This window comes from Pyrgilauda ruficollis, unplaced genomic scaffold (genome assembly GCF_017590135.1).
Source record: "Pyrgilauda ruficollis isolate IOZ18807 unplaced genomic scaffold, ASM1759013v1 scaffold365, whole genome shotgun sequence".
Classification (NCBI taxonomy): domain Eukaryota; kingdom Metazoa; phylum Chordata; class Aves; order Passeriformes; family Passeridae; genus Pyrgilauda; species Pyrgilauda ruficollis.
The window spans coordinates 16,498-88,586 of NW_024525101.1; the positions used below are offsets into that span (position 1 = coordinate 16,498).

At 40.2% G+C, this 72,089-nt stretch overlaps 1 protein-coding gene across 4 annotated transcripts; it reads right to left on the reverse strand.

The window, feature by feature from the left end:
* Nucleotides 1–4,734: 4,734 nt before the first annotated feature.
* On the reverse strand, nt 4,735–58,515 carry LOC121358006 (uncharacterized protein C18orf25 homolog). Of its 4 annotated transcripts, none has more exons than XM_041475838.1 (4): nt 57,690–58,515; nt 29,567–30,380; nt 7,420–7,533; nt 4,735–5,417 (listed from the first exon to the last, which is right to left on the reverse strand). In XM_041475838.1, the coding sequence occupies exons 2-4, from the start codon at nt 30,285–30,287 to the stop codon at nt 5,125–5,127; spliced, it is 1,128 nt and encodes a 375-aa protein (XP_041331772.1). In that variant the 5' UTR covers nt 30,288–30,380; nt 57,690–58,515; the 3' UTR covers nt 4,735–5,124. The 4 variants fall into 4 exon arrangements, with proteins under 4 accessions (XP_041331772.1, XP_041331771.1, XP_041331773.1 ...); XM_041475837.1 differs by having other exon boundaries at nt 7,420–7,536; XM_041475839.1 differs by lacking the exon at nt 7,420–7,533.
* Between the last annotated feature and the right edge of the window lie 13,574 nt (nt 58,516–72,089).

The following is a 72,089-nucleotide window of genomic DNA, read 5'->3' on the forward strand; positions in this document are numbered from 1 at the left end:
TCCTGCCTTTGCCAGGGCTCCTTGTTTACAATATTCCACTTTCTCGAGCCCACGACCCTGAGATTAAGAGTCTCATGCTCTACTGACTGAGCTAGCTGGGCCCACTTTCTTGAGCTCACAAGAAACATGCCAAGAGAAAGGAATCCAGGGGAGGAAGTGAAGAAAAAGCATTCCACCACTTCTTCCCCCCTTTCACTCTTAAAAGCACAAGACTTATATCTGGACCAAAATGACAGATGATGGGGATACCAGACCATACAGTCATAATAAGATTTTTTACTTAGATAAAGTTTATGTTGTTATTCTCCCATGGGTACACATCCTTTAATGTCTGTTAAACTAGATACTGGCTGAAGATGAAATTTGTGAACAAGATGAAAGATTTGAAAATTTTGCTTTCCAAATGTGCAATCCTAGAGACTGTAAAAGACTAGTACTGACAAACATGCACTCAGAAGTATACCAAGATGTATTGGGTCTGGTTGAGATAGAGTTCATTTTCCCATAGCAGCCCTCACAGTGCTGTGCTTTCTATTGGCAGCTGGAAAGGTAGTGATAACACACCAGTGTTTTGGCTACTGCTGAGCAGGGCTGTCACAGTATTCTCACTCTGCTGCTCTTCTCTGGCCACAATTACAACTTCACAATAACGTGTTGTTTTTTTTTTTTTTTTTTTCTTTTTTTTTTTTTCTTCTTAAATATGTTATCACAGAGGTGTTACCACCATTTCTAATTGGCCCAGCCTTGACCAGCAGCACATCCATCTTTGGTGCTGCCAGGGATTGACTGCCAGACATGGAGAAAGCTTCTAGCAGCTTCTCACAGAAGTCATTCCTGTAGCCCCCTCATTACCTAAACCAGGCCATGCAAACCCAATAAAATGCTAAGCTCACTTACCAGCACCTTTTTACCGTTCATGTTTATCTGATGCTGGTATGTCTGATTTTCTAAGGTGCAGAAGGAATATGGGAAGATTTTCTGCTTGTATTTTAAAGAAATGAAGAGAGAAAGAAAAAAGATACAAACAATTCCAATATATAGATTATGAGCTGTTGGGGATCAAATTAAGTTTACATTTAAATATGAAATATCAGAAATTAATTGTATAGGTTTAAGTTTAATTGTAACTTGCTTACAGCTTGGCATGAGTGGGTCCTGCTTAATGCTTAGGAACAGTGAACTTTAAAGGAACTCTGTTAGCATGGATGGCTAAACAGAGGAGGAAACAGAGAAAGGCTGAATATGTTCGGATAAGGGTTGAGACCCTGGAGGCCCCCAAGGCTGACCCAAGCTGGAAGGTAAAAGCAGTTAATGGCCTGCCCATGTAGACATGAGGAAAGAATCCAGTGATGTGTTAGAAGACCCCAGACCATAAATCACCATTGGACCAAGAGATGTGTGCAGGGTGTGTGAAGATTGGGTGCACAGACTGTAAGGGTATAAAGGTCCAGGAATTTCTTTGTTCAGGGTCCATCTCTGGAGGCACCCAGCTTGAGCTGAAATAAACTGCCTTAGAACCCAGGCTCCAACCTCTTCTTTAGCAGACAAGTTTAATAGCTGGTGGCATGGGTCGTCATATTCAATCATTCAGTAACAAGCTTAGCTCATTTTCATTTAAAAAAACCCAAAAACAACACCACAACCCCAGACCTAAGTTCCAAATAGTAATTAGAAGGAAACAAAGGAGGAAAAAAAAAAGAAAATTAGTGTCAAAAATACATTGCAGGAATCTTTGTCAATTTTTATCAGTTATATTTTGGAATAAATGTCAGACCTTTTTAATAAGCACCAGTACTGGGTTTTCTTTTGCAAAATCCACTTAGGGAGCTTTTAAAGCTGTATAAACTATAAAAATACTGAAAGCAAGAAAGAGAGAGATACCTACTGAGATGTTGGAACAAATGTCAGAGGAAGAGAATTTAACCAAACCTGTATCAGCACTCAGTTCATCTAGCAGCCCTCTGGTTCTCCAGGTAGATCCTGAGTCTTGATTTCCTAAAGAATTACTGTGCTCTTGAACTACTGCAGCTGCCAACAGATTGTCCACATTTACCACTTCTGGGTCTGAGTTTGTGTCTGATATATCATAGTGAGCTATAACTGGAGGTCCATCTGCAGAAGTAGAGAAAAACAACACAGATAAGAAGTCTGCATACTGTGAAAACCCCCTCTAAAAGTACAAAGTACAATAATTTAAGGATTAATACAATCTCCTACATGCAGCTTATAGCTTATAGTGATACATTCATTATATGAATCATTAAACTTCAGTTAATGAACGTAGTCTGAGATTACAGAGACATTTTAACCTTTGCATACACAGAAAACACATATGTCAGAAAAACACATTTATGAAATTGTCACTTATTAGTGTATTATCTTTTACATTAACACATCAACATCTCCATATCTGATGACATTATATTTACAATCTTAAAAGGATTCAATTTAAAATAAAATAATAATAAGATACAGGACATTAAATTTGGCAAGACAAACTATCTAGAGAATTTTACAAAAGTCAAGTGAGAGCTTACATTACATTATGGTTGATTGAATAAGACTAACTTTTTGATATAACTGATCCAGTGACAATAAATTTAACATTAGGCAACTTTCTTTTCATAACATTTACCTATCAAAGGCAGGGAATTTTTTCAAAGTAGCAATGTTTTTTGGTGTTGTTTTTTTAAAGTCAAGGATAACAAGAAACAAAACTATCATGTGCAGTGATAAATATGCTTTTAATTCAATATGATTACCATATGCATTTTTGGTCAACAAAGTGAAGAAGGTAAGAGGGAGAGAAAATAGCTTACGAGATTCTGAAATCTGTTCTTGAGGAATAACAAAAAGCTATTTTTGGTCTATTTTTTTAGGACCAACTATACTCCTTGTAATGAATGAAAATCACTTATAATTGGAAAGCATGCTAGAAACAGAAGAGGCTCAGAAAAAAAGTCAAATTCAAGACAAAGATTAATGTAGAAGCAGAGAGAATGGAAAAATAATTCTGAAAGGATGTGCAGTTTAAATCAAATGGTTCACCCCAGCTACAGCTTATTGACTCATAGTGGATGAAAGTGGCTGGAGTTCCCACTCCCCAAATGAGACAATCAAAACTCTTTGGGCCAAGACTTCATCAACAAAATAAAGGATGAAATAGAAAAATAGTTTCAAATTTAATTCTCTTAAAAGCTGTTTCTCCTGAGGTTTTTAAGGTGGGGTTTCTTTTGTTTTGGTTGTGTTTAGTTTGGGTTTTTGTAACTTGGTCCCTGAAACATAATTCAATTCACTATTTTCAGAAGTGCCTATTTTGTGATCAGCAACACACTTCATTGAAGAGTGACCATATCACTTAAGTCATACTAAAGATCAGTATAGCAACAAGGTATGAAGAAGTTCACAAAATATTTCCAATCAGACCTGCCTCCAAAACAACAATTTCATAAAATTATGTTATATTAGAAACTTAAAACAGACCTGACAAAAATAAATGGGTAGTTAAATGACAATGTATTAAAGGTCAAACTGTTTGCAACATGAAAAGCTGATGATTATGACTGGAAAAGAAGTCATGATAATTAACTGAAAGGCAATCTTTGTATTTTTAAAAGACTTACAAAATAACGGAAGACCAAGTTAAAAATTAAGCTGGCTGATGTTCAGTTAATTATTTGAAGAACAGACTGCTCCAGAGGGGTCTCCTCTCTCCACTGGACTCCCACGGGGTCCCAACCTCCTCTCAGGCATCAACCTACTCTGGCACGGGTCTCCTCCATGGGCTGCAGGGTGGCAGCTACTTCACCATGGTCTTCGCCACGGGCTGCAGGGCAATCCCAGCTCTGGTGCCTGGAGCAGCTCCTCTCCCTCCTTTTCCGCTGACCTTGGTGTCTGCATAGTTGCTCCTCTCACGTATTCTCACTCTGCTGCTCTTCTCTGGCCACAATTACAACTTCACAATAACGTGTTGTTTTTTTTTTTTTTTTTTTTTTTTTCTTAAATATGTTATCACAGAGGTGTTACCACCATTTCTAATTGGCCCAGCCTTGACCAGCAGCACATCCATCTTTGGAGCTGCCAGGGATTGACTGCCAGACATGGAGAAAGCTTCTAGCAGCTTCTCACAGAAGTCATTCCTGTAGCCCCCTCATTACCTAAACCAGGCCATGCAAACCCAATAAAATGCTAAGCTCACTTACCAGCACCTTTTTACCGTTCATGTTTATCTGATGCTGGTATGTCTGATTTTCTAAGGTGCAGAAGGAATATGGGAAGATTTTCTGCTTGTATTTTAAAGAAATGAAGAGAGAAAGAAAAAAGATACAAACAATTCCAATATATAGATTATGAGCTGTTGGGGATCAAATTAAGTTTACATTTAAATATGAAATATCAGAAATTAATTGTATAGGTTTAAGTTTAATTGTAACTTGCTTACAGCTTGGCATGAGTGGGTCCTGCTTAATGCTTAGGAACAGTGAACTTTAAAGGAACTCTGTTAGCATGGATGGCTAAACAGAGGAGGAAACAGAGAAAGGCTGAATATGTTCGGATAAGGGTTGAGACCCTGGAGGCCCCCAAGGCTGACCCAAGCTGGAAGGTAAAAGCAGTTAATGGCCTGCCCATGTAGACATGAGGAAAGAATCCAGTGATGTGTTAGAAGACCCCAGACCATAAATCACCATTGGACCAAGAGATGTGTGCAGGGTGTGTGAAGATTGGGTGCACAGACTGTAAGGGTATAAAGGTCCAGGAATTTCTTTGTTCAGGGTCCATCTCTGGAGGCACCCAGCTTGAGCTGAAATAAACTGCCTTAGAACCCAGGCTCCAACCTCTTCTTTAGCAGACAAGTTTAATAGCTGGTGGCATGGGTCGTCATATTCAATCATTCAGTAACAAGCTTAGCTCATTTTCATTTAAAAAAACCCAAAAACAACACCACAACCCCAGACCTAAGTTCCAAATAGTAATTAGAAGGAAACAAAGGAGGAAAAAAAAAAGAAAATTAGTGTCAAAAATACATTGCAGGAATCTTTGTCAATTTTTATCAGTTATATTTTGGAATAAATGTCAGACCTTTTTAATAAGCACCAGTACTGGGTTTTCTTTTGCAAAATCCACTTAGGGAGCTTTTAAAGCTGTATAAACTATAAAAATACTGAAAGCAAGAAAGAGAGAGATACCTACTGAGATGTTGGAACAAATGTCAGAGGAAGAGAATTTAACCAAACCTGTATCAGCACTCAGTTCATCTAGCAGCCCTCTGGTTCTCCAGGTAGATCCTGAGTCTTGATTTCCTAAAGAATTACTGTGCTCTTGAACTACTGCAGCTGCCAACAGATTGTCCACATTTACCACTTCTGGGTCTGAGTTTGTGTCTGATATATCATAGTGAGCTATAACTGGAGGTCCATCTGCAGAAGTAGAGAAAAACAACACAGATAAGAAGTCTGCATACTGTGAAAACCCCCTCTAAAAGTACAAAGTACAATAATTTAAGGATTAATACAATCTCCTACATGCAGCTTATAGCTTATAGTGATACATTCATTATATGAATCATTAAACTTCAGTTAATGAACGTAGTCTGAGATTACAGAGACATTTTAACCTTTGCATACACAGAAAACACATATGTCAGAAAAACACATTTATGAAATTGTCACTTATTAGTGTATTATCTTTTACATTAACACATCAACATCTCCATATCTGATGACATTATATTTACAATCTTAAAAGGATTCAATTTAAAATAAAATAATAATAAGATACAGGACATTAAATTTGGCAAGACAAACTATCTAGAGAATTTTACAAAAGTCAAGTGAGAGCTTACATTACATTATGGTTGATTGAATAAGACTAACTTTTTGATATAACTGATCCAGTGACAATAAATTTAACATTAGGCAACTTTCTTTTCATAACATTTACCTATCAAAGGCAGGGAATTTTTTCAAAGTAGCAATGTTTTTTGGTGTTGTTTTTTTAAAGTCAAGGATAACAAGAAACAAAACTATCATGTGCAGTGATAAATATGCTTTTAATTCAATATGATTACCATATGCATTTTTGGTCAACAAAGTGAAGAAGGTAAGAGGGAGAGAAAATAGCTTACGAGATTCTGAAATCTGTTCTTGAGGAATAACAAAAAGCTATTTTTGGTCTATTTTTTTAGGACCAACTATACTCCTTGTAATGAATGAAAATCACTTATAATTGGAAAGCATGCTAGAAACAGAAGAGGCTCAGAAAAAAAGTCAAATTCAAGACAAAGATTAATGTAGAAGCAGAGAGAATGGAAAAATAATTCTGAAAGGATGTGCAGTTTAAATCAAATGGTTCACCCCAGCTACAGCTTATTGACTCATAGTGGATGAAAGTGGCTGGAGTTCCCACTCCCCAAATGAGACAATCAAAACTCTTTGGGCCAAGACTTCATCAACAAAATAAAGGATGAAATAGAAAAATAGTTTCAAATTTAATTCTCTTAAAAGCTGTTTCTCCTGAGGTTTTTAAGGTGGGGTTTCTTTTGTTTTGGTTGTGTTTAGTTTGGGTTTTTGTAACTTGGTCCCTGAAACATAATTCAATTCACTATTTTCAGAAGTGCCTATTTTGTGATCAGCAACACACTTCATTGAAGAGTGACCATATCACTTAAGTCATACTAAAGATCAGTATAGCAACAAGGTATGAAGAAGTTCACAAAATATTTCCAATCAGACCTGCCTCCAAAACAACAATTTCATAAAATTATGTTATATTAGAAACTTAAAACAGACCTGACAAAAATAAATGGGTAGTTAAATGACAATGTATTAAAGGTCAAACTGTTTGCAACATGAAAAGCTGATGATTATGACTGGAAAAGAAGTCATGATAATTAACTGAAAGGCAATCTTTGTATTTTTAAAAGACTTACAAAATAACGGAAGACCAAGTTAAAAATTAAGCTGGCTGATGTTCAGTTAATTATTTGTGACAGCCAATGATTAAATTACATGCATAAGCTACAACTGGACTGAATCAGAGAGGCATGTTGTCTTTCGGTATTATCATTAGAGTTCAACATGAACATATATAACATGAGCTATACAAATAAACAGTCGAGTGGAGAAGATACGAGGGTCAAGTACAATATTGACTATTTGCCCATTTTTTCAATAGGTTATCTAAAATTTCAGGAGCTATGTACTGTTCCTTCAGGTCTTTGTTTCTCTCACTTCTTATTCAGATCTCCAAAAGCAGAAGTGAAATTTGATTTTTAGATAGACATGTCTACACAAATAAAATTGCATTGGGACAAAAGGCACCAATAGTCTCAAGTCAAAATTGTACCACTCCTACATGTATAATCATGCAAAAATGTATAATAAATGTATATACATGCAGAGTGATATTCTCATCACCTACCCATAGAAATAACTTGTGTGAAAGTCTTCATCAGTAGGAAATACAAGCATAAACTTGTTATCTGTAGCTCCACTCTTGTATCTTCCACACTTCCAAACAGAACACCGTATAACTCTGCTTCAATTTAGTATACATCAAACAGACAAAAATATTTTCAATATAATTTAAATACTGTCATTACATCTGTCAGTGTAAGAGCCACCAATTTACCAGTCTGGAAAAAATCAAGCTGCTTATTTACAAAGCAATCACAGCAGAGATCTATTTTTTTCTCAACCTTGCCTTTCAGAATCAGATTTGAAAACATAAGGGCCCAACACCAGTTTTAACCATATCTATCACAAGTAAACGACCAACAAAGACAATAGCCACGATGCTGTAAGAAGTTCCTGGATTCTCAGCATGTATAAAAGAAGAAATAAGCAATAAATGCTTATGTGTGTTTAAAAATGCCCAACCAATAAGTTGTAGAGAACTACAACTAGATAAAAGTTGCAGCAAAGGCATATAAAAAAATCCTCTGTTCCCAAAAGCCTGTTTCCTTTTCAGTGCTATAACGATGGGACAGGAACAGTTAAATTTACAAATAAATAATACTTCCCTAGCCAACTACATGATCACCTGGTGACATGATGCAAAGTTTATGTGTGGTACCAAGAAATAAAGATGATTGTCTTCAGTCAGGAAATAAAGTGAAAAAATGCTTTCAAGTTGAAAAGGTAAAAGGATTAACTACAAGGAAAATGGAACTTTATAATCTTTTCTTTGCAATAGAGCCACTCTTTGCAATTACTTACTGTAATGGGATTTCAACAGATAGAAAAACACACCAAAACAAACCATGCCAGAATCAAAACTTAATGTAACACAATTAGGAGGTTCCCTTATCAGTAATTTAAACAATCTATTTAAGAAATATTGTCTTTTGAGAAGCCAAGGTGATGCCGGCTTGGGTTTTGCCTTTTTTTCCTATGTTTTCTATATTCTTTGCACATATATTTGTAGCTCTGTAGTCTATTGTATTAGTGACTAGTTTTCCCAGTACTTTTCCATGGCCTTTCCTTAAGCAGAAATACAAAACAAATTCCAGAGTTCCAAGCCCCGGGGGGTACAAGGCCCCAATGCTGTCTTGGTTCTTCCTAGGAACCAAGGTTGAGAACAAGTCTTCAAGATACATTTTCATGGACAAAGTACAGCTACTGCCAAAGAGGAGACTCCAGAGAAGGGGCTTGACCTGGGGGGGGAATTGCATCACCACTTGTCTTTCTAATTGGTGCTTTTTATCAATTATGCTAATTTCCTAAAACCTATAAATATGTACTCATCCCTGGAGGGGGTGGGCTTTTGTGGACATCTTTCCATAAGTGCCACTGAAGGCCTTCAAATAAAGATCCGCTCTTATATTACCTTCTTACTACAATTATCTTGAGTTTCATTTCCAGGTTGGGAAAAAGGCAACAAAGGTAGCTAGAAGATGTACATATCCCTGGTGATAAGCTATAATTCACTTCTAAAGCAATAAATGGTTGCAAAAGGCAAATATAAAAGTTAGTAAATACCAGCAGAAAAATCCAGCTGTTTACATTTAATATTAATGGGGGGAGGGAAATACTGCATTTTTTATTTTTAAAGAGTTCAGAGGCAGAGGTCAGCTTGGGGTCAATGTTCCCAAGCGTCCAATTCTCCCTTAATTTACACATTAAAATTAACTCCACTCAGGACAACTAAATCAGAAGTCACATGCACAAAAATCCATGTCTACACATATCAACCTTCATTTTAAGCTTGCAACATAGAAAAGTCAGTAATTTCTTATCTGCTATCTGCTCCCATGTTTTCCATAGAGCCACATCTCAACATTCAGTGGTCTAAACTGTGTTGTAAGATCCATGCTCCTATTATACCTTATTTCATTATAATGGCAGCACAGGTAAAATGGGAGAATCAACAGTAAAATCTCAGCTATAGGTTAAAAGCTGTGATTCTATAAGAAGCACCATACTTTTGCACTGCAACTACTGTGTATCAATGCACAGGAAGCAAAAATATATTAGCTAGCAGAACCTGAATGGGGAATTTCGACCTTTAAACCTAAGTAGACAGTCTGAGAGAGTTGGGGTTGTTCAGCCTGGAGAAGGTTCCAGGGAGACCTTGGAGCACCTTCCAGTACCTAAAGGGGCTACAAGAGAGCTGGAGAGGGACTTTGGTCAAGGGCATGGAGGGATAAGAAAAGGGGGAATGGCTTCAAAATTACAGAGGGCAGGGTTAGCTTAGATATTGGACAGGAACTGACTTTGAGGGTGGTGTGGCACTGGAACAGGTTGCTCAGGAAAGCTGTGAATTCCCCATCCCTGGCAGTGTTCAAGGCCAGGTTGGATGGGGCTTTGAACAACCTGGTCTAGTGGAAAGTGTCCCGGCCCATGGCAGAGAGGTTGGAACTAGGGGGTCTTTAAGGTCCCTTCCAACCCAAAGCATTCCAAGAGACTGACTCTAAATCATTACTTTAGCTTTCCTAAATTTAAGCAAGTTCTGCCAAGCTCATCATCACCTAAACTCCCTACCACTGTAGCCAGAGATAAGTTGTTCAGAGCAAGGTAATCCCAGTTTGGAAATTGCAGCCTGGACCATCACCATCTCCCCTCCTTCCCTAGTAAACACAAAGACCTTAGGCAGCCACCTTAGCCAAGGCACCTAACGTTTACATCTCTGAAGTTCAGCAAGATTAATTCCAGCTTTAGGGATGGGATTTAAACTTTGCTGTTTTCTCTACAAGTAGAGGAAAAAGACTGATATCTCCAGAAGGCTATTCCGATTAAAATAATTTCAGAATTAAAAGTCTAATTTTGGTGGTCTGAATTGCCCTCTGGAGTCATCAGTGTGTTTACAATGAAGGAGACGTGGAGCCTTATTTAGGTGCAAATATCACACTAAGCTTTAAAACACACATAACAGGTACAATAATATTAGCAATAATAAGTACAGAACTTTACTGTCACAGAAAGCTTTCCATTAGAGGATCTCAAAGAACTCTGAGGTGCTTATTAACCTCCTTTTGCCTATGGGGGAAACTGAGGCAAGCAGAGATTTGCAGCTTGCTCAAGGCTAACAAGCAGAAGAGCTCAGCTTTGGTGAAAACAACACTCCCCTCAAATTACTGAGGAGCTTAAATATAGTGTCTAGGAATGCTTTCATGAAACGTGCAAAAGCTAAAATGGTGACACACAGAGATACCTAAGTAATTGAAAGCCAAAGGAGACACAGCTTCTTTCAGCCTCACCTCTACATCTTTACTGTGAATATAGGTACTGCTTTGTCTCAATCTCTCAAACTAAATTGGATGTATTTTTTTAAAACAAAAGGAAATACTGAAACATTTTAAAATAATAGGAGTTAAGAATGCCCTCAATTACACTTGACATTTAAATTTAAGCAATAATGCCATTTACTTCAAGATTACACAAAACATGTAATGGAGTCTAAGACCTATATAAATTTTAAGATCAGATGATCATTACAGTAATTGAAATATTTTGTGTGTCAAAATCTAGAAGATTCATCTTAAATGACTTGCTAAAATATTTTTACAGTAGACACATCAGTAACTTTGATCCAAACAGAAATGCTTCATATAAAAGACTACAGGCTAACAGCTTTTTTGTTTAGATAAGCAATACAACCCTGGTATTATTTCAAATGTGACCTAGACCTGCTGTTTCATAAAGTATGCACAGTTCAAATGGCATAAAGTAGCTAGACCCTAAAACAATTCCCATGAGGGGATGGGGGGCAGGATCTGTGCTTTTTTTAATGTTGTTTAGCAACATGAAAGACTTCATTATGATGATTGTTTATTTATTTATTTATTTATTTGAGGTTACAGTAGTTACATTTTCAAATTTACAGAGTTAGGCAAAGAATACATTGTAAATACATTAAAAAAATAGTGTAACAGCATTCCTTCCAATATCATAAAGTGAACTTTATTGGTGAACCCACTTTCCTCCCATTTTCCTTAATGTCACACAGCAAAGGTTTTGTGTTTGTTTTTATAACCATAATAAAATAATAAAATCAAAACAACATTATCAAATGAGTATCTGTTCTCAGACTGGATCATTTTTAATATATCACATCAAAAGAGATCTCAAAAATTCAAGTCTTGCTGATCAACATTCATTCTTTCAGGCTTTTTGATGACTAGATGGAAAATATCTTGGATTTGTTTCATCAAATTATATATAAAGATACAATAGTCTTTTTCATTGTGTGTTAAGCAAAGGCACATGGAATATGGCTGTGCATTGAAATTATCGAGAAGTGGCGTCTATTTCTCATTACAGGATTTATTTACCCTGATGCCATCTACTGATTCATTAATTATGGAAATAGATATATTAGACAGATCTCTTCCCCAGTTTTACTTGCAAAAGTCTATCAGGAGGCTTTTGGAAACCATCACAACCTACACTCTTACATAGCCATGACAGTTAAAAAAAAAATCCCTGTGTAAATACCACTTACATTAGGAAAAGGCAGCAAACACACACCCCCTACACACCCTTCCAGAAAACATCACATTTCTGCAAGTACAAACTGCACTTTCCCATGGAAGGACTGATACAGCCTTGATGCAAATCTTTTGATGTTCCTGACTAATCCGTTGCTCCCATCAGTTGGTGAGATTTAACAGAGTGCTTGAAATTGCTTCTAACTTAATAAGCCTATTTTTCACGTGCCTTCCTTTTGATGATCTAACACGATGAGACTAACAAAATTTGTGAGAAAGACTGGTTTCTAGCTTCATGTTTTCAAGGTACTATTTCTATCAATCAGCCCAAATATTTTAGCTTTTACAGTACAAATTACGAAGTGCATTTGTTCTACTGCTTCCAAATGTAACTGCAGTGGTCACAGTGCAGACTCCAATTATTTTAGAAATATCTACTCAACTGGTCTGATTTATACACCCTCATCAGGCAAAGACTCCCCTGAAATTCATCTGAAGGATCTGACCAAAAACTACAGAATAATTTAATTTCTAATGAGATTAAATGCTAGCCCCATTAAAACCAATAGCAAACTTTTACTAATATCAATAGGGATAGAATTTAATTTCTTAACACACTTGAAATATTACTTAAAAAAAAAAAGAGATTTACAGTATGTGGATACAGGAAGAGGCAAAATATATTAACAAGAGAAATCAGTGAAAGTAAACACATTTCAATTTGTAAAATAACTACCAAATATAATCCTGTTTCATTGAAGTTAAAATTGGTCATCCAGTCTTAACTCTGTCAGCTCAGATAATTTTACTGAAGTGTAGTATATATGAAAGGTTTAAGACTTTTTCTTTTTTTCCTTGCTCAGTTATGTTTTGAAATGAAAAAACTGAAAAAAGTTTCACTACCTTTACTTCAATGTTTTTTCTAAATAAAACCAGAGAATTCAGATGTTTGAAGCAAAATCCCAGATATTCAGATTTTAAAAAAGTGTGAAGGGTAGAACTTCCTAATGACCTTGCTTGCCAAACCCCACTTGAGGGAGGGAAGCAGCACAAATGCCTGGGAAAGAACATGCAGCCAAGCCTGCAAAACCACTGCACATTAAAGCCCCTGGACTTTCAAGGATTCATAAAAATAGTCAAATTCTAGGAGAAAATCCTTTAATTTTTCATTTACTGAGCTGTCAGTTTGACATTCAGAGACATTTAAATGAAGCCTTTACATAAAGACTTTTTTCTTTTGCAAAGGAAGCTGTGTTTCACCTGCTGCTAAATCCTAACTCCACAGTGGTACGGGTGTCCCATTACTCCTATGCTGAAACAGCTGCCACATTAGAAAACATGTAATTCAATATTAAAAATTACAGTATAGGAACAGGTTGCCCAGAGAAGTTGTGAATCCCCATCCCAGGAAGTGTTCAAGACCAAGTTGGATGGGGCTTGGAGCCACCTGGTCTAGTGGAAAGTGTCCCTGTCCATGGCAGGGGGGTTGGAAATAGATGGTCTTTAAGGTCCCTTCCAACCCAAACTATTCTATGATTCTCTGACCTCTAGGAATATACACCAGAATTACACCAGTTTACACCAGGTGATCTGACTCAATGTATTTAATCTTTGAAACAATAAGTAAAATTCTTTAAAGAAAATAAAGTGTTTCTTTACTCCATTATGAAGTATAAAACCTAGAGAAATTAGAGAAACTTTATCATCTGTGATTGTCCACATCTGTGAAAAACTACTGATTTCTCCTCTACTTGTTACATTTGGTGGTTTTCAAGTAATTTCTTGAGATGTGAGCATAAACATACATTCAAAATGTAACTGAGTTGGAAAGTAGGAGGGTTTCCTTCTGATAAAATAAGTCAGACTGATTTCATGAAATACAGAATGGATGAGGTTAAAATTTATATGAAAATTTCAGCTGAAGCAATTTTAACTTCCCAAAAAATTCAAAGTCCTTTAAAAATAAGACCTTATAATGGAAATCATGACAAACATATGGCTGCATTTAATATAGCAAAAGAATTCCCAGAAGAAAAAAAACCATAATCTGAAAATATGTATTGGGAATCTGTTTTCTCAAAGAGATGCCAAAGTCTGTCACACACTTATTGAAATACAGACTCATCACTACTATTGGTATCTGTAGGTTGGTTTCTTCAGGGCTCTGAATCTCTCAAATTCACAATACAAAGCAAGAAAAGAGATGTTACTGTTTAATGGCACAGCTTGCCAAATCCTTCATCAGGTAGATTATACTACAACTCAACAACAACAGAAAGGTGGGGTTCCCCTCTCAGTTTGCAGAGAAACATACTGCTTCACATGGAAAACAAGCTCATGAAACAGCTATTCAACTGTGTAAATCAACACACACTTTTCATTTCAGAGGAGCTGATTTATGATAGCTGAAGACCTGGCTCCAGTTTTGAGGCAAGTGAAAAGAGTGACCAAATAAATTAATATTTGCCATTTACAACCATTAATCTTGCACAAGTGTTCTTAACACTAGATAGGTTTTATGGGGAAATTAAGTTTAAATTATATCTAATATGAAATATTCCCTCAGTCTTCTGGGTACCTTGGGATAATTTTATCCTGGAAAGAGCACAACTTTAAAATCTATGCTCAGCTGCTGTCATCCTCTGCTTGTTCTTTCACATTCAAAGTTGCTTGCACTGAAATAAGCAATTTACTGAAATTGATGAAATTAAAAAGTTTTAAATTTTGACTCTTACTAACCAAATCCAAATTTTATCTATTAATACACAAATGATGACTTTTTTTTTTTTTTTTTTTAAAGACTACCTGACTGAGACATTGAAGCTTGGCAGAAATTTCACTGGCTACATTCCAAACAAAGCTATTATCCGTTTATGAGATCCATATATAAAGGCGTTTCAGTCTGAGAGATAAATAAGTTAAACTGATCTCTTTACAAAATTTGTTTACAAATACCTAATTGCTCCATATATACTATTTTATAAAAAAAGGTTAAAGGCATGCTTTTACACATACTGAGTTAAGTGGCTGTCTTAGTTCCAGCCAGGACAGAGTTAATTTTTGCAGTAGCCAGGACTGGGCATGGCTAGGACCAGGAGGTTACTCAATACCACGTCAGGGTCATTTTCCAGGAAGGAGGGAAGAGTATTGTCAGGCTCAGTTGGAGGTACAGTGGTGAGCATTTGCATGTGAATCACTCACCTCCCTTGAACACTTTTGTTATTATTATTGTTGCTGTTACTGTTCCTTATGCTGTTTCCAGGAAATTATTATCTCAACCTGTAATCTTTACCTTTTGTTTCTCCAGTTCTCTTCTCCAGACCAGCAGAGGAGAGGGAGGGCAGTGAGCAAGTGGGAGCACTAAATTGGAGAATACCATTCCTAATCCACAACAGCCTTATTTAGTGCCCAATGTGAGGCAGGAAGGGTTGAGATAGCAACAGATCTGCCTAGAGCGGGTTGGAAACAAATTTGATCTAAGCACCTGTTGCACGAGGCAATGAACCACTGGTCACAATGTTGCTTGGTCTGTTCACATGATTGTGGAATCTAATCCTGTATATATTCTTTGTACATGCAATGCGCCCATCACAGTGGTCTTTTTCAGAGCAGGGAGAAGGGATCAGGATTGCTTTGTTGCTGTACTGAGGGATATCACTTTATGACATGATAACATCAAGGGCAATGAATGTCATTTGGGATGTGTATTCAGTGCTGCTCTCCTACCCTTACTTCAGGCACTACTTTTGGGAGTGCATTAATAATCATACCCAATCTATGGAGGGAACAGGGGAGGATGATTTTCCCCAGCCTTTCATCCCCTTTTCCTCCTTTGGGCCTGGTAGAAAAGGTTCTGAGAATTTTGAATTTCCTTTGAATGCTCAGGAAAGCATGTTGTTGTTGCTAAGTCTGCCAAGTCTCCTCAGTGAGGTCCACACCCCATTTAAAGTCACGAAAGAGATTTCTAGGGAGGTCATTCAAAGATCTGCCTCGAAGGTGGATAGTCATAGGTGGTATGGAATGTGGAGGGCATGGGCCAGTATTTAGAGGACTTCTCTGATAGTCTGGAAATTCACCCCTGAACTACAGGACCTTCTTAAAGTGAAAAAAAATATGTGAAAGGAAAATTATGTGGAAATTCCAGAGAGGCACGAAGTTATGCAACATGCTGGGCGGTGGCTACTATTTATTGGACATGGCTCAATACTAGACAGAACCGTCAGAGGGAGGAGGAGAACAGCAGACCAACAGTCACTGTGGCAACTCAAACTGCAGCTGAACCAGAGGAACAACCTGTACCAATAGCAGTCACTCCTATACAGAAGAAATGCAAGACCAAATCAGTTTGCTTAGTGGGGGATGAAGAGAAAGTAGGGCCCTGGCAACAGGAGGAAGAGGCAGAGTCAGAGATAATAGTCCAATCCTTATCCCTGAGTGAGCTGCAAGACATGCAAAAAGATTTCAGTCACCAATCAGGTGAGCCCCTGGTGACCTGGCTGCTCCCACGCTGTGATATCATGGCCCATAACATGAAACTAGATGGTAGTAAAGTGAAGCAACTGGCATCCATGGGCATTCATGAGGGGACTGGGAAAAGAACAGAAACTCCCAGCCTCTAGAGGTGACACCTGTCAAACGTAAGGGAAAAGTTTTCTCTCAAGGATGATGCAGTAGTGCACCCAAGCAGGTGGAATGCCATGGAGCAAGGTATCCAGTATCTGAGAGAATTAGCTGTGCTGGAGGTAATCTATAGGGATTCAAATACCAAGCAGTCTTCTCTAGATCCAGATGAGGTCCAGTGTACACAGTCCATGTGACGAAAGTTTGTACAGTGTATCACTGTACACCAACTCATTGGCATTGATGTCAATGAAAGAAGAACAATCAGTGCTTTAGCTGACTACTTGACTCCAGCAATCTCATCTTTTTTCCTCCTGACTCACCTGTGCCTCAGCTCTGTAACAACTGTCCAAGACTGCAGACAGACTTGAAAGACTCAAGCAAGTTAGGAAGGAAATGTCCCATGCCCTGCAAGTACAGACCAGAGTCTCTGCTATTGGGGGCAAGCGCTGCCCTGCTAGAAAGGGTACACACCACCAGGTAACTTGTGGTTTTACCGCATGACCATGGAGAAGACATGAGGAAGTGGGATCGAAATCTGCCCCTGGCCTAGCAGCACGGGGATGTGAAATGAGAGGAAGAACAACCACCGCAGGAAAATCTTCAGGGATAAATGCTACACCAGTTTCTAGTGGGCAAGTCCTCAGACAGAAAAAAGGGCTGATGTTTTTTCAGATCCTCTTGAAGGGATCTCCAGTGCATATTTACATGAAGTGAGCAACAAGTACTATGACCAGTGCTGTCGCATTGCAGCTGACCTGAAGCTGCCCCCTAAACTCAACCAACCTAGAAGAAAACAAATCCTCAGATAAGGCGGGGATAGGTTGGATTCAAACCCAAGCAAAGACCTCAGCCAACCCTGTTCTAGCTGAGATACAGATACACCACTGGCCAGAGAGAGCTGGGCAGAGAGAGGTCTCATCCAATTAACTATCTGAGCCCAGGAAATCCAAAGCCCTATAAAAGGGGCAGCCATATTAAACTCATGGCTGTTTGCTGATCACCCACCAGTGTTGTGTTGGGTGTCTGTCTCCAACCCACGACCCCACATATCAGATCAGAAGAAGAGGGGCCCTGCCTCCAGCCAGGTGGACAAAAGGGACAGTCAGATCTATTGGACTGTGTGGATCTGATGGCCTGGCACATCAGACCAACAGGAGTATAAGGCTTCAGTTGACACTGGTGCACAATGTACCCTAAGCCACTGAAATATGTAGGGACAGAATTAATTTCTGTTTCTGGGGTGACAGAGGGATTCCAACAGATGACTGTACTGGAACTGAAGTAAGCCTGACCAGGGAACAAATGGCACAACCACCCCATTGTGACTGGCCCAGAGGCTCCATGCATCCTTGGCATAGTTTACCTCAGGAGAGTGTATTTCAAAGACCTAAAAGGGTATTGTGGGGCTTTTGGGATAGCTGCTGTGAAGGCAGTGGAAATTAGAGAGCTTAATACCTTGCCTGGTCTCTCAGAGGACCCTTCAGCTGTGGGACTGTTGAGGCTCCAAGAACAACAACACTGCACCATTGACAACACCACACTAACTTGGACTCTCATCCATGAGATGATTTGTGAATTGGAGAACCAGGGATTGGTCAGCAAGACTCATTCACCCTTTAATAGTTCTATATGGCCAGTGCATAAGTACAATGGAGAGTGGAGGGTGACAGTGGACTATCATGGCCTGAACAAAGTCACACCATCACTGAGTGCTGCTGTGCTGGACATGCTGGAACTTCAGTAAGAACAGACCTGTCTATCGTGTGACCCGGAATAAGAATGATTGCAAGTGGGATCCTGAACAGCAACAAGCTTTTGAACAAATTAAACAGGAAATTGTTTGTGCAGTAGCCCTTGGGCCAGTCAGGACAGGATGTGAGGCACATGCTCTACTCCACAGCTGGGAAGAATGGTCCTTCCTGGAGTCTCTGAAAAGAAGTACCCAGGGAGACTCGAACATGGCGTCAGATTCTGGAGTCAGGGATACAATGAATCCAAGGCCTGTTAAACCCCAGCTGCAAAAGATACTGGCAGCTTATGAAGGGGTTCATACTGTTTCACAAGTGATTGGCACCAAAGCACAGCTCCCCCTGGCACCCTGACTACCAGTGCTGGGCTGGGTGTTCAAAGGGAAAGTCCCTTCCACAGATCATGCCACTGGTGCTTTGTGGATTAAGTGGAACACTGATCACACAGTAATCTCAGATAGGAAATCCTAACTGCCTTGGGATCTTGGAGATCATCACAAACTGTCCCAAAGGCAGATCAAGTCAGGTTGCAGAGCTGAAAGATATCCAGCTGTCTCCAGCTGAATGAGTGAAATGGCCAACACTACATCTCTGCACTGACTTGTTGATGGTATCAAATGCTCTGTAGGGGTGGGTGGACCGATGGAAAAGGACCAATAGGCAGTGCAGAAGAAAACCCATCTGGGCTGCTGAATTGTGGCAAGAGATCACTGCCTGGGTAGAGAAGTTGGCTGTCAAAGTCCATGATGTAGATGCACACGTACCTAAGGGTTGGGCTAATGAGGAGCATCGCAACAACAGACAGATTGATCAAGCTGCCAAGAATAAAGTGTCTCAGGTAGATCTGGACCGGCACCATAAGGTTGAATTATTTCTGGCTCAGTGGGCCCATGATGCCTCACATCATCAGGGAAGACATGTAACATACAGATGGGTTTGTGACCAAGGGGTGGACTTAACCATGGAGACTATCTCCCAGGTTATCCATAACTGTGAAACATGCACTGCAATCAAGCAGGCCAAGCAGGTATAGCCTCAGTGGTATGGGGGGGACAATAGCCAAAATATAAATATGGGGAAGCCTGTCAGATTCATTACATTACACTCCTGCAAACCTGCCAAGGCAAGCACTATGTGCTTACATTGTTGGAAACAATCACTGGATGGCTGGACACATATCCTGTGACTCACACAACTGCCCAAAACACCATATTGGGACTTGAAATGCAAATCCTGCAGTGGCATAGCACCCCAGAAAGAATTGAGTCGGATGATGGGACTCATTTCAAAAATAGCTTCATAAACACCTGGGCCAGAGAGCACAAGATTGAGTGCGTGTATCATATTCCCTATCATGCACCAGCCTCTGGGAAAATTGAACAGTACAATGGACTGTTAAAAACCACACTCAAAGCAATGGGTGAGGGAACCTTCAAACATTGGGATCTACATACAGCAAAGGCCACCGCGTCAGTTAACACTAGAGGTGCTGCCAATTGAGCTGGCCCTGCCCAATCAAAACCACCACATGCCATAGGAGGGGATGAAGTCCCCATGGTATATATGAGGAATGTGTTAGGGAAGACAGTTTGGATTAGTCCTGCCTCAAGCAAAGGCAAACCCATCTGTGGGATTGTTTTTGCTCGAGGGCCTGGGTGGGTAATGCAGAGGGACAGAGAAACACAATGTATATCTTAAGGGGATTTGATTTTTGGGTGAGAACAGTCAGCAATGTTGAATTGTATAATATTGTTTGAGGAATGACACTGCCGCTGTATGCCATAACTACCATGGACAATGAGGAGGGACTGCTCCAGATACATCAGTCATGAGCTCGTGATGCAGCAACCAGCTAACAACTCACAAGCCCTTCTGCCCACAAAGACATCTAGGATGGATAGAACCCACAGTCATGGACTAAATAAACTCAACAAACATCTTGGAGGGAACAGCCATTGACTATGGAAATGTCACCTGTGCTTGTATATGTATATATACATACATGTGTGCATATGTATATAGTTGGAAGGTGTAGGATCTGGGCATAACATAGATGGTGTAGAATAAGCACTGGATAATGTCCTGGTTCTGTCCAGGAGAGGGTTAATTTTTACAGTAGCCAGGATGGGGCATGGCTGGGACCAGGAGGCTATTCCATACTCCTTCACACAAGTTTTTTGGGAATGGGGAAAGGGGTCCCTTTTGGGTTGGGGTAATGTGGCAGCAGTTGCATGTTGTCAGGCTCTGTTGGTGGTACAGTGGTGAGCATTTGCACAGTGAATCGCTTGCCTGTCTTGTACACTTTTGTTATTAATATCGTAGCTGTTACTGTTCCTTTTCTTATCTCATTGCTGTTTCCAGGAAATTGTTCTTATCTCAACCCATGATCTTTACCTTTTGTGCCTCCAATTCTCTGTGAGCAAGCGGCAAGTGGTTTGGAATGGTTTCAGTGTGAACACTAAATTGGAGAATACCATTCCTAAGCCAGGACAGGGACTCTTACACATTGAAAGAAAGCAGTCACTGCAAAAAGGTGGTTCTACATGCATGGGAACACTTGTAAAGTTGGCATGCTTTAAAATATGCTGTTCTTATCATCATCATAAAGATATTTATATATATATATATATATATATATATATATATTTAATCTTTGAACACCAGAAGATTTTTATTTATTTTTTCCATATATATCAGCAAATAATCTACCCTGAAGGATATTAAATGTTAAAGAGATGAGGACAAGTTTATTAAATTACAATCAAACATAGAATAACTTGTTTAACTTTTACCTGAAATGCACACAATTTTAGATAAGGGATTTTTCTAACAAGCTGTCCTGGATTGTAAGATAAGTGTGTATTCTATTTGCCATTTGTTAGAGGTGGTGCAGTTATCTTCTGTTAATTGGGCAGTTTTCTTTATCTCTTCCACAAACCAATCCTCCCTCTGGGAAATATCTACTGTTAATGGGCCATTGAGTCTCACTGCATGACTGATAAAATTACATCAGCCCATTGTGAGATGCCCTGCCCAGGGGGAGGAGCCAAGCATTTATTCCTGGATAGAATCTGAGATTTAGAACACCAGGGCAGCCTTCTCCACTGGATTCCCAGAGGAAGACAAGGCCCATCTACACCACCACTGGATCTTCAGAGAAAGACTACACCCTTCTACAGGATCACTGCTTCAACAGAACCACATCTGTCACTCCAGGAGGACTGCAGCCACCATTTCAATTGGACTGCTACCAACATCCTGACCAACAGGGTGTCAGGTTGTATTCTGACTCTGTCAGTGTTGTTTTGTATTACTGCATTTTTTTTAAATTTTCTTCCCTAATAAAGAACTGTTATTCCTACTCCCATATCTTTGCCTGAGAGCCTCTTAATTTCAAAATTATAACAATTTGGAGGCAGGGGTTTTACATTTTCCATTTCAGGGGAGGCTCCTGTCTTCCTTAGCAGATACCTGTCTTTTCAAACCAAGACACAAGCTCATATCAAAATCTTTATCAAAATTATACATGAAGGTAATCTGGCAAGAAATCATTCCAGTACTTGAAAATTATCTCCTACATAGTCTTTCAAATGGTTACTCTGAAAATAATATAGCTCTCTCATCTCATTTTTTTTAATGAAGGCATCACATACTTAAAATAAAAGTAAGTCTAGGCCAAGAATAATGTAAAAACACCAGTGTTAATATACTGATTAATATACTGATTCTTGAGTGTGTGTTACATGTTTGATCCAAACCCCAATATAAATTGATGAAAAAACTCCCACTGACTTCAGGGAGATTTAAAAAAATAAAAAAAACAGACTTACAGAAGATACAGTGGATATTTCCAATAGAAAGAAAAGGAATTACACTAAAATAATTAGGAAAAAAGTGTATCTTTCAAAAAGTAAAATACCAGAGCTTATGGAGACATATAGCATTCTCTTTACTTAAACCATGTCTATAAAGACTTTCAATTTCCATTACTAAAATTCTGATTTAATTTTCATTAGAAACTTTTAGCAAGTTTAACTGATGAAAAATATACATTTTTGGTAGCTACCGAGAAGTTATTTGACATGAAGATAGGTCTCAATGGAAAGGTAACCAATAAAATTCCAGTGTATAGTGATAACAGTAAGAATTAAATAGAGAATTCTAATATATAGTTTACATTAATCCAACTTTAAATATCATAGTTTCAAGCCTGTCTATTCAGGATAACTATTAGTATAAAAAGATCCATACAATAGCAAGTTTTTGCATTAATTAAATGAAACTAATGTTCTGGCATTCCCCATCACAAATAAATAATTATTTCAGTGGCATTCAAACATGGTTCAGAAGAAGCTCTTGCTGTCTGACCCAGACCAGCAATCTCCAGATCACTGCAATTTATTTACCTGACTGTCAGGCCTTCCTCTAACATCCAGTGACAGCTACTTATCTTTGCACTGACAAGACTATTTTTATTCTATCATGAAGGATGCAGTTTGATTGCATAAACAGAAAGAAAGCAGAAGTACTTTGTGTGCACAGGTCATGCATGCACATGCAGTTGTGTGTGATTTATCTCACCTCATTTCAGCCAGAAGTTATCTATTCTAAACTGTTGATAAGGAAGGTTTAGACAACTAATGCAAGAGAAAGACTGCCAGAAGGTATCCTCTGCAGGTGCTTCTCTCTTCCCATTGACTCAGGAGGAGATCCAGGGAGCAGCAAACTAAACACCTAAAACGAGAGATTACTTCCACCCAAACCAAACATATATATATTTGTACATGTGCCTATTTGTGCACACAATATAAGACAGCTTCTTCCATAAATATGCCATGTGCAACACAGCAGAGACATTAATAAAAACTCTAGACAGAAAATTAACCACTAACTGGGAGACAAAAAAAATTCAGTTGTGCACATTTGTTATATATAGCTAAATCTTAAAGGTAAGCTTATTTATTATTTCTGCCTAAAATGAAAAAGAACACTAATGTATGACATGTTCAAGCTGAAAAACTCAGAAGTAAACATAGTTAAGAAAATGCTATGAGTTTGTATCTAGTCTGGTACTTATATAAATGTTTTAACATGCAAAAAGAGCATCTGGATGAATGCTCCTACTGTAGCAAATATAGCTCTACTGATTTTGGGGTATCTAAACAAGGATTTTAAGTTATATTTTGTCAAGTTTGGTGATGAAAGCTTAGGGTGGTTTCCCCTACAAATCTTTAAAGGTGTTTATATGTGTGTGCTGACACATGCATAAACAACATATATATTCACTATAAAATGAAAAAAACAAAAAAAAACCAAACAAACCCATGGTATTAAAACCCAAAAGAGAAAACAAAACAAACATATGGAGAGAAAAGGAAACCTTGTTTTTAGCATCATTCAAAGTAACATCAAAATTGCAAAGATGAGATTTTTTTTTCAGTTTATGATTGATTCAGATCAGGCTCTGCAATATTCCCAACCTCTGAAAGGATAGGTAGAAATCTGTTATTAAAAGTCGCTGGAAACTCTAACGTAGCATTGACATTTTGATAGCCCATGTAAAAATTAAACAACTGCTGTGGAAGTACTTGGCTATCAGGCATCTGTATGAAAGCCCCTGACTGTGTGGTAGGGGGGGTTCTTTGGCCAACTAGTTGAATTTTAGGTTCTCTGGGCTCCAGTTGTTGCTTGCTTTCTTTGTCCATGTCAAGACGAGTTAGCTTTTCTATCCACATGCGAAATTTCTCCTCTGTCTGCCTCTGCATCTCGGCAAAGCAGTTCATGGCCTCTTCCAGGACATTGCCTATGCAGTTCCTATCCCACACGGTGCCCCTGTCAACCAATCCTGGAATTTCCCTGGTGGTTCCTCCAGATCCCCCAGCACGACTGAAGCCAGCTTTAAAGACATTGAGGCCATTTGATAAGATATCATTAAGTAAGAACATATTATTGCTTATTAAGGCATGCTAACTCAAGAAAACAACTTTTCTAATGCTGTCCGTTAGATATGACAATTGGGGAGGAATTAGCAAATATCAGCCAACAGTATTACTGTAAAAAAAAATTACACTCACTGAGGTTATAATAGACATTTTGGCTTCAAAATTATTTTTATTCTAGAATTCTCAGACAATTCTGTCAAAGGTTTTATTTTATAAATAAACTAAATTAGTCCAATTCCCTTGCAATTTCTGTTTTTAATTCAACTGAAGGTGTCAAAAACCAACATACAATAACATGTTTAGTTCTGTTAAGCTGTGATCCAAAATACTATTAACTGTAAATCTGAATCATTATGCATATTGTACTTACATACTTGAACCCTTTTATAATAGACTGTTAAACACAGACAAAATTCTACATGGGAGAGAGATAAAGGCTGATATAGTGACTGCAGCATCCAAAGTAGCTAAGCCCAAAGCTCTTGGTCTAATTTTGGAAAACACAAACACCAATGAAGAAAATAACAAAAACACACAAGCATGAAAAGGTATGTGAATGCTATGCTAATATATGAGGTAAAAGCAACCTCTGTTAGGTCTGATGGACACAGCTCCATCACATGGTTAATACACATGACATGTAGTAGTGATCAACCTCACAACAACTAGAAATGTGCCCTTCCTCACATGAGCCACCAGCTGTGCAGCATTCCTAGCATTAATCCTAGGCAAGGCAGAAAACAGGGCATAGCTGGAAGGAAATTGTTCTCCTTCCTTCTATCCATCAAAATGATGGTTAAAATGACTGGCTTTGGGAATATCAGAAAGAACTTTAGCAGCAAGAAGGCCATTCTCATTACCTTACTCTACATATCAATAACAAAAGGCAGCAGTATCTATATTTTTATGTTTAGAGTTCACTCAGGAATCATCTAGGAAGCAATAAAACTGAAAAAAACCCAGAGGCTTTGTACCTGTTTGAGGAATAATAAACAATATGTACATGCCATCCAAACACACAAATATTACCTAAGGTAATTCTGAAACAAGACAAGCATCATATTACAATACACAAAGCAGCTACAGAACCTGACAATTTAATATGTAAATATGAAACTTGTGGGATCCTCTAGCTTAAGAATAATAGAAATTATCCTAAGAATGAGAAATCATTGCACAACCTAACCAAATATTTACTAATAAAAATATAAGGCACTAAATCTTTTTTTGAGATTTCAGTGTGTACATTAAATTACAGTATTGCTTAAACAACACATTCTTTTTTTGGATCTATATAAATGAGGTATATATAAGACCTTCAGTAACAGCTAAACAAAGCCCAGGATTATAATCTTTTTTCCGAGCAGCAGTAACACTACACATCAGGGGCCAAAAATATTCTATTAAACCCCCATCTGTTTACCTTTCAGACAAGCTGGAAATTTAGCATTCATGTCTTCTACTCAAAAATAAATATATACTCTATAGTAACTAATTAACATTCCTCTGACTGCATTTTAACTAAAATAATTACATAAAATGGTACCTTTTTCCTAAAATGTGGTTCCTTTTATATATTCAATGTCTTCTTCCTCCCTGAAAAAAATATTCCTTCCATTCATATACTCCTAGTATTGAACATCCAATATGATACTGTTCATTTTTAGTCAGGGATCTTATCCTAAAATCAAGTAACTAAATGACAGTCTTTCCGATTTCCACAGGCTTATGAATAGATACCTCTAAGCAACATTAAGTTTTAATTGCAATTTAAATAAAAACTATTGATGATGGTGTGTGAGACAACCTAGCCAGGTTTTTAAAGTTAAGAATGAACTAGCATGGTCAAAGTTGATAAAATTGTTTTGCAAACTGAAGAAACTAGGTATTGAAATATATAGTACCCTGCAATACTATTTTTAAAAGGCATCATTCATAGTACATCTGCAATTTACAGTAGCAGCAAATCAGTGTTTCAAATGCTTCCCTTGCAGTTCTTATAATAAGCCTTATTCAATCTTTATTTGTGGTTTTCAGGGTTAAAAACAAAAATCAAGCCTAATAAGAATGCATTTTATATTAAAAATATTAGCATTTATCTAACTGGTCTCTTTGCTATCTGTAAACTTACAACTCTATCGTTTTTTTTAAGTTATGCCAAGTTAAAACACAGAGAAATTTGCAATTACAAAAGAGGTCAGAAGTCAAGATTTGTATCTTATTTTCAAAACAACCTCCTGCAAAACAGCACTTAAGAAATGCACCAACACTGTCTATGTGATCGATTAAGTATCATCTAAATAATAACCAAATCTACAGTTATTTAATTTAGGAAGTCTGACAAGAAAACAATTTAAGGAGATATGTTGCGTCTTCATTCTAACTAGCAATGGTGTATTCCTCCATGTCGTTATGCTTACTGACATTTCCAAAGGAGTATCTTACAGCAAATCCTCCTTAATGGATTATTTATTTCCCTTGTTATTATACAAGCATCATCCTGAGTTACTTGAACCAAATGTATCCCTTGCAAGATGCTTTTTCCAAGGCCTATGTACAGTTCTTGAGAGGAAGTAACCTGCTTGAGAGTCCCTCATACATACACACTGTGCCCTCCCCTTTGGATTTCTTCATATGAAAAAATAAAAACTCCTTTTTTTCCCCTTTTTTTTTTTTTTAACAAAGTGAGCTGCAACACATTTTCAACATCAACACTCAAACTTTTCAACAGATTCTTCTGAAAGCCTGAAACATGAGTCACCCTTATTTCACTTCAGTTTTCTGAGTTGCAAAAAGCACAATAATGGTGAAATGCCAATATTTTTCTATTATATTTGACTTTTTAAAAACCCTTTTCTTCTTTCAAAAAAAAAAAATGTTTGCATAGAAATAAATATTGATTCCCCAACTTGCTCTCATGCCAATTTCATTCAGAGTTAATTTGCATGGTCAAATTCAAAATTGTTCAAAGGAAAAACTTTTAACAGCAGCAGATCTAGCAGAACCTATTCAAGGATTCAAAGATCATTCTCTTAGGCTGTGAATGCTATCTAGTGTTTAAGAATGGCAAAATCTTAAATGCCAACAGAGAGGCTCAGTCATTAAAAGATAAGAATTCCTTAAATTTTTAAGCAATTCACAGTGTAATACCAAGTGCAATAAAGCAGCTTTCTAGTAAAGACAAAGAATTTAAGTACATTGCCAGTTCCAATAGGAGGGATTGCAAATGTCATGTGAACCTACCACTGCGATGGAGAGCTTTAAGTGCTACTCACACTCACAGCTCCACTGCATCTGTTAAGACCACAATACTTCATTAACCACAAGTAGCATAGGATGCATTTCTGGCCAACCTTGTCCTTATGTCTATAGAGAATGCTTTTCACTTGTACTTGGAAAACATTTCCCACAAACCAAAGTAATTTCTATTTAAAGGAAAACCACAATGTGGCAGGTACACATTGCACCTAATTGCAGCAAAAGGACAGCTCAAACATTTGAATGTCATAAGTGGAATTTAGCATAAAGTAAATGATATGTGCTATGAATAAGCATCATTGTTCCTCAGGATGGTTTGTGCACTCCCATATCTTGCATCACAGGCAAAACTGGGCCTTAGTATAATCATCACTAAATAATCAAGTTCTTCTGTGCACTGCAATGGGACCTCTTCACTGCAAACATCTTGTGGTTAAGACCAAGAACTCAAATACAGAAGAGCCTAGTGACACAAAATAACCTAGAGTGGTTTCAGGTCTCTGCAATGGAAGTCAGAAATCTAAGCAGATGTGAAAATACCCTGTGGTGCCTTCCTGGGTCACAAGATCCTTTTATGACTTAAAAAAAAAAAAAAAATAATAATAATAATAATCTGGGGGACTTATTGTGTAAGTTTGATGGGGTTTGTGAGGTGGGGAGAAACCTGTCCCAAAACTCAATGAAATAGTCTTCTTCAACAGGCTTTAAATGAGGTTTTAATTGCCCAGCAAAGTATAAATATAGCAAAGAAAAAGGCATAAAATTATAAAAGCTAGAAGTCTGAGTAACTATTAAATTGGCAAATATTTTTAGATCTCTATTAGAAGTTTACTACACAATAATTATAAACTATGCCTTTCCCAGACTTTCTAATAATAAACATTTACTTTGTGCAACCTGCTTCCTAGCAATATATGGGGAAAATCCCAGTTCTCATCATGACAGAATCATTCACCATAACCAAGTCAGTTAAAACAGTTATTTGCAAAATCTGCTGCAAATATTTTAATTCATCTAGCAAACATTAGTTCAGCAACTCAAGACTAATTATTGCAGTTTTCCTTTAAATCTTCTTGCCCTATGTAAGCTGATATTTATATCAAAAAAACCCCCAACACCCAACTTCTAACACAAGAGGCATAAAAGCATGTAATCTAGTAAAAATTGGCAAGCCAAAAAGTTTATTTTTATGTGATTTTATTTTTGATTGCCATATTATGATGGTTCTGTGGTATAATATGCTGAAATAATTTTTCACACAAAATCCTGTCCACAGCACTTGAGCTAATAACAAAGACTCAGCAGACAAAAAACTTGAAGAATTAATGTTTCTTTTGCTAATAAAATGATGAGAAGGCCCCTATAATTTGCTGCCTATAATCTTAACACAGATGTGTCAGAAAATTAAAAATATAGAAATTATGGATCCCTATGACATAGGAAAATTGTAACAGCTTTGTCTAAGATGTTGAAAATTTAGGTGTGGATATAGCTTGGGCACCTGCATAAACAAATTGATATTTATATACTAAAATAGGTGACCAGCTGCAATCTGAAAGAACTTACAATAAGGCTAAGCAGGTTTGTCATGCACTGAAACATAGAGCTGAAAGCACAGTGCAGTAATGAACAGGGCCTTACTGTAACACAGGCAAGAGGTATGCTGTGTTATTTCTAACACAGCTGCCAATCTGTGGTCTTAAGATATTAAAGCAAAGCTGGCTATTTTTCTTGAGAATGTATTTATTAGATAATCACCATCTAATTGGATTTGACAGCACTAACAAGAGCTTATCTAGGCTTATAAATGAAAATATCTAAAAATTCCAGAATTCAAATATAGTCCTTCCTCCAAGTTACCATTTCTATGCTTTGTTGGTGTGCAAAAGTGATCTGAAACCTCAGGACAGATTTTAAAATTTCCCCATGTCTTAATACACTGCAGTCTTCAAATTTACACAGAGCTGCAGTTCTCCTGGTTTTTCTCAAGTGTGACTCATCTAATTTAGCACGACAGCTGAAAAATTATGTCAGATGTGTTACAGTTCAGTTTAAAAAACATCCTCTACCTGGTATCTCTGCAGTGATTGTCTTGCTGCTCCCTGAAGCCTCTTCATCATCATCATCTGATGAGCTCGTGCTTGAGTCACACGTCAGGTCACTTTCACTGGTACTGCTGTCCTGAAGCAGGTTGTACTTCTTGCGAGCAGCTGCCTCCCGCTTCTGTCTCAAGAGACGGATTCTTTCTTTGTGCTTTTGACTTCTATGACCTTTTACCTTGGTAGCTCGATCATTCTGCTTATCACTAGACTGTCGGTTTTTCTTGGCAGCCATTGTTGAAGTCTCACTTTCGGACCTGGATCTCCTGGATTTCCTCCCAACTGCAGCCCCAGACACTGCAGAAAGGTCTCCCTCTACAATACCTTCAGCTTGACAGGGCTCATTCTCTTCTGCAGAAGACAATGTGTCTGAGTCAGCCAAATGCCCGCTGGAGGAAGGGGAAAGCATGCAGTGATTAGAAGAGTCACTCTCATAAACTCGACCACCCATTGGCCTATCGCTCTCTGTAGATGCCAACTGAGACTCAGAAGAGTCTCGCCTCAGTTCCGTCAGTAAGCAAGGCATTGAAGAAAGCACCACTGAGTCTGCTGCAGCGTGCATGTTGTCTTTCTGAGTTTGTGTCTCAAGTTCTATAGGTCCATCTTCATCAGGAGCAGTTTCTTGCTTTTCAGAAGTCTTTGGTGGAACTGAATCAACAAGTTCTGCTTTTCCCACTGTCTCCATCTTCATTTCAGAACACTAAGGTCCTCCTGGTCTCAAAGCATGGAGCACATGGTCTGGAAGACTGGGTGAACTAGATAAGGTCTTCAGCAATACAGCAGCCTAAACAAGAACAGAAGAGGAAGAATAATTTACTCAAATAACTCAGTCCTGCTCTTCACAGTATTACCTAAACGACACATTGCTTTCAGTTACAGACAGTATGTTCATAGAATCCTAGAATGGTATGGGTTGGAAGGGACCTTCAAGATCATCTCATTCCAAACCCCCTGCCATGGGCAGGTGTTGAGACTCAAAAACCCATCCTGGCCTTGAATACTTCCAGAGATGGGGCATCCACGACTTCCTTGGGCAACCTGTTCCAAGTGCCTCATCACCCTCAGTCAAAACTTTCTTCCCAATATCTAATCTAAACCTGCCCTCTGTCAGTTTGAAGCCATTCCCCCTTGCCGAAGTCCCTCTCCACTTGTAATTCAACATATAATAAAGATCTCTCATTCAACACATTTGCTTACAGATGAATGGTATGGAACAAATAATTGATGGGTTTAGAAGTATAGAAACAATAAATTTACAGCACTTTAAAAAGTGCAGATGAGAAAAATCAGTAGAATATTTAATTTACTGCTTTTAAAAAGTGCATTTTTGCAGACAAGGGCAATTAGTACTTGAAGAGCCCAAGAAAGCATGGATGGCTCAAAAAGATTTTTCAGTACCCTGACAATCCTTCATCAGATTGCTGATCCATCCCAAGCTTCCTCTAACTGTATGTTTGTAATTGCATGCTGTTTCCCCCCCTCCATCTGCAGCACAATTATGAGGCTACTTCCCCAATTCTAAAAGGTGCCGTGAAAATCTCGGTGTTGTCCTGCTCACCCTAACCCACTTTGAAACTTCATTTTTAAAGAAAATTAAAAGAGAGTTCATGCTTCCTTTGGGCTAATGAATGAAATGCTGTATGGTCCAAGGGAATTATGAAAATACTTATGGGAGAGAAACACCAGTGTTAAGGAAAGAAAGGTTAGTTAATCTCAGACAACAAAAGAAAGATAAGTTCAGGTCTGCTGAATGAGAAACAAAAACCCCAAACACAGAGCAAAGCATTTTACTTCCAAAAAAAACAAAAAGAGGCATAAAATACATACCGTAAAATACAAGAACATACATATAAAGAAAAAATGTTTGTGAATACTGAGTAAAACTCTCTTAAAAGCAACTTAAAATAAGAATTTTCAGAGATTGTAATTTAATGCAGGTAACAATTTATTTCTAAGGCCACAGCACAGCATCAACAAACCCAAATGAGTACACATGTTGAGACATAAATACATCCCTATACTGTAATAAAATCACTATTTCTATCTATTTCACCCACAAATCTTCATTACCACATAATTCTTCTACTATCACATAATTCTTCTATTACATGGGTAAGTAAAATACAGATTTGATGACTGAATGACTAACCAAGTGTTATACACAGTGGGATTTGTATTGTACCTGCTAGAGCAACTCCCAGCTTTTCTAAGAATTTTTAAATGTACATGCAAGGAAAAATTTGGTTGCTCAAACACATATCAAAAGAGTACCAATCTGGCCAAAAGGAATATATTTAAATATTCATACTAATAACTGCAGAACAGCTACTGCACTATTCAGCCTTTTAGCCCAGAGAACAAAGAAGAAAACTTGACAAGAAGCTAAAGGGCAGCTAAAATGAACTAGAGACTTTTCACAAATATCCTACTTAGAAATACCATCTACATAGCAGCTTCCAAAGGGACTATAAGAACACCTATACTTGCTTTTCCATCTCTCTGGCCTATCAGCCAGAAAAAAAAATGTTTCATCTACATGTTGCCACCTTGCTAACAGTCTAATTACGTTTTTATAAGATTTTTTTATCATTAAGTAGGAATTTAACTACTTGTGAAAAATGCATATTATACGATTGACTTTTCGCAAATATTAAAATTAATATTCTATGCGTTATATTAGAAAGTTATGCTGTATTAATCCTTTTCAGTAGTGTGTTAAATAGTTTTAGGCTATAACATAATATTAAAATAGAAACTATGCGATGTAAGATACTTTTTTTAACTAGCTCAAGAAATTCTTCGCACAGAGATAACAGCAACAAGACACTAAAATCCCAAAGAGAAGAATTATTGCCTCCTTATCGGGAAGAACCAGACTTGGTGGGGACTGAGATGACTGATTTACAAGATGAGGGGGGGAAGTTGACAAGAACCAGAAAACACCCTTTGTTTGAAAATAATTTTTGAATCATGTATGAGATATATGAATATGCAACAGGCTAGTGCGTTTAAGAGTTAATCCTTTGTTAGCGACCCATGCTTTCCAGAGGAAAGCATCTGAACGTTCGTAATCCTTCACTTTTTTATTGTCCTTTATTGTCCTAACTCTGATTGTCCAAATTTTTATTGCTCTAATTTGTATTACTATTTTTATAACCATTTTATTACTATTAAACTTTTAAAATTTTAAAACAAGTGATTGGCGTTTTTCACACTACTCAAACCATGCTGGTTTGATCCCTCATACAGTGATCAGTGAATTATATTTTCAGTGAGATGGCAGCACAGGGACTAGTAATTTCACAACACTATATCTGGTCAACATCAACCTGTGTTTCTGTATACATGAAAAAAATACTTGCTCTGGTGTGGTGTCCTGGGTTAAGAAGGAAGTGAGTTTTTTGGGAGGTTGTGGTCATTTGTTATGGACTGAGAGTTGATTATCTGAGGGGTGGTAACTGGATTGAGAATCTAAGGTTTTATCTCATCATACTGTGGTGGAAATCGGGGGGAGGAGGAGGAATGTTTTGGAAGGTTTTCATTCTGAGTTCTGTATCTGTTCCTTTTTACATATTGTAAGTTAATAAAGTTTTTTCCTTTATTCCTAAGTTGGAACCTGCTTTGCTCTATTTCTGGTCATATCTCACAGCAGTCACTGGGAAGAATATACTTTCATGGGGGCACTGGCATTGCGCCAGCGTCAAACCATGACATGAGGTTTGTACTCTCTAGGTCTCCTGAGCTGGCTATTTAGACATCAAAAATTTGAGTATTAGTATGTAAATAAAATACAACTTTGTCTTTATCTCAGTCAAAAAAAGTCTACTGTGACTCAGTTTGACGCAGGGAAGAACAGTTCAGGGGAAAATATCTATGACAAGAAAAGCCTTGTCTCAAAGAAAGAAAAACTAATGTCCTTATTTAGTTCTACTTGAGAAATTTATAGATCAGAGAGAGGAAGAGGCTATACTGAAAAAAATAACATTATTTTCTTGCCACTCACTTTTCTAGTAACAGTACTAGAAAAAGTAATCTTGAGGTGATGCTAGAGAAAGACCAGTTTTTTACTTAAATGAGAACACAGCACTGAAAAATGTTGTGATGCTTACTGACACAGATGGATACTTAATCAGACATTGCTTAGAAATATCATTCTCCTTTCATTGATGCACAGATACTGCACTTATTTGAAAAGGCAATTCCATAAAAACTTCTGTGCTAGATTTTTCCAACAGAAATTATTTTATTTCCTAGGCACACATAGAACACACCAGTATGCAGAAGCCATTAAACATCTAATCACCCCTATCTGGTAAATATTTTTAAATCATTCAATCACTTATAAAGTCATATGATTAGTACACTATAAAACCTCCACTTCACTGAAGAAATACAGAAGGATTTTGAAGGTCAGATTAGCAGAGACAGTCCAGCCTCTCTCATTGCCACTAACAGGGATGGACTTTATTCCCTAGTCTTTTACTACCCTACTTGTCACTGCGCAGTCATAGTCCCTCCTTTGCACCAGAACTGGCTTATCCTTTCGTGGGTAGATTCATTTCAGTAAGTCAAAAGAAAACAAAACAAGAAAATAAGTGCAATTTTCTGCCAGAGCTCGCAAGAAGCAGGGAAAGGAGGGCAAGAACAAACCATCCCTTTAGAAAAAAAATCCAAATTTGATAAAGTACCTGCTGTTTGGTCTCATCACACCTTAAACTCACAAGTTTCGACTAGACATAGGAGAGAGTACTCAGTGTTTCTTTCACAGCACTGTTTGCTCTGAGACTTTTGAAGATAAAAATTATTACAAAACCAAAAAATTAAATTCAAACAGAGGTGTTAGTAGCTTTTTAAAGTACAACTATACGTAATATATACTACTGCACAGAGTTATATAGAAAATAGCGTGCATGCCCTTCATCTATCAATAATTGGCCACTCATACATACTTTATAACATTTTTGTTTGGTTTGCTCTCATTAAATGTTCTTTATAATTGTATTTCTTACAATGTCAGAAGGAAATTAGTTTCATCCAAACAAATTATAAGGCCTGTGTTAAAGGACAAGCCACTGACTGAGCATTCTCACACTATTCAAGGAGTTGCATACATACCACCTGAGACTAACTGCTGGACTCAGTCCCTTTGCAGTGGGCAGGTTCAGTGGGCCAACAGGGGCCGGGCCCCTTTTGACTCCTTGCTCACACACACACACACACGCTCTTGGGCACACTTCCTCCTTCTTTGTGCTCAACCTTAGGCTTCCTGTAGGAGTCTCAAGCACTGGATTTATAAAAAATAACTTCATAGAGTGGCACAGCAGCAGGTCAGCTTGAGCTGTGTGTCTCCGGAGAGTGACCCAGAATAAAGAGATCCCTGGAGCAATTATATCCTTATGACCTGTACCTGCCCCTCATGTGTTCTTGACACACCTCTTGGTTCAATGGTAATTTTTAGTCTGGGATCTTCTAACATTTTATTGGGTTCTTTTTCTGTGTCCATGCAGACAGGCCATTAACTGTTCAAATCTTGTGGAGTTGCAGCTTCTGCTGACTGTTAGTCTCCTGATCTTCTGGTGCATCTGCTCACCTGTAGAGCATAGGAAACTAAAAAAAGCCCTAGACTAAGGATAAACATTACTTAGCAATGACTAAAACATCAGTGTGTTATCAATATTCTTCTCATACTAAAGACAAAACACAGCACTGTACCAGATATTAGAAAAATTACTAAGAAAATTAACTCAATTTCAGCTGAAAACATGTCTAGGTGTAAGTTCACAGCTTGCAGCTGACGGCTTCAGTAAATACAGCTACTCATTCTAAACTAGTAAAGCTAAGCAAACAACATGCTAAATCACACAGTATTATAGCTCTATATAAGTCATTCTACTTAAAACATACTCATTTATCCTAGACAACTAATATCTCTCAACAGCCTGAAATACTTAATAAAAAACCAAGGCAGCCTAAACTTAATTGTACATTGTCATTTTAGGTGTTATTGAACTGATTAATAATAAAGAGTGCCTAGCTTATATGATGCAAACCAGCTCTTTTTCTCAGAAGCTTATTACCAACATATTTCCTCATAACCAGAGTCCAACAGACCACTTCTTTTCCCTGCTTACAACTGTATCGCCTTCTTATGCCTGTTCTAGCAACTGTTTAAATGAAAAAAGGACACAATCTGGGTAATGAATAATTGATTGCAACACACAAGTCCACTTCATAGAATCTTCTCGAATCACATTCCTTTCCATTAAAAGTCAACATACGTAATTCAATGAAGTCACCAGTGACATTCTTGTACAAATAATGCATACAGATATCATAGAATCACAGAATGGTTTGGGTTGGAAAGGACCTTAAAGCTCGTCTTATTCCAACCACTTTACCGTGCGCAGTGACACCTTCCACTAGACCAGGTTGCTTCAAGCCCCATCCAACCTGGCCTTGAATGCTTCCAGGGACAGGGCAGCCACAACTTTTCTGGGAAACCTGTTCTAGTGCCTCACCACCATCACAGTAAGGAATTTTGTCCTAATAACTAATCTAAACCTCTCCTCTTCCAGTTTAAAGCCATCACCCTATGCCAAACAGCAAAATGTCTAAAAAACTAAAAACCAATCAATCCAAATAATTAGACCTCTATCAGAAAAAACTAATCTGCATCCAAACAAATGCAGAAATACAAACACTCTCTGGACCTCTCAAATGCTATCTTTTGGACTTGTTCGTATCCTCCCCAAGATAGCATACATTCTTTTTTATTTTCTCATAAGTGTCACACATACCCATGCACTTAAAACAACAGAAGTGCGACCAGTACTCATTTAACTGAACTCAAGACAGTTGACTCAGCTCTGTGTGAATATGTGTGCACAATGCTATAGGGCATATTTTTCATAACACTAAGACATTCCCACAGGGATACTGTGCAATTTATATAATACTCCTTTGAAAATTCTGCCCTAAAGCTGACTCATTGGCATACGATTCTACCTAAGGCATATCTCTGGGAGTGGAGCTGGTCCTTTATCAGATGATTCATAAATCAGGCCTGCTAGCAATCCTAAAGAATAGGACCCTTTGGAACAACATAGTAAAAGAATTGCAGAGTAAAACAAAAGAAGATTAAACTAATGCTATATTTCAACTGGTTTTGCATAAATAAACGAAGGTTAAAAATAGGCTGCTCCTACCAAGCATGTACAAATTATCCAAGACTGAATAAAAATTACAAGTATATGTGTTAAAACAAAGCTTTGCAGAGCATGCTTTACAACCTTGAAAAGCAACATTTTTCATTGTAAATAGGAAGCGATACTTTACATTTAAATACAGGTTTTTGCATTGCAATGCCTAATGCATGTATTCTGTTCAAATGAAAGATAACTACCAGCTATGGGTTAGTTCATAAGTCCGCACACAGGCTTCCAGAAAAATTCACCCATTAACCAGCTGCGCTGGAATCTCATAATGGGAAAAAAAAAATCAGAGTCCTAGTAAAAATAAATTCATCAGCACACAGATAAAAGCACACAAGGTTGGGTGCACTTAGCTTTCTAAAAATCTCATTTCTTTTTCACAGTGAAATCATATTTCTCAAGTACACAGCAATTTAAAGACTACAAGGCTCTCTAGTCTAAAAATCAGAGGGGGCATATCTTCATTACTATCTGTTCCTAAAAATTTAAGTGACTCACATTTAGATTTTTCATTATTCTATCAACAAAACCAGTGGCAGAAATCAATGCTAGGAGTGCCATACTTTGTTTCTTTTTCTCTCTGCTATATATTAGTTTGCAGAAGATCACACTACAGAGGATCATCATAAGGATGTGCCATGTTTTTCTAAGATTTTAACAAATTTTCCCACTTTACCTATCCATTTCTGTTACTCAAAGGAAATGTATTCTGTGTTTCCTCTGCTGGTTCATGCTGTTCTATATAAATAAACCTCCTCTTTTCAATAAATATGTATCGATTGTTCTACCGTGGTCAATAAAGTAACGCTCACAAAAAAAGTCATTTTAAATTGCTTGAGCATAATAGTAGTAAATTAATCATACTTTTCAGATTAAGAACATTTATCTCAAATATACTGAAAGTAATCAAACATTGAATCATTCACTAATAACTCGTTAGCAGATCAGGACAACTGCAATGTAACTTCAAAGTAGTAAAGCTATCTCAGTACTGCAGTATTCATTTGAGACGGTCTTGTGCTGTCTCTCAAAAAAATCAAATCTAGTCCAGCACAGACAGGCACAAATGTACCTTGCTATTGCTTATATTTGGAAATATTGAAGCAGAAATGAGTGCCATGAGGCACAGGCTGCAGTTACAGGAGCCCTTAAATTAATCTCAAAGGTCACTGGGGCTGTTAAGAGACAGAACTGCCTACATGCTGGGGCAGTGAGTGCCCATCAACTCCTTTTGTTATTCAACTTCACGGAAGAAAGCTATGCACTTTGGATAGTTGACTTAATGAAATCAGTCAGGGTCCAGAAGGACAGCAAGGTGAGTATTTTGCCTGACAGCAGCCACAGGCCTGGAGCAAGGGAGAGCATTGGAGATTCACCTGATCTTGCAAAACAGCACTCCAAAATTGCACAACCCTTGACATCTGACTCTCAGCAGATAAGAGAGCTGTTTTGTCAGGTTCTCTGCAATGTTCCTTTCCAGTAACAGTGCTGCCTACTTAACTGACACTACAACCACCCCAGCTCTCTTATGGGCACTTCCGTAGCTCACACAGCAACTCACCAGGATCTCTTCATCTTTTACAGCCATCTAAGAGCTGAAGGCACTGAACTAGAAGTGGTATGGACTTATGACACCCATTTGGTGAAGATGAATTATAAGATATTAAGCCACTACAGTTTGAAAATTTTTTATGATCAGACCTTGTCACGGTTTGAAAAGACAGGTGTCCGCTAAGGAAGACAGGAGCCTTCCTTGAAATGGAAAATGCAAACCCCCTCCCTCCGAATTATTATAATTTTGAAATTAAGAGGCTCTCAGGCAAAGATATGGGAGTAGGAATAACAGTTTTTTACTAGGAAAATTAAAAATACAAATGCAATAGTACAAACAAACAAAAACAAACAAAACAAAAAAACTCCACTGACAGAGTCAGAATACGACCTGACACCCTGTGGGTCAGGGTGTTGGTAGCAGTCCTATTAAATGGTGGCTGCAGTCCTCCTGGAGTGACAGATGTGGTTCTGTTGAAGCAGTGATCCTGTGGAAGGCTGTAGTTTTCCTCTGAAGGTCCAGTGGTGGTGTAGATGGGCCTGGTCTTCCTCTGGGAATCCTGTGGAGAAGACAGCTGCTCCTCTTGGAATACAGTGAGGAAAGACTGCTTCTGGTGTTCTAAATCTCAGATTATATCCAGGAAGGAATGCTTGGCTCCTCCCCCTGGGCAGGGCATCTCACAATGGGCTGATGTAATTTTATCAGTCATGCAGTGAGACTCAATGGCCCATTAACAGTAGATATCTCCCCGAGGGAGGATTGGTTGTGGAAGAGATAAACTGCCCAGTTAACAGAAGATAACTGCCCCATCTCTAACAAATGGGAAATAGAACACACATATATCTTACAACCCAGGACAGACCTTTTTACACGTATAAGCACAGGAAATAAACAAAGCCAACTCTCAGGTAATTTAAAGCTCAAAATACTTTCATTCAATTCCAATTAATGTCTTTGCTTTCAGCCAGTATCTTCCTGGCATGGAGCAGTAACTTGCTCATTTTATGGTGTGTGGTTTTGATGCCAATTTGGTTTTCATATTTTTTTTCTTTTAAATGCTCTCTGTATTTTTCACACATATTTTTGTAGCTCTGTAGTCCATTGTATTAGTGACGAGTTTCCCCAGTACTTTTCCATGGCCTTTCCCTAGGCAGAAACACAAAACAAATACCAGGGCTCCAAGCCCTGGGGAGTATAAGACCCCTATGCTTAGTTCTTCCTGGCTGCCAAGGTTGAGAACTCTTTGAGATACATTTTAATGGGCAAAGTACAGCTACTGCCTAAGGGGGGGCTCCAGAGAAAGGGCTTGACCTGGGGGGGGGGAGGAAATTGCATCACCACTTGTCCTCCTAATTGGTGCTTTTTTGTCAATTATGCTGATTTGGTGAAAATCTGTATTCACCCTGTGTGGGTGGGCTTTTGTGGACATCTTTTCATAACTGCAACTGAAGGCCTTCAAATAAAGATCCACTTTGATATTACCTCCTTACTAAAATTATCTTGAGTTTCATTTCTGAGTTGGAAAAAAGGCAACAGTTTAAGTCCAGCTGGCAACTAAGCACCACGCAGCCACTTGCCCACCACCCCTCCCACCCCAGGAGAACAGGGAGGAGAATCCAAAGTAAAACTTGTGGGTTGAGATAAGAAAAGTTTAATAATTGAAACAAAGTTAAATATAAGAATAATAATAGTAAATAAAAAAGAGAAAACCCAAGAAAAACAAGTGATTCACAATACAGTTACCACCCACTGACTGATGCCAAACCCCATCCCCAAGCTGCGATTAGCCTCCCTTCTAGGTAACTGCCCCAGTTTATATACTGGACATGACATTCTATGGTGCAGAATCTCTCTTTGGCCAGTTTGGGTCACCTGTTCCAGCTAGGCTCCCAGCTTTTTGTGCACCTCCTCACTGGCAGAGCATGAGACACTGAAAAGTCCATGACCTGGGTAAGCACTACTCAGCTGTTATATTTGTCGTAGTTTTGGAGACAGGCATACAACTGAACACGCCAAGATCATGCGACAACAGCCAACTTTTAGTGAGGGGGTTCAAAATTCCCATGCCTAAACACCTGATTGGTTGAGGTCTTAACACCGCCCAGCTCACTGGCCAATTAGATTTCTGCATTCAAGACTGAATGGGATTGGCTGGGATCCCCTGTTTGAGTTCGAATCCAACCTATCATTGTCTTACCTGGGGACTTATTTACTTCTATTCTCTAACAAACTAGGCTGGGACTTGGGGTCTGTTATGGCCTATTTCATCTGTTCAGGTTACAGACCAGCTGTAGCTGTGACACTCAGCAACAACCAAAACATCACTGTGTTATCAACGTTATTCTCATACTGAATCCAAAACACAACACTATAACAGCTACTGAGAAGAAATTTATAGCTGCTGAAACCAGGACATATGGTCTGGCCAACTGAGAGAACAGGTGACATGCCCAAATTCTACAGAAAGGCTGGAAAGGAGCTGTAAGCCAACCAATCCCTCACCTCAAGTCATTTTCTCATCTACAAGCCACTAATATTATTTGTTTATTTAATTATTAAGCTCATAGAATAAAATCTAAATATTGCAACATGGATTTGCAGTAGGCATACTACTAAAAATAAATGGTATCAATACACTAAAGGCAAAGTCATGTTGCATTCAAATTACGAAAATTTGACAGTAAGATACCAACTGCTGTTGGGCTGCTCTTGCCACCAAACCTTGATCTTTTCTGACCAGTATTAAGAGGTACCAATTGATTTCAGCACCCACCAAATTGCTAACAATCAATACCACAATCTTTACATGTCCGAAGTGCTCCTAAAGAAGAAAGCACTTGTGACAGTGGTCTTGGGACACAGTAAGCAAGAAGTATGTGGAAACGGAGCTGGCTGGGATAAATAGTGGTTTTGGGACTCAGTAGCATATACAGGAGGCATCAACCTCAGACCATGGGAAACGGGATACTGAAAAAGGGACATCTAGTCAGGTCATGGCGAGAAGAGTGTGGTCATGGGAGTCAATATGTTAATGGAACTATTCTATATTTGGTCAGGTTTCTGGTTCCTGTTGTCACTTGGTTCAGAACCTGTAACAAATAAGGTTGTGTTCCAAGTTTGCGTTCATGATTGGACCCCTGTCCTCAGATTACCCCTATACCTTGTTGCCTTTGTCAAGCCCCCCCCCCCCATCTTTGGATCTTGACCCTTAATTGTGCGGTTTCTACATCTGTTATTTTGCTATTAAAGCCTTTCTTTTTGGGCAAGTCCATCGCACCCATTCCTTTATTTTGCCATGTTCCCCTCGGCCAAGCTGGACTAGGGGTCGCAGTGAGCGAAGACTGCAACAGTTGGCACCCAAGAACAGGGACCTCATATTGAGGGACCTTCTTGGTTCGGTTTAGCTGGGTCTCGGACAACCGGTAGGACTTTTTTTTCTCTTCTGTAGATTAAATCGTCAGGCCTGATGTGGTTACGAGCTACCCTCAGAGTTGGCTCGCTTCCTTCAGATGCCTGCCCAAAAAGCAGGTAAGCAGTGAAAAAGGACATTTATTCTTGTTGCACCTACCCCAACCAGGTGGGCATAACCCATTTAATCCCAATTACTCTACAGGACAGGAATAAAACTGTCAAAATTAGAAAGGGACGTATATGGACGTTTTGAACTTTTATTAGCAGTCCACAGAGGAAAGGTTGTGTCCTAGGGTGAGGTTATGATGCTTGTATCCCCAATCGTGTGTTCTGTTGGTGCTGGATGTTATGTACTGTGTCTTCATGACTGGCTCTGAAGAGCAAGGTTTGTTTTGGTTTGTTATCAGCCTGCTCCCCCACAGCTGGCGGGACAGAGACGGGACAGTACATAGTGCGGCTTTTGCTTTTGGCTTTGCTTTTTGCCGCTTTGCTTTGCTCTTGCTCCTGCTTTGCTCCCGCTCTGCTTTTGCTTTTTGCTTCTGTTAGTTTAGCTAAGCAGTCCAGATTTTTTCCCCGGACTGTTTTTTCCCTTCCCTTTTTGGAACCATCCAAACCTGCTCCGGACTGGGACCTGGGAAACACCGAGAGTTTACATCTTGTGGCTGCAGCAGCTATCCCCAGCGCCGGAGGGAGCAACAACAGAGCCATCACTCCCAGGAAAGACTTTCTGAATTTGTCATCCTTTTCAGATCGGTGAAAGTGTTGTCATCTGGTATTGTTCATTTTGTGTGCTGGGGGTATTGTGCTTGTTAAATAAATAGGTTCTTTCCACTTCTCTCCGAGGAATCCTTCCCGAACCGGTAGGGGAAAGGGGCTGTGTGGGTTTGCTTTCTGGGGGAGCCCCTTTTGGAGGTTTTCTCCCAGATTTGCCCTAATCCAGGACAGGTTGAAAAGCACAAGTTAAAAAAATCTTCTAAAGTGGGTGTTTTGCAACTTCTCAGCAACTGTAGCCAGCAGTGCTGTGCCAGGTGCTGTCGCCACCACCACCCCCCGTGCTCGTCTGCCCACTGGGCGCTGCTTCAGCCCAGCCCTGCTTGCTGGCACTGCCACTTCTGCCTCAGCAGCGTGGCCCATGGGACAGCTGTGCCTGCTGCCAGCCTGGCAGCCACAGCCTGCAGGATAGCCTCACCTGCTGCCAGCTTGGCCCCACACGGTGCTTCGGAAAACAGCACAAACTAAAATTTTTTCCTTGGGCTTTTGGGACTTGGTAGGGGTCATACTTTATGACCTAGCTACTAGGGGGGACCTCCTCGAAGTGCGTCTGTTGGCTGCTTTCCAAAACACTGAAAGCTGAAGAGGAGCAACTCTCAGCGCTCAGCCCCGCCCCCACTTCGCCATCGCAGCATGAATCTAGTTTGGACTCTCCCCACAGAGCCACCGCTGCTCCCGAGGGGTCCAGGGCCGTCCCTTCACACGCTATTCCTTCCCAAACCGAGACTGCTTTTAACCCTTCCAACCCTGGGGGGGGATATGAGGGCGGAGTCCGTCCCAGATGCAGGAGCCCATACAAATTGCAACTCTTGCCCCTTCATACCCCTCCCCTTCTCGCCCTTTGCTCTACCCCAGAGTGGGACATGGGGCTGACATTGCCAATGTGCTCAAAGGAAACATCGGTCCGTCCCGTTACTTTGCCACCCCATGTCCACCTCCAATTCCTCCACTTGGGGTCCGAGACAGCAGTGGCCACGCTGTCTTGGATCCTCCTCCTCTGCCTTCCCTGTTCCTTCACCATCCCAACCTCCCTCCTATTCATCCGAATATCCTGTTGTATTCCCTGCTAAACACCCTTCTGACGTCTATGCCACCCAAGTCGCCATGTTGCCTCAAGGTTCCTCCCTCAGCTCCACCCCTGTCGCTCCGGGCCCCACCACTCCTGCTTCAGACTACAACTCCCAGCATGCCTCGGGCCACACCCCTCCTGGGAAAACCGGAACCACGCCCACCATGGTCCCAGAAGTGCTGCTCTCCAACATGGTGGCGCCCATGTCGGTGACTGTGCTGGAGAACAAGCTCTGCCTTTACCCATCCAGCAATAAGCACACTGTGCTTGCATCCTCCCCCTCCTCCTCGGAAGAAGACCTAACCTCTTCTGGATCCAGTGATTCCATCAATACATGGGAAAGGATACAGAAAAATGTGGTAAAGGATAGGAATTGGGAAATGGTTTCAAAAATCACTGCTTTTCCAGTGCAGTACAGAAGGGGGAGAACTATTCCTAAATGAGAACCTCTAGCCTATGGGAAAATAAAAGAACTGTGCAAAGCTGCCAAAGACCATGGAAGGGATTCTCCTTTTTTTAATAATCTAATATGGACTACTTTTACTGCACACGTATTAACTCCCCATGACTTAAAACATATGTTGACTGTGCTGCTATCCTCAACTGAATTCACTCTGTGGGAAGGAGGGTGGAAAAGAGTGTTATAACAATTGTTGCTTGACTGTGCTGAGGACCAAACACAGGCAATGCTAATACTAGAACATTTAACTGGAGAAGGGGCATACTCCCAGCCCAGTGAGCAAGCCACAAACCTCCCACAGCCAGTGCTTGATGATATTAAAAATTCAGCAATGAAAGCACTGATACAAGTGCCAGATGGTAACACACCTACACATGATTTTGTAGATATGAAGCAAGGGCCTGGTGAATCATACATGAAATTCATTGACCACCTTAAGCAAGCCATTGAAAAACAAATCATAGAAGAGAAAGCTAAAGACAAATTAGTGAAAAAATTAGGCATGTCAAATGCAAATCCTGAGTGCAAGAAAGTATGATGTGTCCTTCCCCTTGAGCCTGAGCCAACTTTAATGCAAATGATTGAGGCCTGTAATCGCCTCAGAACACCAGAACACTCGGCTACCCTAAAGGCTCAGGCAGTAGGGCAAAGAGTGGCAGAGGCTCTGGCAGCAATGCAGATTATTCCTCAAGAACCTCAACAACAGCAAGGTCCTAGCTCTGCCACACAAACTGTCCCCCAAGGACCACAACAAGGTCCTGGCCCATGTTTTGAATGCAGCAAACATGGACATTTCAAAAGCAACTGTCCCCAATAAGGAGCAAGGGCCAAGGCTCCTGCCTGTTCCAAATGTAAAAGGAGTTACTCTTGCACTAACCAATGTCACCCAAAACAGGGGGGTTATGGCAAGCTGGCCTAGGGAAACTTCCAGCAGAGCACAGAACAGCCCCGCACTATGACACAAATGCCTCAGCCATTTCTGCCCATGACCACCGGAATCCAGGTAGCTCAGAGCTTCAACACCTCCTCTCAGGGCTACGAGCAGCCTTGCCCCCAGGTTCCAGGTTGGAGCTGGCAAGTGTCAACCCAGTAACACTGATTATTTTACACACACCAATTCAACAGGTCAACTTGGGCCTGAAGATCGGCCCCATGAACTGTTAATTTTGGGCATGTGTAGATCAAGGACTGAGGGATTTTTTGTGTTGCCCTCTGTGTTATCAGTGACATCCCAACAAGAAATCAAAATCACTGTGTTAGCTATGTGCCCTGACCCACCTCGCTTTATCCCCCAGGGACTGGTAATTGTTCAAGCGATTTTGCTCCCTTAACAGGACTCTAAGAACATATCAGAGTCCTTAGTAATGTGGACTAGGATAACAAGCCGCAATCAGCCTCAACTAACCTGCACTCTAGAACTTAACACCAAAAAGATTATTCTTTCAGGACTCGTTGACACAGGTGCGGATGTGACAGTCATCTCACAGTCCAAGTGGCCTCCCAACTGGGCTCTTACACCTACTTCAGGAGCGCTATCAGGGATTGGAGGTACCAGCAACAGCCTGAGAAGTATGCAGTTGATTAGGTTCGAGGGACCCGAAGGCCATATCACCACCACCAGACCCTTCATGGTAAGAGCCCTCATAGTTTTGTGGGGATGAGACATTTTGTCCCAGTGGGGAATGCACCTAGAGAAAAATTTTTAAATGGAGCCATTGAGCAGTGTGACATCCTTAAATTAATCTGGAAAACTGATAATCCCATGTGGATTGATCAGTGGCCCCTCCCTGAAGCAAAAGTCGTCACGCTTAAGTCTTTAATACAAGAACAACTACAAAAGGGACACATTATACTGACCATAAGCCCATGGAATACACCCGTCATTCTCAACCAAAAACAAAACAGTGATAAATGGCAACTCCTACAAGACCTACGTAAAATCAATGAGGTCATTGAAGACATGGGCACACTACAACCTGGTTTACCATCCCATGCTATGATTCCTAAGGAATGGAAATTGACTTTTATCAATTTAAAAGACTGTTTCTTTGACATTCCCCTTCATCCTCATGACACCCCTCGATTTGCTTTTTCAATACCAAGCCTTAACAGGCACCTCTCCAGAGGTATCACTGGATGGTACTACCCCAAGGCATGAAAAATTCCCTGACCATATGTCAATGGTTGGTGGTTAAAGTTTTGGCTCCGGTCCGCCGCGATCATCCACAAGCGATTATTTACCATTATATGAATTATATACTTATTGCAGCTGAAAATGATTCATCTTTAGATACAACTTTAAAAGCCACAGTCACAACCATCCAACAAGCAGGACTTACCATCACAGAAAAAAAATACGACATCGCCTTGGAAATATTTGGGACTTAAAATTCTCTCTCAAACTGTACAGCACCAGCCATTGCAACTAAATGAGACACCAGAAACACTATACGATTTACAAAAACTGTTAGGAACTATTAATTATGTTAGGTCTCTGCTTGGAATTACTAACGAAGATTTCATTCCATTGTTTGTTTTGTTAAGGGGGGATTCTGAGTTAAATTCACCTAGGCAGCTAATTGACAAGGCAAGGGATGCCTTAGATAAGGTATCCCATGCCATTCAAACTTGTCAGGCACACAGAATAAATCCAAACTTACCATTCCTGCTAGCTATTTTGGGAAAAGGACCCCAACCTTATGCTTTAATTTTTCAATGGGACCCCGAGGTGTCTGATCCTTTGTTAATTTTAGAATGGGTTTTCGTACCCCACCAGCCTGGCAAAACCATAACAACAAAGCCAGAGATGATGGCTCAGCTTGTTATAAGAGCCAGGTCACATTTATTTTCTCTTACTTGGAAAGATTTCTCTACTATATTCTTACCTACAACTACTGTATATTTAGATTGGCTATTACAACAATCACAATGCTTGCAAATTACATATGAACATTTTACTGGGCAAATTTCAATTCATTGCCCTAAACATAGGCTGTTACATTGCTCTCTTAGCTTAATTCCTAAACCTTTAAAAAGTGATGTACCCCTTAACACCCTAACCATCTTCACCAATGCATCAGGATGGTCCCATAAATTGGTTATAACCTGGCAAAACCCTGTAACATGATTGGGAATCTGACATTGAAACAGTAGAAGGTTCACCCCAAATAGTTGAATTAGCTGCTGTTGTTAGAGCTTTTTCTAAGTTTACATGCCCTTTTAATTTGGTAACTGATTCTGCTTATGTTGCAGGTATTGCTGAGTGTTGCATTGCAAGCTGATCTGTAGTTAGCATTAATCAAGTTATAAATAAGCAGTCCAGCTCAGCTCCATGAACCAGCCTCTGGGCTGACTGACAGAAGCTCACATCCAATGGGAGCTCTCCTAGGGTGCAGGCATTTTATTGGTTCAGAGTCTGGGGGCACACAGATAGACCAATAACCTGTCTCAACCTGGGAGTTTTGAATGGGCTATAAAAAGAAAGCTCCGGACAATATACCAGGCTGGTTTTTTCTGAGGAAACACGCGTGGTCTGACTTATGTTATGTCTCAGATATAGGAACACCAACATAACAGTTGAGAGAGCTGAAAATTCATTCCTAAAAACAGTTTCTAATGATCAGTTGTACTCTTTGTTTAAAACTTTAATTTTTACTCTTTCTCAGAGACAGCATCCCTATTTTGTCATGCACATACATTCTCACATTTCTTTGCCAGGATTCCTAGCAGAAGGCAATAGACAAGCTGATACCCTTGCGATGACCATACAAACCACACTTCCAAACATCTTCGAGCAGGCATGGCTCAACCATGCATTCTTCCACCAAAATGCACCTGCACTAACACGCATGTTTAATATCACCCGAGACCAAGCTAGAGCCATTGTCACTACATGTCCTGACTGCTAAAAATATTCTCTGCCGTCTATTGGGGCAGGAGTAAATCCTAGAGGGCTTCACGGTTTACAAATTTGACAGAGCAATGTTACCCATTATGCATCTTTTGGTCGCTTTAAATATAATAAATGTTTCAATAGACACTTTCTCAGGAGCAATCTCTGCCTCTGCTCACATAGGTGAAATGGCAAAAGATGTTATTAAACATTTCCCACAAGCATTTTCAACTCTAGGCATCCCACAAGAAATAAAAACAGATAATGGGCCTGCCTATGTCTCCCAGAAAACACATCCATGTTTTAATCTGTGGGGAATCAAACATCACAGGCCTTCCACACTCTCTCAAAGGCCAATCAATTATTGAAAGAACACATGGGTCTCTTAAACACCTACTAGAACAACAAAAAGGAGGAATAGAGACATTATCCACAGTAGAAAGGCTTGCTAAGGCCACATATGTATTTAATTTTTTGAATAATTCCTTTATGGAACCAAATCCCCCAATTATCAAGCACTTTTCTAATACAATGCAGGCACAATTAAAAGAGACCCCCCCCCCCCCGGGTTAAAAATCTTTAAACAGGCCAAATTATAGGACCCTTTCTTCTAAGTACTTGGAGGAAAGGGTATGCTTGTGTTTTTCTACAGGTAAAGGACCTTGGTGGGTTCCAGCAAAGAACATTAAGCTATATCTGCAGCCTCTACAAGATCATCAAGAAGCTCAACAGGAGGAACCCTGTAGAAATGTGCCCCCTGTTGACGGAGTGACCAAATTATCCTTTGTCTCCTTAAAAAGGAAAAAAGCCCAGAAGTTTCTCTCCTCAATTTGGTAAAAAGACACCTCATAGGACCTTTGGGACTTCACCTCAAACCTAAGGCTACCCAATTGAACAGAAGCCAAAAAGTCCTGCCTAAGTAATTCACTACAAAAATTAGAGAAAAAAGGAAATAATTGCTTTTGTGGGGTGTTTTAGCAGGAGCAAGAACCTCTTGCCCCTGGCTTGGGTTTTCTCTGCAAGAGTTTTGTTATTTTGCCTTTTATTAAAACCTTTTCTGTTTCCAACACTACCTCAGAAGTCATGCTGATTTTATGCCATTTGAGGTAGCTGGGCTATCTCGGGTGTGATAGGTCCTCTGAGAGCTCATAAGACCTGGCTCGAGGAGAAAACCCATCAGAACCCCAGGAAGAACCTACAGAAAAGACACCTTGAGGCTTGCAAATAACCATCCCTCACCTCTTACCCATTGCTGATTAATACCACTGGTTTCTTAACTCCTTAAGCATTATTAATTTTTAAGTTTAATCCACAAGTTGTTCCACCAGACATGACTCCTAAAGGACTCCTGCACGCTATTCCCATCCTGATCGATGCCATACTCCTTGCTAAGACCTGGGAAGTTCCACAGTCAAAGAAAAATGTCTGGGTTACATTAGCTAACATCACCAAGCAGGAAACCCTGTGTCTGTCAGTAGCCACCTGCGACAACCCTTTTTCCACCTGTTTAATTGGGTTACCAATGGATGTGTGTCCACTAACCAAGTATGCCATCTGTGTGTTGTATCAGGGGGAAAACTGCCGCCCCCCACTCTCAACATCAGCTAGGCGGGGAAAGAGAAGCGGCATATCCCCGCAATGAATGGATTCACAATCCCGTTGATAACAGGGATTATTTGGCCTGGAAATTACCACATGCACCACTAGAACCCCAAGAATTGGAAATTCTGGGTTCTGTAAAAATGGATTTTTGTGTTAGATTTCATTATATTAAAAAGACTCCTGAATTAATACGAAGTATCACTGATGCCCAGGTAATAAGAAAGCAACCAAATACATGGTGGGATATTTCCCCACTTCATCCAGTGTATAAAAATGAAAGGATGTGGTGTAACTACACCTCACCCATCTTTTCCTGGTCCAGTGATTTCCCGTTACAGTTATGATCTGGGATGTTTCTCATTTGTGGAAACAAAGCATGGCCTGCCATTCCATCTCGCATCAGAGACGGTGTCTTAGGTTGAAAGATTTAGCTGGGAGTGTGCATTCTATTTCCCATCTGTTAGAGGTGGTGCAGTTTTCTTTATCTCTTCTAACCAATCCTCCCTCTGGGAAATATCTTCTGTTAATGGGTCATTGAGTCTCACTGCGTGACTGATAAAATTACATCAGCCCATTGTGAGATGCTCTGTTCAGGGGGAGGACCCAAGCATTCCTAGATATAATCTGAGATTTAGAACACCAGAGCACTTTTTTCCCACTGGATTCCCAGAGGAGCAGCTGTCTTCTCCACTGGATTCCCAGAGGAAGACCAGGCCCATCTACACCACCACTGGACCTTCAGAGGAAAACTACACCCTTCCTCAGGATCATTGCTTCAACAGAATCACATCTGTCACTCCAGAAGGACTGCAGCCACCATTCAATCGGACTGCTACCAACACCCTGACCCACTGACTCTGTCAGTGGTTTGTTTTCTTTTTTGTTTCTACTATTGCATTTGTATTTTTAATTTTCCTAGTAAATAACTGTTATTCCTACTCCTATATCTTTGCCTGAGAGCCCCTTAATTTCAAAATTATAATAATTTGGAGGAAGGAGGTTTACATTTTCCATTTCAAGGAAGGCTCCTGCCTTCCTTAGCAGACACCTGCCTTTTCAAACCAAGACAGGCAGACCATGTAGCTTGGGGAGGTTTACTGTGCTAGCACCTGAGATTGCCTTAATTCATGATCAAAAAATTAGGCATAAAAGATTTATCTAACAATTCAAACTAGATTTCAAAGACTAAATTAATTTTTGGAGTAAAGGAAAAAGAACAGCACCCTCACTATTGGCACCTGGAGTTGCTGCAGCAAAAGCTTTGAAAATGTTAGGCAATCTAGGATGTTGGCTGAGTAGGCAAACCAATGCCATGTCTCAGGCACTAAATGAGCTACTAACAGACATTGACAGTATCAGACATGCTACCCTGCAAAATAGAGCTGCACTCGACTTCCAGCTGTTATCACAAGGACATGGTTGTGAAGACTTCGAGGGTATGTGTTGCATGAATCTTTCAGATCACAGTGAATCCATACACAAAAGCATCCAAATTCTCAGAGACGGAGTAAAAAAAACTGCAAGTGGAAGATGACGAAGACTGGATCAATTGACTATTCAAAAATGGAATTTATCTGTTTGGGCTTTATCTTTGGTCAAAATGGGTTTAGTGATTTTTGTAGTTATTGTTGTGTTTATGTTGTTACCCTGTTTTATAAGTTGTCTGTTAAGAGTTTTTCATAAATCTTTATAAAACATTTTTCAAAAGAAAGGGGGAGATGTGGAAACGGAGCTGGCTGGGATAAATAGTGGTTTTGGGACTCAGTAGCATATACAGGAGGCATCAACCTCAGACCATGGGAAACGGGATACTGAAAAAGGGACATCTAGTCAGGTCATGGCGAGAAGAGTGTGGTCATGGGAGTCAATATGTTAATGGAACTATTCTATATTTGGTCAGGTTTCTGGTTCCTGTTGTCACTTGGTTCAGAACCTGTAACAAATAAGGTTGTGTTCCAAGTTTGCGTTCATGATTGGACCCCTGTCCTCAGATTACCCCTATACCTTGTTGCCTTTGTCAAGCCCCCCCCCCCATCTTTGGATCTTGACCCTTAATTGTGCGGTTTCTACATCTGTTATTTTGCTATTAAAGCCTTTCTTTTTGGGCAAGTCCATCGCACCCATTCCTTTATTTTGCCATGTTCCCCCCGGCCAAGCTGGACTAGGGGTCGCAGTGAGCAAAGACTGCGACAGAAGTATAGTTTCACTGGAAGCAACGTGCTACTTTCTCAACCAAGAAAGCTCACTTGTACCCCTGAACCATACTCAAGAGCACAGCTAGCTCAAGATACCTAACCTTTGAGTCTATATCTTTACAAATCCTAACATTCTCCTCATTCGTTGAGCTTTCCTAAGAAACTAATGCAACAATGTCATGGTTTCACCTCAGCCATCAACCAAGTCCCACACAGCTGCTCTCTCACTCATGGGACTGGGGAGAGGATGAGACGGGTAAAAGCTAGAAAACTCCTGGGTTGAGATAAAGACAGTTTAATAGGGAAACCAAAAGCCACGCATACAAACTAAGCAAAACAAGCAATTAATTCACTGCTTCCCATGAGCAGGCAGGTGTTCAGCCATCTCCAGGAGACCAGGACCCCATCACACATAAGTCACTTGGGAAGACAAACACCATCACTCCAAATGTCTCTCCCTTCCTCCTCCTTCCCCCCACTGTATATACTGAGCATGATGTCATACGGTCTGGAATATCCCTTTGGTCAGTTGGGGTCACCTGTCCCAGATGTGTCTCCTCCCAGCCTCCCATGCACCCCCAGCCCCCTTGCCAGTGTGGCAGTACGAAAAGTAGAAAAGGCTTTGGCTCTGTGTAAGCCCTGATCCACAATAACAAAAACATCTCTATATTATCAACCCTGTGTTCAGCACAAATACAAAACACAGCCCCATACCAGCCACTGTGAAGAAAATTAACTCTGCCCCAGCTGAAAGCAGCACAAACAAAAAAGAAAATTCTTGTAGAACGCCACAGCCATAGACAAATGTCTGTGAGCACTGGAAGAATAATAAGGACTGTGGCACGGTCTGTCATGGAAGAAGGAAGCCTGGTAGAGAAAAAGGACAGTGCAGAAGAGAGTTAATTTAGAATAAGCTTTTGACAAACAGGTGAAAAAATAGTATGAAGCAAACACAAGTTGGTTCAACAAATGATCAAAAGCTACTTCTTTGTATCAAAAAAAAAAACAGAACTGACTAGGCCAAAAGCCAGTTGCATGTGCATTATGAATGATGCCTCTAACATAGGTTTTACTATCAGATACTTTCTACAGTATTTACTCCCAGTTGGCAGAGTTGAAAAAATTTAACCTCCACTTCAAGAAGATAACAGATAGACCAGGAAACAGACATTTTTTCCCATGACATAAAGAAGACTTTGCATATATGTGACTACAGAAATTAAATCACAGTATGTAAGAGGATACCAAGCTACCAGCTACAAGAAGAGCAAAAGAAAATTAAAAGGTAGTTTTCCGCAGTACCATACAGGTACTGAATGGAGGAAAAAACCCCAAACAAACAAAGAAAAAAAAAAAAAAAAACCAACAAAAAACCCCTTATTCTTAAATAAAAGCACCAATTACTCCAAAATTACTTTTTGCATAATTGGTCTTGATTTAGGAAAAAGTGGCTCAGCTGGCAGAGCTTTCTTAAGAATAAAAGTAATAATTAGCAACAGGAGACAAACAATATATACAACTTGCTCAGCAAAAGGGGAGATAAAAGAAAAAAGGGCATCAAGTCTGGAGTATTGATTCAATCCCATTCCATTCATCCAATAGTCTTATTATTGCTGTAGCTTGATGCGCTCCATACAGTGCAATCCACTACAGGTGTTAAAAAAGCAGAAAAAAACATTAACATCTTGTAAAACAAAAACAACAAAAAAAAAGGCAATCAAGTGTCTGTTATCAATCCAACTTTATATTGAGGTGAGGTCTATAGCTAATTATTGAGGGCTTATGAAATTAACTCTGGCAAGATACTCAATGTATTTCCCTACTTTAGTTTTATGCTATTCAACAATTTCTGCATTTTCTTTATTACAGTGAGCAGATCCAAAGCCTGTGAATTGCCTTTAAGATGATTTATTAATAACAGTAAGTGGAAACATGGAAAATAAAACTTCACCTTTAAGGTTTTCTAAAAACAATACTCAAAGCAATATTTTTTTGTAACTCCTCACAGATTCTGCATAGTGCTGATCGAAAGATGTTACCAGCTCTGGAGGAACCACAGCTATTGACAAATCAAACTGTATTTATCAGTAATCCAGCTCATGGGCACTGCTACCCATAAGCTCATTCTTTCCCACAATGAAAACCTAATTCCCAAAAGACATCTTATTTAACATGAGGAGGCCTCAGGATACCAGCATTTTATTCAACTTCATAAGGAGACAGCCTCTAAACTCCACTTATCTTACATTTATTTCCAGACACAAGTACATGGAATTCATAAACAGCTTCCTAATCTACTCTTTACCAACATTTTTCCCTTAAAATTTTTCTTTTGCCAGATTATTTAGAACTGCCTCTGGCCAGAGCTGGCATTCCAAGAGAGCAAGAATCGGGAGATTGTGCTGAAGAGTCAGGGGAATTACCAGCTGATAAGAAAGCCACAATACAAGAGAACAGCACTTTCTTAACCTTACCTGGCTATCATGTCAAGTTGCTTCTTTTTACTTCAGAAAGTTTGACAGTACTATTATACAGTAATACAGTACAGTACATAGAACACCAACCTCAAACTGGTATAATGGAAATGCAATTATTTCCAATGAAAAACAAATTATTGAAATGGTAATTGTTTCATCATGCAGACAGCTCATATTATAAAGTCTGGCACTTAGTTATTTCTAGCTCTGCTACTGAGAGTCTCTTGGCCTCTACCCATTTTGGATGAATGGAAGTGAAATCTGCCTTCTCTTAAATAGGTCTTGAAATGCTAATGACCAAGCACCATGAAACAAGATATTAGAGCAGAAACATAGCCAGAAAAAAACACTTATCCAATCAAGGTCTGGCTTTTTCTGCTCATTTCCAGGAAATTTTTAAGCATCAAAGCAGAAGAGCATTGTGCAGGATGCTACAAAAGTCTCACTGTAACATCAAATCCACAATCCACGTACATTGAAACAAAAATGCTAGCCTGAAAGTCTTCAAATACAAGTATTTTTTCTTTTGTCTTAGCTCCAGAAGAAGGTCCCTGTTCAGCCAAGCTAGCTTTCTGCCTTACCTGCTGGACTTCTGACATTTAGGAATTGCCTTCTCCTGTGCCCTTAGGAGGTAATGTTTAAAAAGTGACCAGCACTGATGGACCCCAGCACTTGCAAAAGTGTTTTCCCAGGGGACCTTACTCACTAGTTCCCTGAGCAGCCTGAAGTCTGCTCTCCCCACATTCAGGGTTGAGGTTTTGCTGGCACTTTTCCTCCTGGCAACAGATTTTAAACTTGATTGCTTCATGGTCACTGTGGTCAAGATGGCCACCAATCACCAGTTCACTCACAAGACCAAGTTATATCAATGAGATCTCAGTATATAACTTGGTCTCGTTATAACAAGATCAAATAGTATCCACTTATCTCCCTAACATTTAGTGTTCAAAGCCTCTCATGATTCTCCATATTTACTCTTGGTAATTCAATCTTATTTCACCTGATTAATTCCCACCTCTCCACACTGTCAGCTGCCAGTATGATCTGCTTATTTGTGAAATGTACACAAACATCCTTCCTATTTCTCTTTTATCAGTTAGAGCAGGGCTTAGTTTCTGTGTTATGATCACTCTATCAACCTGTCTCAACTGCCTTGTGGTTGGCATCAGGTTCCTTACCTTTTCCCCTCCCTTCACAGTACCCAGTTTAATGTATCCACTCATTTCCCAGGTTGTTTGTGCACTTTAATTTCTATCAGGCAGGCAGACTGCATTCACTTATCGAGCGAAAGCATAAATGCCCAGGCTGTACTGCAATACACATCATACACTTGAATACGTGAGACTATGGTCACTTTCATCTTTCTGATTGCTCAGGAATCTCTTTGCACCTCTTCATGTCAACCAGCAATTAGGCTAAAGAGCAAACAGAAATAGTCAACGCATTATAATTAAAAAATAAAGTGCTTAAAAATGAGTCAGAAGTGTTATCTTCATACTTAGGCATAAATACCAGCTGCCCAAACTCACGTACTATCTTCCATTACCCCTACAGTCCCTCCTCCTAAGTCCCTACACAGAATACCAGCGTTACTGGTATATATGAACCACAAAAAGCACTATTTTATAAGCCTTTAGCAGCCACATAATCATCCCCTTTGGAGCTTCTTTTGCCAGCATCAAACTATGCTAGATCACTAAAGGTAAGAAATATTAATAAAATTATGCTTAGAAATGATTGCTGTCAGACAGCTGAGTTCTCCACATTTCATCTCACTGTTTTGGTATCATACATGAAGGGGGGGGGCAAGATATTTGGGCTTAGAAAACACATAACAAGTAACTTAATGACTCCTTAGAGCTTGTTACAAACCTATCTGCTCTGCAAAAGTAATGTTACCCTCTTCCAGAGTAGCAGAGAAGCTGTGCTGTTGTGACTGCTTGACTTTCAGCTCTTATATCATAGAAATGGTCATTACAGGTGTTAACTAAGGCAGGAGAACCACAAGATGAAGACCTCAAAAGAGTACCATACTCAGTTTCCATCTCAAGGTCAAACATTACATTTTTAATAGACTTAAGCAACGTAGGATACTTTAAGAGAAACCTTTTAAATTTAATGTTTGTTTGCTGTTCTAAGGGGAGAGCTATTACTGTTTGGACTTAAAACGTTAGCTTGAAAACTGAAAATAGGCTAGCCCTTGCCTATAAGTGAAACTATTATTTGGTCTTATGGTCTTGAAAAGTACCAGAGGAGACTTAAAGCGAAATAAAATTCTTGGGAGTGGGAATTAAGAGAAATTTTACATTTTTAAAGAGATGCTCAAAGGTCCAAATATTTACTACTCATTCGTTTTTAAAAGCTAGAATTACCTGACAGTGAAAAAAAACCAAACCACAATACCAAACAGGACTGACTTATGCCATAGAATCTCTATACACAAGATTTTTTTTCCAGCCTTTGAAACAGTTAGGTAGTTTGTGCTGGTTTAAAGTGTGTAAGTAGTTACAATCAAGACCTTGTTTAACTAAACTATTACAGTTGTAGTTTCACAAAAGTACCTATAAACTTTAAGACAAGTTGCCTTGTTCTGCTATTAACAAACTAATACAAAAATACAATTAAAAATAAAGGCAAAGAAAATTTCAATATTGGAATTGGTGTAATAGTTACATTATTCCAAGTCTCCTCAGACTACCTTTTTCCTCTTAAAAAGAAGAAGGTAGCAGTTAAATTTTACATTCTTTACAGATGACTGTGTTGCTCAAAGCCACAACTGCAACCTAGATACTAGGAGCTCAAGGAGAACTCAGGCTAGATAAGCAACGAACAATTTGGAACTTTTTTTCACATAAAATATAGCTTCCCACAAGGTAAACAAAGAAGCAAAAAAAACTAGAGAAGCATAAAACTGAAGCAGTTTACACCCCTTGTTTTTCAAAGGGTTTTTTCGAAACAGCTAACAAGATCTCACAGCACTTTACAGATGTCCCAGGAAAGACTAAGTGGCCAAAGTTGCTTCCAGGAGCTGTGGTGAGGCTTTCATCCGCTGACTCCAGGCAAGGTTAGAGCTGAAAAGCGGCGGCTAGACTGGATCCCACAGTCCCAGTACCGGGCCGGGGCGTGATGGAGATCACTATTACCGAAGCAGTCAGTACTGAAAGCTCCCAACAGACTCCCATGTTTCCCTGAAAAGCCCTCGGCCGCCACGGGCCTTCCCGACCCTGATGGGACCGGGCCCCTTAAGTGTGCCCTCCCGCCTCCGCCAGGCCCGGGGGAAGGTTGGGGGAGTGCGAGGCTAGTATCCGCCTCTCCCATGGCGCCTCGCCGTCTCTCGCCCACGCGCAGCCGGGCTAACGGCAACGGCTCCGGCGCTCCCGCGGCTGAGGCACGGTGGCCCGGCCCTACAGAAGCGGGCAGTGGGTGAGCCCTGGCCGAGCCGACCCCACTCACCTGGACACCGCAAGGCCTCTCCTAGCCTCCACCAGGGGGGTAACAGCTGGGGCATGGGTGGCCGGAAGGAGCTGGGTCTTAGCCGCGCGGACGCCACTCCGCGCCCCCAGAGCCAGAAAGAATGTCACCGGAGGCCGCAGGGCTGTGCATGTGGCGTCACTTCCTTTTTCCGCCACCGCCGGAACAACTGAGCATCGCGCAGAGCGGCCGCCGAGCCCGTCAGCACCACTCCACGGCGCGGAGCGGCCGAGGCCCCGTCCCCTCCCTCCCCTACCCTCAAGCCCTAAGGGGAGCGGAGGGTGGTGGTTCGCCAGTGGCGAAGTAGAGTGTGTAAAGCAAGCACAGTACTCGAAGCGACTCACCAAAGGAAAAGAGCTGAGGAGGAAGCTGAAGGAAACAAGAAGAAAGAAACGTCTTTCCCTGGCGCAGGGGCCGGGCGACGAAGAGGGTTGAGCTCGGGAGAGAGGCAGGTGAAGGCGTCAGGATCCCGGTACCGCAAACGCTCGCCCCGGTCCCTTGTCCAACGCTCCATCTTCCTACAGCACTGAGCCGTGTGAGAAACAGAGCTCACTATTTAAATTTTTTATACAAGTTTAATAAGGGATAAAAGGGCTTAATATCCAGCGCTGTGATGTTTGGCAATACTCCAAAAACACACGGTTAGCTTAAAACAATGTTCTTATATATGGTTACGTGAGGTACATGCATATTCATGAGAGTTTATACATATTCAAACATTCCTGTGAGTTTAGATGTTCTCGGAATTCTTTTGCTTGGTTTTAACCCTTGACATGTCTTCATGCTATCTTGTAGATTAAATCAATATATTTTATTTCTTCTCGTGGTTCTATTGAAACACGGTAAATGACTCCACAACCAAAGGTTGTAAAGTAGGTACGTATTTTATTCAGCCCTGGACACAGGGGGAGAGCATCTTCCCAAATCCTGCGTGCCTCAACATTCAGAATTCCTCTATTTATTCACAAAGATCATGCATATTCTATAACGTCTATACATATTCAGTATCTATCCCCGCCTATTCTCCGCATGGTATGGAAATTAGCTGAGGCTGCACACTTTATCCTTTTTATTGAGTCGGTGGTCTTTAAGTAAGTCCGGGGGCCTGAAAAGATGAAGGCTCAAAGTCTTCATCACTGTTGAACTTTTGAACTCCATTGTCTTCACATACACAGTTTCTCTCTACTTAGTATTTTCTGGCAAGCTCAGCAGTTTTTTATCAGGGGCCCCTTTTATCTGTGAGCTCAGCAGAATTTTAATATGTAACAGGTATCCTTTGGAGGTCCCCTATCGCAGTCCCGTACGAATATAATAATGAATACCATATGTTCACATATATATATTGCCTAAACTATTCTAAATTCCCTATTAACCCTTAAATCCCTTGTTTCAATCCCCCCTTTTCTATAAAATAGTAAATTCTTTTACTTGATACCAAACTCCATTTCTCCATTTCTATGGTATGCATCTCTCAATTCTTTACCATGTACTGCAAACAATGAGGTTAATATTGCTATTCATTGCAACATTCTCCAGTTCCAAATAAGCATCACAATGGACAAAACCATACTTGTGCTAATCAAGATCAATAACACAATGGTTGGATGAACTAGTGCATTAAGGAACCCATTCCCTGTTGGTGACCATCCAAAAATTGCATCCCACCCATGGTGAGATGTGTCTGCTTCCAATCTCTTAAAGACTCTTTGTATGGCTTCTGTCATGATGTATGGTAATCAGAGTCTTCCTTCCCACCTCTCTAATTTCTTTGAGAATTTTCTTCAGTTCCTCATGTTTTAATAGCTGCTTAACCAAGGTTAGATTCATCCCTATAGGCACAGGTGATATTTCCTGTACAGTAGTCAAATTTGCTTTTATATATTGATGGGATATCACGGGCGCTCAATAGGAAAAATTGCATCCCTCAATTCTGACAAAATTACAAATGCATAAATTGGATTGGGTTTCGTTTATGATTAGCTCATCCACCACTATTGTGGGGCATGATGTCCTGACACATACACAGCCCTGGCCTATGTACACAAGTAAAGTTGTTTGGTTGACCGAGTGAACTTCAAAGTGACAAATGCTCTGCTCTGTATCCAGGCAAATATCTTGATCACTATTTAGATTCCCTTCACATATGAACCCTAGTTGTTTCCTCATGGCACAAGACTCTATAGTAATAGTTTTCCATTTCCCTTCAACTTCCCATGCCCACATCCTATGTTCAGAAGGATATAAAATGGTTCCCTCGTGGTTTAGTCCTAAGGCAACTACTGGATGTATCAGACTCACTGACATTATGTATGGTTAAAACAAAGGCAGTTACCATGCTTGTCACAGGATCGTAGGTGAAATTAACCAGAACCCACCATGACTGGAGTTCTCTCTCTAAATCAGAGGCATGATCCCAAACAATTTTGCGAATCTCAGCAGGGAATGTGCCCTCACTACCTTCCCTAATAATTGAGGCAGCGACTGACTGCATCCAGAATTGTGCTTGTACACATCCAAGGGCCAGGGACATATTTTTACTAGCTGCTCCCATGGCATTTACTATTAAGCCATGATCTTGTTCTTCTAGGCCTTCCCATTCTGGTAATATTTTAGACAGTTTCCACTGACTGGTACCCAATGCTCAAAGAGAATATTGTAATGGTTGTTGTAATTTAACTACGTCACTGCCAGTTGCAGTCAATTTGTTCATTATTACCTCTGAGTCTATTGTATTCAAAATCCCCAATCCTGTTCCTAGTATCCCTGTAACGTCTCTTTTCTGCCTAAAAGTATCAGGTGGGCGCTTCTTCAACCAAGTGGTCCTGTCCACGAAGGAAGTTTTAAGAAAGGGGGTGCATTCTGATCGAATAGCAGAAGCATTCACTTGCATCTCCACCTCTACTCGTTTCAAGGACCATTCTGGATTCAGTAACAGTCTTTGGATCCCTACCTTCTTGACAGCATATGGTCCAACTTTAGTAACTATAGGCTGGATTACCTTCCCTGGGGTAGTTTGAGCTAGAGTAACTGTAGGTTCCTCCGGTCTTTGGGTTGGTGGATTTATTTCCTCACCTTCGTCTTGGGGATCAACACAATCCTGAGTAATCTTATAATCCACCCTATAACCTTTAACTGCACACCCCTGTATTTCAAGTCTAAATGCAGGACAATTAGATAAGCATGTTTCACAACATTCAGAATAAATTCTGAATAACTCCATAGGTTTCTGGCAAGACCCATGATATCCAATCTGAACAAATGCATATTCACAGCCCCAAACATTTCTCCCTTCCCAGACCTTAGCATTTGTAACTTTCATCATTTCAGACAACATTTTATGGGAATGCATGTCATAGGCTTTTCCTCAACAAACATGCCTCTCAGTCATATGGTACAAGTGTGGTTTTTCATTAGCTTCAGTTACAGTCATGGCTATGGTCATGAGAGATATAATTGTCCAGGCTAACATTTCTACCCAGAGTCTATTCATCTTTCCCAGGTAAATTTCAATTTCAGTTCATTATCACCCAATGTTACTTTCCAAGAGGCTCCAGGAGCCTTCTTCATTCGCGTATGATGGATCCAAGCATTCTGTTCTTTAATCTTAATTGCAGTGAACATGGTGAGCAGTACCTGGAATGGTCCTTCCCACTGTGGTTCCAGGGTTTTCTCTGTAAGAGACTTAACATAAACATAATCTCCAGGCTGTATGTTATGCACTGGCCCATCTAACCCCCTGCTCTGAGTTCCAGCCACATGTTTTTTGATTTTTCTGAGTTGTTTACTCAGAGCTACCAAATAGGAGGTCATTGTCTCTTCTCCAATTTGGGCAGACATTCCCTTTGATACCCCATACGGTCTCCCATAAAGCATTTCAAAGGAGCTTAACTTTTCTTTAGTTCTTGGCTTAGTACGAATTCACAACAATGCTAATGGGAGAGATTGGGGCCAGGGCAAATTAACTTCTTGCCCTAGCCTCACAATTTGCTGTTTAATTAGATGATTCATTTTCTCTACTTGGCCACTTGACTGAGGATGGTATGGAGTGTGGAATTCCCAATCTATACCCAAGTGGCGACTAACTTGCTGTACCATCTTAGACATAAAATGAGGTCCTCTATCTGAGGATATTGTGACTGGAACCCCGAAGCGTGGTATTATTTCCTGCAACAGTGTTTTAGTTACATCCCTGGCTTTCGCTGTTCTGGTGGGGAAAGCTTCTGGCCATCCTGAAAAGATGTCTGTCAATACCAGCAAATATCTATACCCCCCTTTTCTTGGGAGTTCTGAAAAATCAATTTGCCACTGCTGCCCAGGTCCCTGACCTCTTCCAATCTGACCAAGTTTTGGTTTGGGAGTATTTTTGGTATTAGTCTGGAGACAAAGATCACACTGCCGGGTCACTTGAGTGACAGTGGCATATAGATTTCTGGCAGTAATCTTTTTAGCTAGATAGTTGTACAGAGCATCCACTCCCCAGTGTGTCTTTTTGTGTTCCTCTCTTACTAGGGACCATAATATGTGGGAAGGGATAACCAGTTTCCCTTCTGCAGTTACAGCCCATCCTTCCTGGTTATATGTTCCCCCTAGATCCTCAATTAATTCCTTCTCTTTCTTATTGTATAATGGCTTACCTTCAGGGACTATCTGTCCATCTGGAATCAAGGTTGCTTCAACTATTATCTCACCTTTTGCTGCTTCTTTTGCCTCTCTGTCCACCAGTTCATTTCCTTCCTCCAATTCCAAGCTCACCTTTTGATGTGCCTTAATGTGCATAATTGCTACCTTCTCGGGCATCTGGACTGCTTCCAGTAGTCGTATTATTTCTTGTGCATGTTTGATGTTCTTTCCCTGTGGATTTAACAATCCCCTTTCCTTCCAAATAGCTCCATGTGCATGCACAACCCCAAATGCATATCTTGAGTCTGTGTAGATATTTATTTTTCTTCCTTTTGCCATTTCCAAGGCATGGGTCAAGGAAATTAGCTCATTTTTCTGTGCAGAGGTATCTGTGGGTAGAGGTCCAGATTCTATTACCTTCTTGCTGGTGGTAACTGCATATCCAGCATGTCGTTTCCCGATGATGACATAGCTACTTCCATCAGTAAACCAGGTTTCTGTGTCATCAAAAGGGTTGTCCTTCAGATCTGGGTGGCTGGAGTAGGTGGCTTCAATGGTTTCCAGACAATCATGAGGCACCAGCTCCCCTTGGTTTCCACTGAGGAAAGAAGCTGGATTGACAATATTAGTTACCACTATTTCCACATCATCTTGTTCTACTATGATGGCTTGGTATTTCAGAAACCTCTGTGGGGAAAGCCAGTGTCCTCCTTTCACTTCTAACACTGCAGACACTGTGTGAGACACCAGGACAGTCATTTTCTGGCCCAAGGTGAATTTCTGTGCTTCTTGGATATTTATCACGACTGCTGCTACAGCTCTGAGGCATCCCGGCCATCCCTTGGCCGCTGCATCTAGCTGCTTGGAAAAGTAGGCAATTTCCCTTCGGTATGGGCCTAAGTTCTGTGCCAGTATCCCCAGGGTGATCCCCTGTTTTTCATGGGAAAACAGAAAGAATATTTTACTCACGTCAGGAAGTCCTAGGGCTGGGGCCGACATAAGAGCTTCCTTTAGCTGGGTGAAAGCTCAAGTGGCCTCCTTGGTACACTGGAGATCTTTATTCCCTTTTGCTATAAGTTCATACAGAGGCTTAATAAGCAACCCATAGTTGTAGATCCACAATCTACATCATCCCATCATTCCCAAAAAGGTTTGCAGTTCCTTTATTGTCTGGGGTTGTGGGGTCTGGCATATTGCTTCTTAACGATCTTGCCCTAAAGTTCATTGTCCGGCACTAATTTTGTACCCTAGATAGATCACCTTTTGCTTTACCACCTGAGCCTTTTTCTTTAATACTCTGTACCCTTGTAGTCCCAAAAAGTTTAAAAGACTCACCATCCAAGCCACACATGCTTTTTCTGTCCGAGAGGCTATTAGGAGATCGTCTACATACTGCAGTAGCTTTCCTTCTTCTGATGAGGCCTCCCAGGCTTCTAAATCTTTTGCAAGTTGTTCTCCAAACAGGGTAGGCAAGTTTTTAAAGCCTTGGGGGAGCACTGTCCATGTGAGCTGGGTTTTACATCCACTTCTAGGGTTCTCCCATTCAAATGCAAAAATTTTCTGACTGGCTTCATGGGGAGGGAGGCAAAAGAAGGCATCTTTCAAGTCTAAAACAGTGAACCAGGTTAGTTCTGGTGTTAAACATGTCAGTAGGGTATATGGGTTTGCTACCACTGGGTAAAGAACCTCAGTTATTTTGCTGACAGCTTGTAGGTCCTGCACCATCCAATATGACCCATCAGGTTTCCGAATAGGTAAAATAGGAGTATTAAAGTCAGATTGACATTCTTTTAGTAATCCTTGTTGTAAAAAGTTTTCAATCACTGGCCTGATTCCTTCCCTGTCCTCTTCCTGGCACATTAGAGGCCCATACCCCAGGGAACACCTGATTAACAATTTCCTCACTGATTTCTCCCTCAATCTCAGTGGTTGTTAGCATTAAACTTAACACTTCTACATATTGTTAATCATTTACCTCCAGAGTAATCTCTCCATCCCTAAAGACAATGGTTGATTGTAATTGTTCCAATAAATCTCTCCCCAAAAGAGCTGTTGGAGAATTGGGCAGATATAAAAATTTGTGAGTCTCCCATTGTTTCCTGAATTTATACTTTAGAGGTTTACAAAAATAAGCCTTTTCAGATTGTCCAGTGGCTCCTTGTACCATAATATAATCCTTTCCCACGGGCACCAGGGTTTTATTCAATACTGAGTATGTTGATCCTGTATCAACTAAGAATTTTACCCTCTTTTCTTCTTCCCCCAGCCTCATCATTATAACCAGGGGATCCTCTGGGGTAGGATCTCCTGGTCCTCTTCAATCCTTTTTGATACCAACAACCATTCCTCTTCCCTTGTCCCTCCTCCCTTTGGGACATTCATTTTTCCAGTGCCCAAATTCTTTACACAATACACATTGATCTTTGCCCAGTCAGAATGGACCTCCCTGGTTTTGCCGACTTTGTCTTCCTCCCCCTTTCTCTGCTCTTACTACTGCCATAAATTTGTTCATATCCTGCTTATATGCTTTCTCTCTATTACTATATACTCTCCATGCCTCATCTACTAATTTTTTCTAGGTTTCTTACATCAGGCCCTTTTAATTTCTGAAGTTTGCGCCTAATATCCACTGTTGTTTGACCCAGAAATAAATGTACTAATTGTTGAATTCCCACGTCCTCTCTAGGATCTAGAGTTGTATAGAGGGGTATTGTGTCTCTCAATCGTTCCAAAAACTCAGATGGTGATTCAGAGGGACCCTGTCTAACATTATATAACTCTAACCAATTTATGGTCTTAGGTATTGCTTGTTCCATCCCTTTTGCTATTCATTCCTGATAACCTTCTAGCTTTTTCATGTCTTCTGGTCTGCTTGGTTTCCAATCTGGCTTTTGAAGGGGGAAATAGTCCTTTACATCTTCCCGCTTGTCTTTATAATGCTCCCCTGCTAGACCCTCTGCCATTCTTAAAACTAACCATTTTTCTGTCTCAGTTAGTGACTCCAGCAATTATTGCATATCAGACCATTCTGGGTTATGTTGTTTAATCATATATCGCAACCGCTGTGCTGTAGCTGCTGGGTCATCAGGGTAGTGTTTAGCAACCCTTTGCCATGATTCTAAATCAATACTCGAAAAGGATGCTTTAACTATCACTGGCCCTCCATCTGGTCCTACTGCATCTCACAGAGGTGCTATCACAACCTGTTGTCTAGTCCGGGATGATACCGGACTGCTAGCGGGTGATCTGCTAGGACATGATTTACTACGGGATGCCCTCCTAAGGGGTGAGCTACTAGGGGATGATCTGCTAGGAGGTAATCTACTACAGGATGCTCTACTAGGGGGTGAGCTGGCCTCTAGATCTGCATCCCTTTCTTCCTCTTCCTCCTTCTGTCACTTAGAAGGTGGTATCAATAGATCTAATGGGTCTTGGTCCTGAGCTTCAGCTTGGTATACCTTGTCTGATTTTATACATCTCTACCCAAATGCTACAGGATGAGCAGCATCTCTTTAGTTTCTCTTTCTTTGCTTTATTATCTCTCTCTAAAGCTAACACCAGTGGGTCACGAGGTGCCCTAATCCTGCAATCTCTCTGCCATTCAGGATGATCTCGGAGAGAAAAGAACATATCACAATATGAGACTTCACTCCACTTGCCCTCTCTTCTTAAGAATAACATTAATTGAAGCAGAGTATTATAATCTAACGTCCCTGTGGGTGGCCACCTTACATTTTCATCCAGCCTATATAGAGGCCACCACAGACTACAGTACTTAATGAGTGGACTTATTTTCAGTACCTCCCTTCCCTGCAACTTCTTTCCAATGTGCTATAACACAGCCTAATGGGCTAGCTTTAGGAACGTCTATGCTCTGCCCAGATCCCATGATCTCAAAATTCACACACTGCTGCGATTATAACTTTTGACACGAGATGGCAGTGTTGTACCACAAATGAACTAAGAGGCTATTTTTCTTGTTGTAATTATAGCTTTTAACACAAGATGGCAATACTGCCTCGAAAGACAACAGCGATAGTCCAAAGAGACAGTATAATAAAACAACCGTAAAACTACACTAAAGCAACAATAACACAACAACAAGGCAGCAATTTAAGCAACCACAAAGCAACAGTAAAGAAGATCTACTCTGCCTGCTTTTCTCAGCATACAAACACAAACTTAACACACTGAAATGCAAAATACATCACGCTTATTATTCACACTTTCTATTAACAAACACTATAGTCACTGGCAACGCACTCCATACAATACTCCTGCCTTCTTTCACCCAAGGACTAAATCGGGGTAGATGATTCTCCCCACTTTCCACTCACCCTGCCCCCAGGACAAGTCTCACTCACTCCCGCTTCCACCACCCTCACAATGTCCGGACTCAAGCACACTACCTTTAGCTCCGATAATGTGTGAGCAGGAATCCACTCAATCTGCACTCTAGGATAGCTTCGCGGCTTCCCTATCAGTCAGCAAATTCCTTCACCGGCTGTACAGTCAGCCAGCAGCCTGCAAGCTTTTACCTACCTAGGGACTATGTTGCATACAGGATGTCTCCTGTGATTTAACAACAGTCCTCCAACCTTGCGTATGTATGTCTTACAACCCCCTTAAAGTTGATACGTACCGTTTGATCCACATACCAGTGGCTCTTATCTGTAGCTGCAGTAAGCGAGCCAAGGTCACGGAGTCCTCCTCCAGGAAATACTCCCAAGGCGGGCCGTGGATTCCTCTGTTCCTTAGCCCGATTCTGCAGACAGACAGAATTCTCCTGGCTGGCTCTCGCCAAAATGAAACACAGTAAATGACTCCACAACCAAAGGTTGTAAAGTAGGTACGTATTTTATTCAGCCCTGGACACAGGGGGAGAGCATCTTCCCAAATCCTGCGTGCCTCAACATTCAGAATTCCTCTATTTATTCACAAAGATCATGCATATTCTATAACGTCTATACATATTCAGTATCTATCCCCGCCTATTCTCCGCATGGTATGGAAATTAGCTGAGGCTGCACACTTTATCCTTTTTATTGAGTCGGTGGTCTTTAAGTAAGTCCGGGGGCCTGAAAAGATGAAGGCTCAAAGTCTTCATCACTGTTGAACTTTTGAACTCCATTGTCTTCACATACACAGTTTCTCTCTACTTAGTATTTTCTGGCAAGCTCAGCAGTTTTTTATCAGGGGCCCCTTTTATCTGCGAGCTCAGCAGAATTTTAATATGTAACAGGTATCCTTTGGAGGTCCCCTATCGCAGTCCCGTACGAATATAATAATGAATACCATATGTTCACATATATATATTGCCTAAACTATTCTAAATTCCCTATTAACCCTTAAATCCCTTGTTTCACTATCCTGTTGTTATTACACTCCCTGATAAGAGTAAGAGTTAATAAATTCTTCCCTCGGTGTTCTGTTTTTTGTCACTACTATCTTATCTGAATTATAAGATAGTCCACAAATGTGAGAAACCACATAATTATTTTACACCATCCTCTGAGTTAGTTACATGAATAAAAGCATTTTAACATTACATAGTCTCTATTTTAATATTATGCTAAGGCCTAAGATATGTTTCTTACACTAATATAAGCTATACGATGCATACATAAGCTGTCAGATTATACTATACCAAAAAGCAGTTAAAAGGAATTACAAATTGTACTATATCAAAATCTTTGTGATCAATAATAACTTGCAAAAGCTAATACATAAATGTGAAAGCCAATAACCATATTTGTCATTTATAACATCCTGGTGATCCTGCCTCTGCACTTCCTGAGTTCAGAGACCAGGGGACAGGGCAGGGGAAGGTGATGTGCCGTTAGGGCGACATTGTAATGCATATATTAAACATCCTTCTGATGTTTCTTAATCAGGGTATTTAGCTTTGCATCCCTGGGGTATATATGCTGCACAACTGCACAATACATTGCAGGTAGTGCTCTGCAATTTGAAAACATGTGGCAGCAATCAATTCAGCATAGTTCCTAATTCCTGATCTGGACCTACAAATGCCTGGGAAATTCAAGTGTTAAACATGCATCATACAACAGAGGTACCCTTGGAGGATCCCGATCCTCCACAGCCACTGCTTCTGGCAGAATCATAGGGTTGGTAGTATAGAAACATGTGCATGCATCTATCTGCATCACCATCCAAATCATATACATTGACTTAGAAAACACAGACATCACATACTACCTCAAAAGAATTTATATTAGGAGAAATAAGAGACAGATTAAGGTAGAAGTAGAGCTACATAGTCAGGAATTCATGATTCTTTTTTAAAACTACTTTGTAAGATACTTCTCACCAAACATGTAACAACTTCCTTTGCAAGAGCATCAGCGGTGCAAGCAATATTGGCAGTATTAGCACAGCTGGATACAAGAAGAAGAGGCGGCTGTGGAAAAAAGCTTTTTGCTAAACCCAGAAAGTTTTGGGGAATGCTGATGCCAAATGCTGATGTAATATTATCTTCCTTTTGTCATTGTCCCTGTGCTATTAAGAAGCCTTTTTCAAGTACTACTGAAGCAGCAATCAGAACCAGGGAAAGAGGGTGGATTCATGCCAGCAGAATCAAAGGACTTGTGAAGGAACCTGAGGAATGGACTATCATATCTAAATTGGGTGATACGAAATAGATTTTCAAAACGGGACTGGGTGGTAATGGTTTGGGAAGACCCAAATGATCCAAGGAATGCACAAAGAATCACACCTAATTGGGAAATAAGGCCAAGCTTACATCAGTGGTTTCAAGTGCCGCCTGGACAAGTCCTGAGATAATTCCCATACCCTCCTTGGGGAGGAATACTTCCACTTCAAACAGGAGGATCAGGAGTGTTTCAGTCAGAGAGTTATATTCTGGCTTTAGCCTGTGACTTATACAAAAAAGAAGGGGAATTGCAATTTCCATCAGTGCTATACTGTATACTCTGTTTTATTCATCCCAATACTGGACACGCTAGCTGGGTTATATGTAAATGTTTAAATTGTGGGAAAAATTGGTATTGTAGTTCACAGAATTGGGGTTCTTGTTGCAGAAAGTGTCGAGAACTAAATCTATCCCCTATCTAGATAGAACTCAAAACAACTGAAATAATAACTTTGTTTTGTGGATGGAAATTATTAGTGCCTGTTGAATGAGAGATACCTGAGGAATGGTGGGAAACTGTAGGAATGTGCCCCCTGTTGACAGAGTGACAAAATTATCCTTTGTCTCCAAAAAAAGGAAAAAAGCCCAGAAGTTTCTCTCCTCAATTAGGTAAAAAGACACTTCATAGGACCTTGGGGACTTCACCTCAAACTTAAGGATAGCCAATTGGACAGAAGCCAAAAAGTCCTGCCTAAGCAATTTACTAGAAAAAGAAGAGAACAAAAGGAAATAATTGCTTTTGTGAAGTGTTTTACCAGGAGTAAGAGCCTCTTGCTCTGGCTTGGTTTTTCTCTGTAAAGAGCCCAGGTAAAGGAGGATCTGAGGCCATTAGAGGCAGTCACAGATTGAAGCCCGAGCTGCTGAGAAGGGGCTGAAATGGGGAGGGGCTGGAGAATGCTCTGCAAATTCTAAGGACCTCTTCAGAGAGACGTTATTGGTTAAGCCAAAGCTGAGACACCGCTGCGTTTCCAGACCCGGGAGAGACAGACCAAGGATGACAGCTTCTCTGAAAACCATCCTTGGTGAGTAAGAATGGAAAACAAGCTGTCTATAGCTGAGCAGGATCTTTATTGTTATTTGAACTATAAATTAGAAATTTAAGATGTAAACTTTGAATAGAAACAGCTTAAAAAACTCATCAGATGGGTTTTCACAGAATTCCCAATCCTAAATATGTCTGAGATGCTTACACTAGAGTTCTAGAGTTCTGGGATGCTGTGGGACTTAGATTATACAGCATGGAAAAGAATAAGAAGTCCAGCCTAAAGCTCCGTCTAATATTCCAGATGGTATTACAATTTGTGACCTTGCAGAGTGAAAAACAAGCTAGAGACAGCCACAGAACACTACAGAGCAGAGGGAGAGCAGACTGCAGGCTGCAGCAGAAAGAAAGGAGGGGAGACAGATTCTGAGACCCCAACCCTGTCTCCAACCCACCCTGAAGCACCCTGACCCCAGGAGGGCAGGTGGGAGTCGGCACGACCAGCCGCTCCTTGTCCCGTTTCTCCTCAGCCTCTGAAGGGAGGGAAACAGATTCGTCCTGGCCAGAACAATCTGAAACCCACCTCTCCTAAACCACCTACCCCAAAGAATTCCCTTTGGTTTCCTCTCAAAAGTAACCTCAGACACACTAAGTCGGTGAATTTTGGCAGTACAATTGAAAAAAGCCAAGTCGAATCCATGCTCTATGAAGACAATAGCACAAGTGGCCAGTGCCATGTTTCAGAACTACAAAGGTCTGCCCTTCATGGGCGTGTTCCATCCTCCTCAAGCTCCCAGGATTCCCTTTCCAATTCATCATTAAGCTCCTGCCCATCAGACACGGGACACTCCCCTTTTGTGGGCCAAGCCCAGTTGGTCTTCCTGCCCATAATCCACGTCCACACCCCAGGAAGGCACACCCTCACTCTGCCGAGCGTGGGAACCAGATATGGCCTCCCAGAAATGACCCCATCCAAAATGGCAGCACCCAGTTCGGGAGAATCTCCAATCCAAAACAAGAGATGTTCCCACTCCCCTCAAAGCAGCCCCCCTAAATCTGAGGAAGAATTTTATACACCAGGAGACACAGATACCTGGCAAAGGATAAGAAAGGATGCAGTCCAGGAAGAAGAATGGGAAATCGCATCAAAGTTAAAAGTCTTTCCAGTCCGATATAATGTCGGTGGGGAGGGAGGGGGAGGACCTCAGTGGGAACAGATAAGCTTTGCAAAAAGAAAATAAATATGCAAAGCATCTTGTTAATATGGAAGAGAATCAGCATATTTCAGAGGTCTACCACAAGCCACCTTTTCATCAAATGTATTTACCCCTCATGATCTAAGGCAGCTTTGTGCATCTTTGCTGTCTCCAACAGAGTATTCTCTGTGGGAACTGCCCTGGAAATGTTTACTAAATGACCTTTTAAGAGGTTGTCACGATCCGCTAGGGCAAGTGAGGTTGTGATGGTTCGTTTCCAGATCCCAAAAGTGCAAAAGACAAACAGCAGGGGACTGTCAGTTTAATCACAGCACACACCTTTATTGAGGGTCAACAACAAATGTGATAGAGGGGTCAGAAAAGAAAATAAAGGATAGAAAAAAAAAAAGGGGGAAGGGGAATATAGCTACCAACGAGACAGAATCCTCATGGTCCAGCCATACAGGTTCGCAGTCGTCCGCGGGGGTTAACCGAAGTCGTCTCAAAAGTTACAGTTTATATAGTCTTAGTCCAAAGCGAGTTGCATCTGGCCACAATGTGGGGAAGATTCATGGGCCGTTGTGTTGAGACCCCTCGGTCTGTGAGGCAGGTGCGAGCGTGCAAGGACAAGCCACCACTTGTCAGAACCTGTTTGAAGCAGTGTTCTGTGAAACACAGCGAGCACACCGGCAAACAATCACTTGGCATAACATCCAGAAAATGTCCTCCTCAGCCAGGCCAGAGCTGCTGTCGGGGGTCTTCAGGGCCCTTGCAACGATCGTGAGGCAAATGAGGGAATCTGCAGACCGTCTCTTACAGAGGTTATGCAAGAAATCCAGACACTGCAAACATAAATATAGATAGGCTTGCGAGGGAAGGAGCCTACACAGAACCACAAAGACAAGCAAGGA

Excerpts from the sequence above, each read along its gene's own strand:
- LOC121358006 (XM_041475836.1), bottom strand. The coding sequence starts at position 30,287 with ATGAAGATGGAGACAGTGGGAAAAGCAGAACTTGTTGATTCAGTTCCA. Across the intron at positions 24,194-29,566 it reads AATCACTGCAGAGATACCAG|CTGGCTTCAGTCGTGCTGGG; the intron begins GTAGAGGATGTT and ends ATGTCTTTAAAG.